The sequence below is a fragment of the Seriola aureovittata genome, chromosome 7 (assembly GCF_021018895.1).
Source record: "Seriola aureovittata isolate HTS-2021-v1 ecotype China chromosome 7, ASM2101889v1, whole genome shotgun sequence".
Taxonomy (NCBI): domain Eukaryota; kingdom Metazoa; phylum Chordata; class Actinopteri; order Carangiformes; family Carangidae; genus Seriola; species Seriola aureovittata.
In genome coordinates this window covers 13,953,421-14,012,217 of record NC_079370.1, presented here as the reverse complement: position 1 = coordinate 14,012,217, position 58,797 = coordinate 13,953,421, and the positions used below count along the sequence as shown (strand labels likewise).

At 39.4% G+C, this 58,797-nt stretch overlaps 2 protein-coding genes across 4 annotated transcripts; one reads left to right on the top strand and one right to left on the bottom strand.

Annotated features, from left to right (window-relative positions):
* Nucleotides 1-2,512: 2,512 nt before the first annotated feature.
* Nucleotides 2,513-18,758, bottom strand: dgat1b (diacylglycerol O-acyltransferase 1b). Its single transcript, XM_056381783.1, has 17 exons — nucleotides 18,360-18,758; nucleotides 16,777-16,864; nucleotides 15,860-15,900; nucleotides 15,096-15,181; nucleotides 12,182-12,234; nucleotides 11,558-11,663; nucleotides 8,188-8,316; nucleotides 7,690-7,758; nucleotides 7,478-7,581; nucleotides 6,962-7,000; nucleotides 6,702-6,743; nucleotides 6,519-6,563; nucleotides 5,888-6,000; nucleotides 5,337-5,402; nucleotides 4,504-4,591; nucleotides 4,116-4,178; nucleotides 2,513-3,594 (listed from the first exon to the last, which is right to left on the bottom strand). The coding sequence occupies exons 1-17, from the start codon at nucleotides 18,602-18,604 to the stop codon at nucleotides 3,445-3,447; spliced, it is 1,527 nt and encodes a 508-aa protein (XP_056237758.1). The 5' UTR covers nucleotides 18,605-18,758; the 3' UTR covers nucleotides 2,513-3,444.
* Nucleotides 18,691-56,099, top strand: LOC130172842 (E3 SUMO-protein ligase ZBED1-like). 3 transcript variants are annotated; one of them, XR_008828335.1, is made up of 5 exons: nucleotides 18,691-18,829; nucleotides 20,115-20,232; nucleotides 47,645-47,800; nucleotides 54,660-54,887; nucleotides 55,036-56,099. XR_008828335.1 is itself a non-coding variant. In XM_056381784.1 (2 exons), exons 1-2 carry the CDS (start codon nucleotides 54,459-54,461, stop codon nucleotides 55,105-55,107), a joined length of 501 nt encoding a protein of 166 aa, XP_056237759.1. In that variant the 5' UTR covers nucleotides 53,761-54,458; the 3' UTR covers nucleotides 55,108-56,099. The 3 variants fall into 3 exon arrangements, 1 of the variants encoding a protein (XP_056237759.1); XR_008828334.1 differs by lacking the exon at nucleotides 47,645-47,800; XM_056381784.1 differs by lacking the exons at nucleotides 18,691-18,829; nucleotides 20,115-20,232; nucleotides 47,645-47,800 and having other exon boundaries at nucleotides 53,761-54,887.
* The last annotated feature ends 2,698 nt before the right edge of the window (nucleotides 56,100-58,797 follow it).

The window sequence follows — 58,797 nt, the reverse complement described above, 5'->3', positions numbered from 1 at the left end:
AGAGAAATGACGAGGTTTCTGCTCTTCTGACTGCACTCGCACCCCCCATCCTCTCATGGTTTATTTGTCAGGAATAAGAGGGGGTGGGGTGGGGGGTGGGGGGTGGATGGAGGATTAGAGCTGTCCTGCAGGAAAAGCTCACTTTTTGGCAGTGGTGGCCACTTTCCCCAGACTGATGGGATTTATGAGAGATTTGAGAAATCGATTGCTTGTACAAACAGTCACATGTATTCCTCTTATCAAGATGCAATGGAAAAGTCAAATGAAACACACTTTCTTGCCAACCACATCTCCTGTAAACCATTACCCACCACTTCAGAGTATTTATGTTCAACAGAGTGAGACTTTAACAGTGTACCTGTCAATTAAATGGCTCCTGAAGAACATTATTTAGTATGTTTTTTACAATGTGATGCTGAGTATGCTGCGTCTAGGGTTCGTGCGCCTTCAAATCACCCCATTATCGCACTGTAGGTTAGAGTTTCCTAAAACTAAAAAAGGGTCAAGAGCTTGTTTCCTGTCGCTCTCTACATGAGTGTGAACATGCTTTCACATAAGTCACAGACTAGCTGTACACCCTTTACTGAAATAGTGGCTTAAGTCTTAGCTCCTTTTTTTTGGAATTAAAAAAATGGAAAAAATAAGTTAGTACATTTTAGTGTGGGCTGATTTTCTATATCATGTCGTATGATCTGCAAAGCCACGTCTCCTGTCACTTCTACACTCTAATCCCCACTGACGATTGTTTAACCAAATGTCCCACTCACAGAGCGTGTACACACACGGCCACAGAAACTTTGAGATTTGCCTCAGACTTGCTGTTTAATTCACTGTCAACCTGACAAGATACAGGTTCGCAGTCCTGTCTGGTTGACAAATCGACGCACACGTGCACACAGACACGCAGTCACACAGTCTCACAGTCACACAGACACATTTGTGACATGACTGTGTGCCCCTGGATGCCCAGTAGCAAAGTTGTAGTGGTAAGATTGATATTCAGCCTGGTAGGTACCCTCATCTTGATGGATATTGCTGACTAATGATGGTGTTAAATCATTTAGCATGTGGCGTGCTGAGTGCCTGACTGAGCACAGGAGAATTAGTAGTGACTGTGTGTGGAGACAGTGAAGAGACATGGTGAATGTCATTTACATTATATGTTTACGGTCTTGGCTTTTAGCAGATGTTCTTGTCAAAACTGACTTTAAACTGACAGTATTAATGTGATCTCAGAGCACACACATAAGAAAAAAGTCTTGCACAATAAATGAGAGTGTAAAAGACACTTTGGGGTCATCTGTGAGTGTGAGTACAGGATATTAAATATGAGTCATGATTTGGGATTTGGGTGAACTGAGGTTTTTTATGAGGAAAAAAATATTTTAAATTAATATCACAGGATTGGAGTGACCTTTGTTTTTTGACTGGAGCACAAGCCTCTGAACAATTAGGAAATGAGCAGCAAGAAGAGTAAAGATCTGGGGGAAAACACAGAAGAAAAACAACATCTGGACAGACTTGTGGAGCTGGTGGAATGGATTATTCAGAGCCTCCCTCAATGGGAACTTGAATTTGATAACAGACCCACTGGCAGTTACAGTAATGGAAGAAAGACTAGTGCACATACAGCAGTACACAGGATCAGTGGTAAGGTTTGAAATAAGTGTTTTAGATTGGAAGGAACTGCAGGAGTTGCAGCTCAGAGTCCCTACAGTAAAGTAAAGATCTGACTCATTGGATGGTGTAGAGTGCAAAAATGCAAGCTCATGGACGGATTATGAGACAATGGGCCCCTGGGCAATGACTTCCAAAAGGGCACCCCACACCTCATATATAGGAGCAAGAACCACAGACTGAAAGACACAAGTCATTTTTGTCATTTCGCATCTCTTTATGGTCATTTTGCGACAAGTCATGCTTGTTTTGTGTCTCTCTGTGGGTGTTTTGTATGTCATTGTGGTTGTTTTGCACTGCTTCGTATTGTGTTATGTGTATTTTATTAATTTTGTGTGTCTGTGGTCATTTTTCATCTCTTTTTAGTTGCTTGATTGATGTTCTGATGAGAAATATAAAATTACTCACACATTATTGTAGACTGAAGTATATTACAGCACCCAGGGAGTGTTATTTTTCTTAGCATTTCTGAGCTCTCTCTTCTGTCTAAAACATTGGAAGTTGTTCTTGCCTAGAATTGAGACTTGGGAAAATTTGATCTGACGTGCCACAAATCTTATTTTTAAAGCCCTACAAACTGTGCATGCAGTTGCCTCTATGCATTCTAAAAAGCAACTTTGACTTTCTTCAGTTCAGAGTCTTAAATCTCTTGCATTAATTTGTCAGCTACCGTATAACAAATGCATGAAAGTTATGAAAATCCGACTTTCTCTTCTGGCTCTTCGCGTCTTTCAATTCCAAGAACAAAACCTGTCAGCTTTAGGTAGGTTCATGTTTAAACACATATGAAAAACAATGGCACAAAACAACACACACTTAATAACAAGACTTCAAGTGAACTCTTTGAATGTTTATTTTCAGACACACACATTGTACTTAAACACATCATTAGACATCATTAATTGGCAACAGTCTAGTGAGATACTAGAATGTCAATAACATTGATGCATAGATTTTTCATACTATGGATTTTTCTGATCCCAAAAAAAAAATCAATAGACCAAAAATGTACTCATATGAGCTGTATAATTGTAACAGCAAATCATGTATATATTTATATATGTATAAAAACAGACATACACTAACGCTGCCTTTTTCATAATTGAAAAAGTAAAACATAAAACAAATAAAAATCATCTATTAATAAAATCCTGTCTGCATACATTCATTGCTTCTTGTGATGTTTCCATCTTACAGTAAAAACAGAGAGATTAAGATGCCTTCGAAAGACAAACAGAAAGGAAGAAACACAGAGGATCATTACTTCCAACAAGGCACTTGAATCATGCTGTCGACTTAACATTTTATAAAATCCGGCTATAGTCACCACACTGCTCACAACTGAAGAGGAAAATCTTTATGGAACTTTATGATTAAAAGAAAAGTTTTTGTACCGAATACAATAAATTATCCATTCATGTCACATTTCAACCCATCTGTGCTGTTGTCTGAAAAATCACCTGAGTAACTAGTTACTGTTCCCCGCTTCGTTAATGTACAGTAGTCTTTCTGACAGACTGACATTTTGCTGCACTGTCCACTTTAAAAATTGAAATTTTTTTGCCTCCATAAGCTATTGTTAGCTTTCCCAGCAGGTAGACACAATGGCCAGTGTCTAATGTAAACATGCTGTGAGACGTGATCAGCTCATCCTGACATGCAGCGGACAATAGTTGATACCTGCCCTTTAGACTAGTTGTATTTAAAAGTGTGTGTGTGCGTGTGTGTGTGTATGTGTATGTGTATGTGTATGTGCGTGCGTGCACATCAGTCGGCCTCCTGTCTGTAGTGCAGGACGTAATAGTCATGGACGTACATCAAGACGGCGAATGGCTGACCAATGATGATGGACATCCACACTGCAGCGTTGCCGTAGTTACCACGCAAGAAGCGACCAACAAACCAGGCTAATGGAAGCTGATGAGTCAATAAAAAAAAAAAGGTAATTAAATAAACATAGTAGGTGATATTGTTTTTTTAATGACTAATTACAGTCTCAATTTTCTGTGTGTATTTTTTTCTTTTTTCTGTTGTTTGTGATGTATGACTCAGCAAACTATGATGTATAACGAACTAACAGCATCAGCAAAGAACAAGAGGCACTTATATTGCCTATTGTCCCACCATATTCCCCATGATACCCAAAACATGCCCTGTTATGCAAATGAGGCCATTAATTAAATTAATGATGCCGGAACCAAGGCCAAACACTGAGAGCACAATTTAAAATATCCCATAGGACACAGAAGGAACATCATGCATTTGTCTTTAATTTGACATTTTGTGTGACCTACCTCTAACCTACCTATACCTGTCATTTGGTTTACCATGGTCGCAATGCATATTATACAGTCTTAAAGGAAAACTATCATTTCAGTGCAAGATAAGTGCCAGCCACAGCTGAAAGTTTGTCATCAGTTATATGTGTTGGGTCTTACCTGCGCCATCATGCCCGTGAAGGCCCAAAGTCTGAACATCCTGAGCGGAACACTCACCAGGTACTAAGACACAGAGGCAGACAGGTAATAATAATTTTATTACTTTAATTGATAAAATATAGCCTCAGCTTCTGCACAGGAGCAATTACCTGACAGAGGATTTTATAGTTTTGAAGAAATGGAGAGGGAAGGGTAAAACATCCCTCTCCATAGCAGAGATTACGTGTACCTGATCTACACTTAGACCAGCCCAAGACTAGTCTACAAACCACCATGAATTTTCCCTAGGGGATAAATAAAGTATCTATCTATCTATCTATCTATCTATCTATCTATCTATCTATCTATCTATCTATCTATTAATAGTAGGTATGCTCTCATCTCTTACCTCATGGAAGAAAGCCGACAGGAAGAAGACAGCTGATTGGCTGACTATTTTACTGAATCCACTCCTCAGCAGCGGCTTGTAAAAGTGGCTAGAAGACAGACAAAGGGAAGGATTATCAAACCAGTCAATACACAGATCAGAGCTGAAGTAATTAGTATATCAACTGATTGGTTTCTTTTTCAAGCAAAAAATCTCTATTTAGAGCTTCTTAAATGTGGAGATCTGCTGCTTTACTTTGTCATATATGACAGTAAACTGAATATCTTTGACTTTAAGACTCAAAAGAAGGATAATGATGATGCCACTTTGAACTTTCTTACTATTGTCTGTCATTTTATAGACAGGATTATAAGTCAAGAAAATAATTGGCAGAATAATCAATGATGACAATGATCATTAGCTGCAACCCTAAATGCGTATATGGATGCATACATTAGAAAAATCAAATGCACTGACAACTCGTAGAAAAGAGTTCACTCATTTGTTCCATCAGTCACTTACTATTTATTCCCTGCTGTCTAATATGTTGAAGTGTCTTCCTAACTGATAGGAAGTCAAAGTAGTAAAGCCTCTTTAAAGCATCTAAAAAGCCTTTAATTTGCTTTGTCTTGTTTAATATAACCTCACTGCTTTTGCTGCTATGTTAGTGTACATGGAACTGGCTGTGGGCACTGTATTTATTACTACCACTTAAAAATAAAAGCTAGATAATTGAGTTTCCCAAATAGCCTTGTTAAGTCTTTCTCCCTGCATCAAACCTGCTGCTGTCCCTTGTGCTCAGTTCTATAAACTTCATTGCTCCCTTTCAACGTGTTAGTGTGCGAGTAACTCACCGTAGACACCACTTGTGTACAGGGATGTTCCAGTTCTGCCAGAAATATGTCACCGTCTCAGAGTTCCTGAAAGAAGAGTCAGGAAATAGTGTTGAAGTTGAGTGTTTGAGCATTACAGGTACTAAATAAAGGCTCTTTGGCAGTTTAATTAATTTTGATGGACATGAAAAAGTCTAAAAACTGTATTATCAAGTGGGAAAAAATGAAATAATAGTAATTATCCTACAGTATACTGAGCGATGAAAATACCAGCAAAGGTACAATACACAAAATGATGTGTCAAAAATGTAATTGTTTGACTCTAGTAAGGGCACTCTGAAAGCCCAAATGGTTTTAAACTTTCATAAAACAAGAAACTAGACTTTCCAAGCTCTTGTTCGGCCCAAAGCACTGAAATTATCCTACACACATGCTTACACTACGCAATTGTCTACACGCACATGCAAATACCAGTGCTTGCAGCAACTCTGAGCTGTTGGTCCGTCAACACCGTACATCACACCTCTTAAAATTCACAAACAACACAGGCACAAACAGACACACAAACTTACCACCAGTCCTGGTAAAACTGTCTGTCTCCAAAGCGCAGCAGCTCAGCAGTGAAGTTCATGGATGAGTGGAAGAACCAGTAGAAAAACATCAGCCACAGCAGGTGATTAGGAACCTAGAGAAGGGTTAGAGAAATGGAGCATCCACATGAACAAGAATGAATTGTATGAGTGTGAGACATTTTGGAGGAGAAGCCAAAACTAACTTCGAGTCGGAGCCTGATATAAAACTCAAGCATCTTCCCTACTTATAATCTGAGCATAGTCATGATGAGATATAGTATATTCTCATGTACAGTAAGCTAAATGCTACAATATATATGACTATTTTAAAATATGCAGTGTATAATGTAATTCTTAATTTGTGCAACGGAAACATTTTGAAAAGATGCCACTGAAATGAAAATATTGAGGTGATTTTGACTGTGGAGCAGAGTTATAGTTTCATCACGACCGCTCGCTGGAACTAAATGTGAGTTTAAATTCAGAGCAGAAGAGCTGAAAATCATCTTCATGGACTTTACATATTGTGATTATAGACACAACTATGATTTATAATGTATGCTGTTTCCTCCTATAAAGTGCTGCAGACAAACAACCTTAGTAAAACTGCGTGGGTCGAGTTTTTACTCACGGCTAATCGTAAGAGTCTCTCAGTCATTCTGGACAGATCCATGTCCTAGAGGAGAAGAGGGGAGTGAGAGAGGAGAGACCCATAGGTTAACAAATGCACCGCCACACTTTGCATCTGAAAACAACATGACACCATGTTGTTCTGTTGACAGATTAAGCTTCACTGTCATTCTGTCTTCTTCACCTCGAGTGGTTTCATCGAGCTTTGAATGATGGGAATCATCCACTGAAAGAGAGCAAGATGAAAAAGGAAAGCATTAGTTTCTTTTTTTTTTAAGAGTAGTTTATTCATGACTGTCTTTCTGGTAGTCAGAGAAATGACTTAACTGCATATCAGTTTCATTTAAATTCTAGTACTGATATAGATGATAAGATTAAAATACTTTTAACAGAGAGAAGATTGTATCACCATACATAAGTTTGGCTTAGTTCATAAGACTGTACCTGTTGAGTGAGACCAACTAACAGCTGGGTGAAGAACAGCTGTGGAGAAAACACACACATTCATAAAGTGAGTGACATTATCTCACAGTAATATATTGTCATTACTTCCAAACTTTAAAAAAAAAGTTATACATCACTACATGAGGCATCCAAGTAATTCTACTATACTGTTTAGATGTTGTTGTCACCATGTCCCCAGATCTCAGCAATTCAGTTAACTTGTAAATCTTATCATAATCACTCTGAATGATGCCCAAAACCGCAAAAGACCCAGTATTTATGAAAATAAATCAATCGCCCTCGACACAATCACTTACAGCAAATGTTAAGATCTTCACAGCTGTGAAGACAAACTTGGCCTTGAGTACCTTTTTTGGGAGATGCCTTACAGAAATACTTTTAGGAAACACTTAGATTGATCATTATCAGGAGAAGAGCCCCCTTTTTCACTTGAGCATACATCTACAGTAAACGTAGTGTTTTTCTGGCTGATGCTGACATGAGATGCTTCCTCACCATTTCAAACAGCCTTCTCAGCAGGAAACTCATGCGAATCCCAGGAGAGCGAGGGAAGTTGAGCTCGTAGCACAGAGTCGGAGCAAAGACAAAGTAGTACATGTCTACAGAGACGCGCAGAGGAGGTCAATGTCACAATTAATCAAAAAGGCGTGAAAGGAAACATGACCAATTCAGTTTCATGCCAACACTAGAAAGGTGCATTGGAGTACCTCTGATGGTGAGGTTGCCCGGATAACACACCTTGCGGTCACCTCTGTTGAAATACTGTGGTGAGGGACCTGTGGGAATAATTAACACATAAACACTTATGCCTAATGTAAAGGAACTTGAAATGATGTGTTCTGTAATATTCTATTTTATTGGTCAAATAAAAATAAAACAAATGACAACTGTAAACACCAAATAAAAACCAATGTTTGTTTCACAGCCACAATTTCAAAACAGATTTGTGATAGATATTGTTTGCTAGATATACATACTTTGTTTTTTTGTTTTATTAATCTGACAATTGCAGTATCACAAGTTTGCCATTAGATGTCACTGTAACAGCATGAGCAAAGAACTTGGAGCATCCTCTGGGTTACAAAAAAATTCAAAGCATTAACAGAAACTTGGCAAGGAATTAATTTACAGTTATGTCTACACTGTGTGTGTGTTTGTGTGTGTGTGTGTGTGTGTGTGTGTGTGTGTGTGTATGTGTCACTTACAAGACAGTGACCTGGCCAGTTTCTTGGCCTTGGCAGTGCTCAGCTCTCTGCACCACATGTTGACATCCTTATATGAATACAGCTTTAGGAAGAGAATGGTGTAAATACCAAGTACGAACGCACCACCAACTGACAGAGAGGGAGGGAGGGAGGGAGGGAGAGAGAGAGAGAGAGAGAAAGATCCTAGTTAACATTTTGATGTGGACATGGCTGTAGTGTGAGAACATGTAACCAACTGACATGACTGCGTGGATGAACACAGAGATGAGAAGAAGAAATGAGAGAAAGCCACTAGAGGGCAGAAAATAATGAGCAAGAACAGAGGAGGGGACACAGAGAAAGAGGAGAAGAAAGTGGACAAAAAGTGTGAGATGGGAGGATGGAGGGAGAGGCGGGAGCAGAATGAGCAAGAGAAACTCAAAGAGAGAGAGAAGGGAGGATTTAAAGAATGAAAGGGGAAGGGAAAGAGAGACAGAGAGAGAGGTCGTCATTTGATCTTTAACAAACAGCAAAACATGGCCAGTAAAATAAATCATCTCAACTCAGAATGAGAGCACTGTAACTATGCCAGTCACCATGTTGTTTACCAGTGTGGCTGTGTGTGTGTGTGTGGATGTGCGCACACACATAAAACTGTGCACACACAAACCAGTGTTTGTCTTTATTTGTCAGTATGGGAAAACTGATTTGATAATCAACATATTTTGAAGATGAGCAAGCATGTACACACACACACACACACACACACACACACACACACACACACAGGCCACATAGACTTTAACAATAGTCTGAAGGTGAAGACACACACCAACATACATACATTCACAAACTCATACATGTGAACAAACACACAGACAAATGCACACATAAATAAAAACCGTGTGTTGTGCCTGCAGGGTGAGGTGGAGGTTAGCATACCTGACACCAAAACACAGCAAATCTTATCCATTAACCATCTGTCTCTCTGGCGCGATGTGGCAGCCAGACAGTTACTGTAGATACTGATCACAGACACACACATACAAAAACGCAGGGCTTAACATGCCAGAGGAGCCAATAATCGTCCACCAAGATTTTCCCAGGAACTCACCAACTCTCTCACTTCAAATTTTCAAAAATCTCAGCTGGGTTGACTACGTGATTTTTGTTGTTTTTTTCCGCCAGCAGTAGAACGGCAAAGACAGAATGTGACAATTCACTGATTAAAGTCGACATGCTTCACAGTAAGATGCGTCTCTTCTCTTTGGGGATGTACCTTGATCAGGGTAAAAAGTTCAAAGTGGTTCCACCACCAGAAAAGCCAGGCTCAGCTCCATCAGGTAATCCGATACCTTCTGCATGTATGTCAGATGCCAAGTTGATACACCTGACACACCACGCCTAACCTGTGCAATATGGATAATTATCAATTTTAGATCTGTAGATGTGAAAACTATGACGACATTAAAACTGAAAAATTCTGCTTCTTTTCTTATTCTTTACACTGAAAGCTATTCGACTATCTGCATCCAAATAAACATATAGCTGAGATAGACATGTACCAACCTAAGATAATTTTCCTTCATATTTGAATTGTTGCTTTCTATGTCAATTATTTCATCATGTTTTATGATGAAGACGGTTCAACAAAACTTTTCAGCACTTTAATACCTCTAAGAACACTGCTTAATGTATAATAGTTGAATACTGATTGCATAAGCAGAGTGTTACAGTTTGTTTTACACCTACTTGTAAAACGCTCTCCTGCACCAGACTTGGCACATTAAAAGACATCAAAAGCAGTGGAAATGATGAAATAATGGCAGTAGACAGTAGAGACCAGAGCTCCTTCATCATTACAGTATTCCTCAAAAGAAATTCAATACAATTTAAAATGAACCTTGATATGAGATCCTTGCACTCTGCTTCATGTACAATAGCTGAATACTGGTTACATAAGAAGTGTCCAGTAAAAGCAATAGCTCGCTACACACACACTCACACACACTCACACTCTCTCACACACACACACACACACACACACACACACACACACACACACACACACGCCCTCTGTCATCGCCCTTCCTGTGTGAACAGCAGCGCAGAGAGGAGAACAGACAGACAGATGGACTGATTCCTTTACTCCTTAACCTCCCAGTGAGACAACAGAGGAGAAGGAGAAGGAGAAGAGAGGAGAGGAGAGGAGAGGAGAGGAGAGGAGAGGAGAGGAGAGGAGAGGAGAGGAGAGGAGAGAAGAGGAGAGGAGAATATACCAAAATGGGAGAGTAGCAAAGCATTAAAATAGTGATTTTCCTGGATGAAATTAACACTACAGTGTGTACAAAAAAACACTTTAAACTCACTACCTCTCATGATCGTGATAAAGTTAAAGATCCAACTAAAGCTTAAAGAATAAAAGACTGCAGCTATGCCAAAAATCTGAGCTAAATACATCATGTTAATCATGTGAAAAATGCTCCACCTGTTTAACATTTGTGGGTTAAATTGACAGTGGCAGTGAAAATAATTTATAATTTTAAGTTCATTACATGAGACACAAGAGAAGAGCATAAAACCCTGGTAGAGGAGCCATATTTTACCAAATTGCACCATAACAGACGCAAGTCGGCCTGAGGTAATGGGAAACAGTGGATAAAATACCCATCACACTACAAATATGCACTTCTTCGTACATCTTGTTATTCCAAAAATATAAAAAGTTGCTTTTTTTGGTTGGTCTTATTGCGACAGTGGCATTTTTCTTTTGAATGTAAGCCATTGTGTTGCAGGCTATGTTGAGTCATTTACTAACCACACGACAGCAACATTTAAAAGGGGAATATCTGTATTTCTTAAGCACAGAGTCATATTATGCATCATGTAGTGTGCAGCATTGCAAATGCATCATAAAGGGAATCACATGGTTTGTGGAGGGCAGCCATGGTTTCTGTCATATATCCTCATAAAGACAGAGGAAGGTGACCAATAGATGACCCTGCTGCAAACCACCCCAACCCACCCAACCCCTCCCCTCCCCTCCCCTCCTCTCCTCAGAGCCAGCTGGAAATAATCCAGTCATGACCAACTGGTCCATTACCACTAACCGGCTCCAATTATGACTCTGTATAAGACAAGTCTTTTTACTGCACTATCAAACTGGTCAACTGTTTCTCTGAAGGGCAAGGTTGTGAAAGTCCTCTTAATCTCCCATTACAATCATATTATTTTCTGTTTTATACACATGACTACATTGCAAACCACCAATGAATGGATAATGGTTTGGCTGCATAAGGTGCTACTATTTCAGTCGACCATTTCTCTCAGTTATGTAGTTTGTACCAAAGCTGCAGAGATGGTATTTTAATAACAGTGTGAAACATTTTACCTGGGGTCACGGAGGGGACCAGCAGAACCACTGCAGCAGGAAATGTTAGCATGATTGCCATGTTAATGCAATGGACCAGAAATCCCACAAGTTCACTGAATGATCCCTGAGTAGAGAGACAGAGAGGGGCAGCAGGAGTTTTTATGATAAATCTTAAAAACAGGACATTGTCCTGTCTTAAACCACTGTCACCCGACTTGTGAAGTGGCTTTATTTTGCTTGCAAATTTTTAACTCCATTCCTTATGTTATTGCTTTCATTCTAAACACACTGACAAGAATACAGCTAAACATGAAAACTTTTAAGCATTTGTTTACTCAAAACAGAACTACATTTTGAGTTATGGTGGCCTAGTAAAGTTTTAAAAGGCTCATAATGTTCCATATTCATGCCAAACAGACAGAGCATAACTGAATATGTCCTAAATGCAGATGGTGAAACTAATTTTCCCATTTTACCATTTAACATATGCAGATGCAGTTGGGGAGGGTCAGCTAGTCAGTCAGTTTTAGAGAACAGTTTTAGAAAAATAATCCCTCCTGGGAGTTGGGAATGTGCTCTGAATTCAACAGTTCAGTTAAAATCCACAGTGCTCTGATGTTAAAGCAGGGTTTCCCCACTCACCTTCGACAGCTGCCTTTCTGTGTAGAGAGCCACCACAATGAACACATTGGACACTGTCAAAACACAAGTACAGACTCATGTCAGTTTTTCTAAAACAATCCAGATTCTTTTTTTTCCTCTTACAGATCGACTTCTCAACAGGATGAGATTACGAGCCTGAGAAAAAAAAATCTTTAAGAGGTACGCATAAGTCTTTACTTAGGTCTAATAATGTTCTAACATAAGTGTAAAACTATCATCAACTAAATCATGAAATTAAAGTAACTAGAACTACTTTTATACCTCCAACAACCAGCCAATTCTCCCCTTCCTGAGTTATCCTATAGGACCTTTGTGTTAAACTTTGTCCTGGATAAGAGAACTTGCTCTGGTATAATATCTACATTTAAAAAAGCAGGGCTAGTTTTGGGATATTTTGAGCCAAAAATAGATGAGGTAATTTTGTGGTGCCCCGCTTTTTCTTCAATGCACACTTTATTATGCATTAATTGGTGCCACTAACCCTGATTCTCTAAGGTGCAAATTAGGCTAAATTGTATGTAGATTTCCCCTTTTTTTTTTTTTTTTTATCTTGCAGCAGTATCAGGTTAAACTGCAGGGTAACTCACTGCTGAATGAACTTAGGGAAACCACTGGTATGTAGATTGCTCATTAGCCTGACTAGACTAGGCTGAGCCACACTGATGGCACATAATTGCAGCAATTGTTCCATTTTAAGACCCTAATCAGAGCATTAGCATGCCAATCCATCTAATCTAGAGTGAACAGATGTGTAAACTGCATTGTAAACAGACATTTTGAGTCTAGGGTCTTATCATCCTGTCATCAGTGTAACTATCCATCAGCATTGCTATTCCAAATCAATTTGTTTAATGGTTCAGCCACATGCTTGTTTTTTATTTCACAATATACTGAAGAGACAAGAAGGTTATAGGAAGGAACAGATGTGTTTCAGGCACAACTCTTTTTTCATGTGACAGTAACCAAATATGTGCACTAAACAAGCTAATTTTGCAAGTGAAAAAATTTTTTATTCAACCTGTCATAATTTGCAGTTAGTTAGATGAAGTAGGCATCACTTCACTAGGCTTATGCAAAGATGTTCATTATAGTTACATGAGATTCTGTATTTAGGCAATTGTCACATTTTATTTTACCATCAGAAACACCTCTTCAGAGTAAACAACAATCACATACAGTCATGAAGCCTACTATGTGTAATTTCCTCACAGTAATTCTTTTAACTAGGTGGCTTTTAACACAGGGACAACTATGATATTCAGAGAATATGCTAATGATGGTATCATGAAACATTATTATAATGTAACTTAAAAACAACCTGGCACACACTCAGCATAATTTGCTCCACTGAAAAAAAAGCACCCAAAAAGTAAATAAATAAATAAATATATAAATAAATGAATAAATAAATAAAATAACGCTGTTGTTTCTGCAGTGTTCAACCAAATCAGATTTTAATCATGATATTTTATTTTCTGATTTACCAAATGCTGAAAAGAGCAACAATGGTCCAAATCTTGTTTTCCCTGACCAATTACAGATGGGGGGAGCGTGTTCATCAAACATAAAAAAAATCAAGTATCTGAAGGGTGGAGATGACAAGAAAGTCATAGCATGCTATTTTATGTGTTTTTTCATCTCTTTTGGAAACAGGCCTGTTCAGCATCTTTGACAAACAGCAACTATTGTATCCACTTGCGCATCAAACTGAGACAAACAGCACCGTTTAGCACCTGCTCGATGCACATAAACCTTTCACCAGGTATCTCCAGAGTACTTTTGCGAGACATTTTGAAAGCAACACATTTATGATGCAATGAAATACCTCACATTAGCTTAAATTAGAGTAAAATTCATTTCCTTTTGGTCGCTCACAGGTCAGTTGGCTAAACGTAAAACCTCCTAAACTGTTTTTTCAAACCTTCCCACTTTGCAGGTAGATTATCATAAAGTGTAGACTCATTTACTGTGTGTTGGGGTATTTGTTTGTTTGGAGTGTGTGTGTGTGCGTGTATGTATACTGCTGCAGTGACTACTGAATGCCCTCTGGAAATGAGCTGCTTTACTGTCCATGCGACTGTAAACAGACTCCAGTTCCACCTGTCTCTTACCAATTTTCATTTACCTTAACTCCATCTATCTCTCCACCTCTCTTCTTTTCCCTTGTGACAATGCATTGCTTTACATCAACCCCTCCTCCTTCCAACTCATCTCTCTCTCATCCTTTTGCTCCCCATTTTATCTCGCCACCTCTTTCTGCAGCACAGTACCAGTGTGCAGTATATAGGGCAGGTGATTGTCCCTCTAGAGACACCGAGCTGCACCACTGCAGATTTCCACTGCAATATACTATAAAAATAAATATAGATAAAGAACTTTGAATATAGCATGTGCCACTGTGTGTCTTAAAACAAGGCATGGCTTGAAATGAGGCTGATCACACCACCTACACACTAATGAAAACATGTTTACCGTTTTGAAATTAGTCCAGTTATTTCGCCCAATTATCTAAACATGGTTTATTTTCAGTTAAAGTGTGAGTGTATATCACTTGGGGGGCATTCTCAGACATATTAGTGCACAGTTCCACAAAGCTACATATGACTCCCACGTCTCCCTTATTATTTATTGAAACTATTGTGGGTTGTTTGTTCTCGCTTTTTATTCTTTATTTTCCCTCAAGTTGTAGCACTAGCACACTGCACCAGGTGACCACGTGTTTGAAGGGATTTTTCCACCCCAACTAAAATGATCAATATCAAATAATCATTTGTATTAATAATCAACAGAACTTTCAACAACTATTTAACATTTTCTTCTTCAACACAAGAATGCAATGTTTGCTTTCCATGGTGTTGATATTTGGGGTAGTTGTTTTTTAAAGTTTACCTACCAATCACCAGGCATGCTGCCGGCCAGCTGTATGGATCATTGAGAAACAAGGAGACAACCTGAATAGGGTCCACCAGCACGCCGTACCTGACAAACAAAAAAACAAACAAACAAAAAAGAATTTAAAAAATGTTAAATGTTAAAGAACTACACACTGCATGCATATTGGCAATACAAAGGAAATGAATGATTGAAATTTAGTCAGTTGTTTACAATTGATGCCACATATAGATATCCCTATACAGACTTTTTTACAGCTGACATTTTGACATGTCGTAGCAGGAAAAGCAAGTAAGCAATTTCAATGACCCTAAATGAAATGCAGATGTTGTTGTATTAATTACACTTGTACCTTTCCTGCTATGATGTACAATCCACATATTTGATTTGGCATGGGTGTTATGCCGGATGCCATGATTCATTACGCAACCTTGGCCACCATCAGCCAACCTGCTCTACCACCTGAGCCCATAGCTGTGGTCTTCCTGCTATGACATGTCATAATACTGGCTGTGAATAAGCTCTATTGTCAAAGATTTTCAAGGATTAGTAAAAGCACTCTGTAAGAGCAGGAAGTTTTTAACATTTTTGAGACTGTGTTTCTTCTTTTTGGAATATTGCAAACATCACTGTAATTTCTGTTTAAGAATGACACACTGGGTATAAGCAGTACAGGAAGCCTATAGAAATAACGGTCAATAATTTATGTGAAAAATACAGGAATAGAAAAAATGACATTTATTCAAAGACTCCAAATTAACCCACCTCAACAGGTTTTCTAAGAAGAGGCGAGCATTACTCAGCACCTGTAATAAAAGGCAAAAGTTAAAGACATAACTGTCTAGCTGTGTGTTTCTGTCACACAATACTCCCTACTCCTTTCTCCCTACTTATGTTTCTTTCATCCTTCTCAGTCATTTCTTCCCTTAATTGAATAAACTTATCCTTCCATATTATCCTCCTCTATGCTCTCCTCTCTCCTTCTGTTGCTCCCCATATATCTCTCTTTCCTCTCCTCACCCCATTTCTCCTCCTCCTCCCATCATTCTTTTTATCTCTCCTCCTCACTCTCCTTCTTTCTAAATGGATTGTAATATCTCATTACCCAGCACAAAGGCCTTATGCCTGGGGATGGGACAGAAGTTCAGTGGGAATGAAGGAAAACCTCCTGCGATGAACACAAAAAATCTGTGTTCAAAGCCTGGATTAACAAAAAGCCTTTGCTAGCCTCCTCTTCTCTCCTTTTCTTATATTCTGTCACTTCTCCCAAGCACAGAGGAGTGAGAACTGTGAAAGATGTTGAGTTTGACATAAACTTGTTAATCATATTAAATTATTTTACTGTACTTGCTCATTTGGATGTTTTGAAATTCAGACAGATCAGACACAAATGCAATTTGGCTTCTTAACACTGCTGAGAGCTGGAAGTACATGCAAATGTTATGTCCTGCATGCCTGCATATACAGCACCTCTCCCATTCACACAGCTATATAAGACTTACAAATTTACCAACTTTTGAGAGTGTCTTCCAAAAGCTGTTTTCAGTGGTCACAAATTCCCAGGTTGGAGAGCCGAAACAGTAGATGTGTTTTCACATTTGTCCTTATATTAAACATATGGAGTCATGTGTGTGTGTCTATATGTATGTGTTCATTTGTGTGTGTGCACACTTATGTCTTACCAGCATTACCACACACCAATTGAGGATTCCTCTGTAGTTATTGTAACCACTGGTTGAAGTCAACAGGGACTCCTGTGTCCTGTGACAGCTACAGAAATAGATGGAGGCATGGATCAATCAAGAATAATATATATATATTTATAATATAATCTTAATTTAGGTTTATTTACATTTGACACATGGAATATAACTATTGCACAACAAATGATAAATATGAGGAAAAAGACGAAAGTGTTTTGTGGACGTGCACCGACATCTGTCAGTTTCAGTAAGAAAAAGAAGAAGAAGAAGAACAAAAGGGGGTCAGTGATTAAGTTCAACCATGGGACATTTTTTTCCAGCATTGTTCAACTTACTCTCTGACTAAGTTGAGTAAACTAATCATTTGAGTAAACTACTCAACTTACTCCTTATATTTTTGTATTTTATTTATGTCAGCAATAAAACTATTCAGAAATCTGGTTGTTTTAGGATTGTTGGGCAAGTCATTTTCCCCAAGTGTAAATAAGGGCTTTAAGCAGTAAATGTCCCTATTCACTTGGCCAAAACTATTCAAACATGCAAAATATATGCTTTGTGTTACACTATGTGACTTGAAAAGTAAACGATACATTATCCATACCCAGTAAATAGCAACCTGTTTCATTTGTGGTTGAATGAAAGTTCTGCTGTTATTTTATTTTATTTATTAATCATCACACCATTTCTGTTAGACTATTTGTGTTTGTGATGTAAATGATTAATATTATTAGATGTTACGTTGTCAAATTTACTGGAATTTACTTTAGCCACAAAATTTGTACCCAAAGGAGATTAATTTATTAAATTATGCAAAGGTTTCAAAAATAAATGAAAGGCAGCAGTTCAGACAAAGCATAAAGTAATTAATAGATGTGAAATCATATTTCTTTGCTACTTGTAAAATATTCAAAACTGACCCAAGTTGTGGTTGATGTTATTGATAATGTCCCTTGGCACCCTCTTTTTATTATTCCCTGATGGTACACAACAATATAGTATACTCATTTCTTGTATACAATATACTAAGTAGTACTGTATCAACATTAGTTCACAGGGTATACTTTAGTATTATGCAACTGGAACACTGCCTAAGGAGATCAAGCTAGTCCACATTTCATTCCTTTTCATGGTACACCCATTAGATCTGCCCCTGATCAATGAAAGAGCCCACAAGCCCAAATTAGCTGTGTGTATATCCTTGAGCCAAGAAGGGTAAGGGCTAATGTTTTTGTTTCTCTGCCATGCAGCACTGGGAAACAGGGAATCTAAATATGAATGAGTGACTGACAACAGACACAAAATGAGCAGGGCTTGTTCAGGATGACCCCGAACGTCCCCACCTGTCCTACACTGACCAGCCGTTAACCCCTCTCCTCCTGCTGCAAATTTAAACTAGCTAACGTTAATTACGACACCTACTAAATTAGGCGGCAATAGTGATAGCTTAAAGTAAATATAGCTTTAGCGGCGGGTCCTTTAAAGCTTAACGTTAGCCACTTGATTACAAAACAAACACTGCTCAACTTTCATCAAAGAAACACTTGGGTGGGTTTGGTACTCACCTCAGTCTGTCACCAATGTCATTCCTGCGTTTCTTTTTCTCATTCTTTGATTTAAACAGGGCTCTCTCCAGTGAATGCTCACGTTTTTTCTCCGAACCAATGTCGGTGCTAGTGTCAGCGGTCGCTGAGCTCTGACATACCGCTGCAGACCTCCCGTTCATCGGCTGCAAACTCGCAACTCTCCCCGCTGCGAAAGTCGCTCTTCTCCGTCGAGTAAAGGCCCCGACAGCGTCCGAGTCACCCATGATGATAGAGATATAGAGAGGAAAAACTTATAAAAGTTCACTTTAGCAATTTATTCCGTTTAGTAGCATGCCTATTGCTACTGTGACACACAGCCCCAGTCGCATGGAAGAGAGAGGGAAGTGAACGTGCTGCCAAACAGTCCGCCCAAAGTTCAGATTTCCGTACAGTTGACATGGAGGAAGGAGTGTCCATGAGGCCACACAAACAGTCTGATACTGTAACTGGTGAGTCAGACCCTGAGGGTAAAAACAGGGAAACATTTAGGTTTCAGGCTGAATGCACACCTGGACTACAACCTGGATACAATACAATACTATACAATACAATAGACTGAATGATTTCTTATTAAAATGCAATTATTAGTAGTATGTTAATTAATTTGGCAATAAAATAACATCAACATTCATGCCAATTAAGCCTTTTTAAATTGATCTGATTTGGTTTTGATACATACGTGTTTTAAATTCCTGTTATCTCATCAGGTAACATGCATGTGATACTGGTTGATTGTCAGCAAGACAGAACACCTGCTGAATAGAAAAGGATAGTAGATAAAACAGTCTCCCCTAAAGGTCCGTTTAGTATCTGCTCTTGAGTTTTCAGTCATATCAAATAGTAGATCAGATCAAATTCCCATTGTTTTTTCCTCTGAATAAGGGCTAATCCTTCATGTTGGCTTAAATATTGAGATTCATTGTAAATATGTATGTAGAAAAAAAGGAAGTAAGCCAACTGAAATGTGATATGGGGTGGGGGGTGGGGGGGGGGGGGGGTTGAAATAGGAAAACGACATGGTCTTTCTTCTGGTTCCACCCATCCATAGTTTTACAGTGTGCAATAAGCATTACAGCCCCACACAGCCATGAGTGTGACTAATATGGACTGTTAGTGTTGTTAAAGATGGAGTGCTCCATCAACTCTATGGCTAAAGTAGTTTAACAGTTTAATTTTAGGGATTATTAATTCACTGTAATGGATTGGATTTGGGTTTCCCTTTTAACTATCTTCCCTGAGACTATGGCAATAAGGGATGGTTACATCAGACTCCTGGTGTATACAAGCCCAAAGACTTTGAAAGCTTTCATTTAAAGAGAATGCCCTTTCTCTCTTTTCTACTTCTGTGTGCTTATCCATGCTAAGGTGGGAACTGATCAGTGACATTGATCCAGCTTTATCAGTCCCTACTGTCTATAAGGTTGTCTTTTAGAGTAATGAGCCTGTCTCCCATTGTTGGGATAAGAGACCTTGGGGAGGGATCAATAGGAAACTTATAAACTAATTGTTTTAACTCTTAAACTCTTTGATGAACTACATTTGTCTATATTTTACCCAAATCATTAAACTGTATGAAATGCCATATAAAGTTGCCCTTGTGGTTTTCATCTTGCTGTAGTGACAGTGTTGGTTAATTATGAGGGAAAAAAAATCAACAATTCTCCTCCAGATTCAGACTTTCACTATTGGTTGGCTGGAGTCTCTTTTCTAACAATTTGTTTTAATCTTCCTCAGGGAGGCTGTTCCACTGAAGAGATATCTTGACGTCCCACCATATCCACAGCCTTTTTACCAACATGTTATATGAGCCAGTAGAGGGAGTCCAAGGCTTAAATCCTGTTTCTACCTTTTGGTAAGTCAGGCATATGTTTTATGTCTTATTTGAGGGTTCCAGTTAAAGTCTGTGTTTTGTGAGGATTTCAACTGATCTTCAACAGATGATGACTCAAAACAGTTATTGATATTATAGAAGTGCATGAATGAAGATGTGGCAATAAGGCAACTCCCTAGTTTTTTTCTCTCAATGAGTAATGGAGAGGGTTTTAAGAAAGCTGGAACAGTGAGTCCGAGTTGAACTTAGGACCAGTTCCCTTTTCTTACCTATAATATAGAAGCCACGGTGTTGCGTGCGAGCCTCCTAATGCTGCACAGATCAGGTTATTTTTGATAACCGCTAGCCATTTAAAATTTAGAGAATAAGAGGTTTTAGCTATGCATTATTCATGCTTTCTGTAAGGCCTCAAAAACTGAAGCTTTCTACAAGCTCTATTTTCTCTTTTCATATGTCTCTCTCTCTCAGTTTTTTCTGTCTCTCACTATAGAAACAAAATCTTTGACTGCTGACTGTTTCCCCATTTAATACCTTTTTTTTATTATCTTATATGTCTCAATTTATCTGTCTAACTATCTAACGATGCCCACAAAAGTATTTGGGCATCTTAACATTACACCCATATGTGACATTTTCTTATTTCATTATCACTCCAAAAACATGAGCATCAGTGTGCGGCTAAAATAGCCTCCACTCTCCTGGGGGATGTGGCAGGGCTCAAATTTTTGTTCAACATCAACGTCAGAAAACTATTTCTTTTTGGACCTTGCTTTGTGCTCAGGGACGCTGTCATGGTTGAAAAGGCCTTTCACAATCTGTTGCCACAAAGCTGTGAGCACACTATGATCCAAAATATCACTGTATGTTGTTGCATTAAGATTTCCCTCAGTTGGAACATAGGGGCTGAAACCATGAAAAAATGTCCCAAACAAAAAGTATCTTTACAGGGGGGTGGAAGTGGGGGTGGGGGGTGCACATACTTTTGGCAACTTTTGTGTGTGTTTCTATCTACTCTGTAGCATTCATGTTGCTGCATCTTTTCGTGGGTTAGAAATGTTTACATCAGGTTGCTTAACCATGCTGGCACTTGCTCAAGGCTAGGTGGGCGAGAAAGGGAGAAAGACTGTGTGATTGAAAACATAGATATAAGGCGATAGATTTAGAGACAAAAGATAAATATAGAGACGAAGGAACAAGAGAGAAAAGAGCAAGGTGGGGGGGTATAAAGAGAGAGAGTGATTTCACTTTCCATCTACTGTATAACTCTATCGCTCTCTCCCTCCATCTGGAGACTAGAGGGAGTGAGAGATAGTGTTTGCCCTTGCAGGTTGTAATGAAGCTGTGGAAGGATAGATGACTCACTTTAACACAAGCAGAGGAGAAATACACACTCTAACATCACTCAGCTGACCTGAGTGAGTGTTTGTGTGTGTGTGTGTGTGTGTGTGTGGTGGTGGTGGGGGGGGGTGCATCTGTGTGAGGGCCTGTGTGTTTGTGATGGTAGGAGTTTGTGTGACAATAGAGACTGATGCTGATTATATAGGAGACTGGATGGGGTGATAAAGGTATCACTAGCTAGACAGACTGTGATAGAGAGGGTTTGTGTTCTGCTGTAACATGTGCATATGCACTTTTGTGTGTTTGTGCACACGCTAGTGCCTGTTCATGTGCATTTGCACTTGTGAGCACATAAATCTGTGTGCAATTATAATGCACACCAAGTGTACACTCTTCTGTGTATATGTTCAACCACACATTAATATGTGTATGTGCATGTTTTTGTGCAGGCACCTATTTAGACATGCACCTGCGTGTGTGTGTGTGTGTGTGTGTGTGTGTGTGTGTGTGTGTGTGTGTGTGTGTTAGAGAGAGAGTGCATCATGGAGAGACAGATAGAGGCGTCATCGCGCTGTTAGAGGGCTTGGCGCCACGTCAGCACTTCTACAGTTCAGCCAAGGACTCCTGCACACACTGTCCATCCATCTCCACATGTCTGAGGGAGTGAAAAGGTTGAGAGGGAGAGAGAGAAAGAGAGAGGGATGTACTGCCTGCTAGATGAATGGAACTGGGAAGAGATTGGGAAAAGAGTGGATGGAGGAATGAATGATAGCAAACTTCCTAATGTCAAGGACCCTGGAAAAGATCTGCTTGTACAGCTGGTAGAAGAACTACACCCTCACATGGCCAGATCATGGTCTGTCTTAGTGTTCTGGGTAATGCAGCATCCTGTATTACTGGACTCATCCACCCTCATTCCCTACGGAAAAGTGAGCTCCACTTATCCACAGGCCTTCTCTCCTCTTGGCTTTCTAATAGTGGAATAACCTTCCCATGATAGTCAGAACTACAGAGCAACTTTCTGTTTTCTGATCTATCTGAAAGCTTTTTCTTTAAAGAACCCTTCAGGTTCCCTCCCTCACTGAATCATGCAGCACTCTGGAAACCCTTCTGTCGTGTTTAAAAAACTGACCTTTTCTCCCTAGCTTATGTTTATGTGCCTATTTTTTTCTTAGTATACATGACTATTATTGTAGGAACATATGAATGTTGTTACATCTACGAGGAGAATGCTGTGGCTCAGACTCTTGGGATTTTTACTTGGACTATAATTTGATGGATATCAGTTTTGGCTAATAGTCTCTGGCTAAAGTGTTAAAGTGTAATTATATTTTCTCCCCGGCAATATCTGAGATTTTATTTCTGTAGAGAATTAGATTGTAAAGAAGTACATCATAATCAAATATCTGATTTTTATCAGTTTATAAATGATTGAAAGTTCTCTATTTGCTCAATTTTGAGAGTTATGATATTATTAAAAAAAAATCTTTTGACCGAGGACAACATTAGTGTTTTGTCCAATCAGATTATTCAGGGCAAGTCCCTCATTTACATCAGAGCCCCACAGTACAGCGAGTCAATAACTGTTTCTGCTTTCTTGTCAGCTTCAGCAGTTTGATGTTTATTGGATTTGGACAAACATATTCTAAAAAATACCTTTAACAGCACTTTAGGAAAAACTGATCTTAGTAAAACACAATGTGTTACCTAGACCTTTTCTCTGTTAGAATTTGTCTTGATGAAATATATTCAAAAATATATATATATTATGTGTTAAACATTTTAGTCAAGTATGGAGGGTAAAAGATGACTTGTATTGTAGGTGCACCCCATGGCTGTTATAATGTTTTGTTTGCGTCTTTATTATTACTTTTTCATTAAATACTTACTCCCACTTCATATGATAGTGGATATGTGCTTGGGCCAAAGCATGGTTTTGTATTTGTCCCAAATGTATCCCAACTTGAAACTATCACTGTCAACAAGGATCCCATTTGATGGTAAATACCTGTGTCTCATTGGCTGTGAACTTATGCTTCATGTTGACATTGTTGTCAGTTTGAGTATGAATCACACCCTGTCAGATGTCACATTGGCTCTGAAGCCCTGACTCTCTTCCCTATGTCGTTCAGTCTTGCATTTTACAGAAAAAATGACAAAATATTGAACTTAAACTCAAAGATAATTACATCATGTAGGAGGTTACAATCAGGGCAGTTTACCACCGTTGTGAAATGCATCGGAGCTATGCAAGCAGCAGACAGAGTTTAATGCCACCTAAAATAGTTTGACTCGCTACAGATTATTAAAGGGCACAAGTGGGAGTTAGACAGAGAGAATAAGCTGAGAGGGACAAGACAGTTTGTTTTTATATGCATGCATTTTATCTGTGTGTGTGCGTGTGTGTATGTGAAGCAGACCATGTTTAACATTTGGCCCGGGGAAATGTCATTCACCACTTGCTACATGAGAAGTGATGTAGAAGGGAAATGATTTGTATGAGACTGAATAGAGAGCCATTTTATCTGTTTCATTTGTGGCCGGAGTATTTCCCCTACCGTGAAATAGGTGTGTTTGGTGTCCTCGCCAAAAAGAATTTCATCAGATCTGGTTTCACTGTATGCTGTGTGAACTCAGGACCATGCAGAAAAAAAAACAATGGAGGTTTAGCGAGGATGTTTTCTGGTGTAAAATTTTGTCCGGCACAATGGGAAGGAATAAGGAAAGGTTCATGGCTGCTTCATGCAGCTGCTTTTGGCCATGTTAGAGCAAATTGACTGTGACTGATTTAGATTAACCTTCACAAATATATTCATAGACAGGGAAGCTAAAGATTGTGCTTAAAATCTTCACATATACTGACATATAATCACCATATTGCAATTTTATGATATTGTGAGGTGAACTTTCGAGACAGTTGCCTATTCACACAGCCAGCAAACTGAGCAATATTAGTATTCAAGTGGAGTTGTGTTTCTGGCAATTATTTGAATATAAATCAAATATTCACTCTCCCTTTAGCTCTGATTTTGGCCTCTACCAACTCCTTAGCTCTATCTCATTTTTCAACAAAAATGAGCATATTTTTCCCATATTCTTTACTAAAATGTATCTCATAATTAACATGCTGTGACAACAGCATTAATGTCATTTGGATTTGATAGAAGCAGTATGCCATGAGGCTTTGTGGTCTGTGGCAGCATTAGTCATTTTACTATTGTTAACGAGTGAATAATATTCCTCTCTCTCTCTCACACACAAACACACACACACACACACACACACATACCCACCCAGAAACATGTCAGAATACTGATCTGTTGGAGGTGACATTTTCTGCACTCGTTAATTCATACTCATGAATTTTCAGTGGGGTGCCACATTATGATGTCATAACGTCTTCCAAACAACATTTTCTTTCCCCATTACTTTTTCCAGCCATTGTGACACTTACTGTCCGTGTTACCGCAGAAGACGGTCTTTAATCTGTTCTCCTTTGTTCACAGTTGTGATTCATTCAATCTTACAGAAAAGCTTTCAAAATGCCTAAACATTTCAAAGTGCCCCTTATGGTAAATAAATATATGTGTGCGTGAACATACAGTGAGCAAACTAATAAATGAAACTAAACTGTTAAAAAACATTTTTTCCTCAATGTGACAAGTGTGACGTGATGAAAAACAGACTGAAATTCAAAAAGTCAAGATATCCTTTTGAGGTTTCTTGCTTGGGGAAAAAAGCAACCTGAAAAAAGAAACCAGTCAACATCACGTGCATATACTGTAACTCATATCTGCGATTAGGCTTGTTAATTTAACTTCAGAATAGTTATATTTAGTGGTGTTTAGAGAAATCAAACACAGTGTTAACTTTTAATAAGAGTAATAGGAGTTCATTTAAGACCTTGATCTAGTTTTGAACAATTGACTCAGAAAAACAAATCAACTCTATGAGGGAACAAACTACACTCCAGTCAACTTGTCAACTCCATATAATTGTCACTGAAAAATCAGCACTCATTAACACTGTGAAATTCTACTAGATGCTAATTTGCTATCTTGTGACACCAGTGTAAACTTTCCAGTTTCAAACTAAAAGCTCAAAATGTGAGCCTGTGATGCTCGTGTTAACTTCAACCTTTGTACAAGTATAGATAATCTCTTCCCCTTTATCTCCAGCACACTCAGTCTTCTGTGACTTTAAAATGGGATAGTAATACAACCCTTTTCTCACCTTAGAGGGTGCCCAAGGGGAAACTGTTGGAAATAGGAAAGGTGGGGAAAGATGGAGATTTGAAGGGTTACAAGATGAGAGGTGAGGTGTCCTTTAGTCATGGGGTTATGAAGCATTTTATCACAGTTTTTCTCTGAGTCTGCAGCTCCTCTGACATTGTCAACCTCACACTTTGTGAAAGCAAAACTCTGGAAAAAAACACAAAACTGCAGTCTTCAAACAAATGCCTCAAACATTTGCAAGTTCCAAGCATTTTGTAGCCAAATGTCTTTGTATGCAAATCAGGGATCAATTCTGTTTTGATGAAAGAAAACGTACGGGTTCAGTCTGGCGGTCTGCTGTTTACATTGTGTTCTAGTTTTTAACAGCTTCATAATCAAAGGCTTTTCTCTCTCTGCACTGTACTGAACTCTGAACTGTAATGGAGGAATAAATTGAAGTGATGAGATTTTAGCATACAATTGTGTTTTATCTCCTCCTCATTATTTCACACACACATACTAACACACATACATACATGCACACGCACAGACTGCTATGCAGACATATTATATGAATGCAGGTGGACATGTAACACAGATGCATTTAGCCAATTTTTAAAGCATGTGTTTCTTGTCCTTAAAGGACTAAGAATAATTTTGCTCTAACACCTCTGATATAATTCACCCCAATTCAATGATTTCTCCACATTCAGCTCTTTTGTAATTACACACAGCGACTGCAGACTCAAATTAATTAAACTAGATCTTCATTTGTTGCCCACTTGGCAGCTGCTGATGAATCGCATCACCATCCAGTGGTCTCCACTGGTGGATGTAGGTGGAGGTGGATGAATTGTGATTCTCCTATTATCCATACGGTGAGTTGGTGGTCATGAAGTTAATATATAGAGACAGCTTTATCCTCCACTATGAGTCAGTAAAAGCCGATTATCAGCTGAATCAAGATTATCTGGAAGAGAGAGAACGGCAAATTGGGAAGTAAAGTAACAGTTGAACAGTTTTTCTTTTCCCCCCTGTCCGCCTGTATTGTTTCTTGGATAAAGAGCTGATAGTCTTGCATTATGGGGAGAAATAAACTGAAAACAGGTCATATATATCATGAATGCCACTTGTCAGCCTTGCTTCAGAATCAGCTATTCCAACGTTTACCCTGAGACTGCAAAGGTTTAGACCACATTTTCTAACGCTAGAAAAATGCGCTGAAGGTTTTCTCATGGACTGGGGTCGACGCCTGTCCATCTTTGGTTTTAGAGGGATTTATAACACTTCTTTGAAAGCTTTTATTGCACTTAACTTAACGAGTTGTAAACCTGTCTCTCCTCTGCTCCACTCAGCTCTGTGTTTGTTTCGCCACCGTAAATGACAGCAAAACTCAAGTCTCTGACATTCAGCTGAAGCGAAACAAGTGCACGTGTAAAAAACATAAATGATATATATTTCGTTTTTTTATATTTTAGGTTAAATTATTTTTTTCTTTGGTTTCTTCAGGGGTGGGGGTTGGACGGTCGGATGGTTGTGACGGTCAGAACATGATAAACATCTACGTAAGCACTCAAACCAAGTGCAATATTCTCATTATGACTGTGAAAAAACTGGGATATTTTAGTGTTGTAGAGATATTTGTTGGACTTCGGGACACCCAGGTTGAAACAGTCCTAGACAAACTGTGACATCTGGTCGCCATAGTTTAGTGCTATTTACCATAGCATGTTAGCACCCTAAATGAAGATGGTAAACATGGTTAACATTATACCTTCTAAACATCACCACATTAGCTTTTAACTCACAGTACCAACGTGCCTAAGTACAGCTGAGAGACGCTGGTATGGCTGATGACTTAACAACTCTAAACTTGGATTTAACAATAATTTTTGTGATTGATATATATTATTAATAGCCATGTTTTACATTTTTGACATAGAGGAATATGAATTTATTAATCAGGTGAGTTTAAATCCATCACTGTTACCTGTTTAATTGTAATAAATAGTATTGTAAAGTGCTGTTACACCAAATATAATGTATGCAAATTGTTTACTTCATATTGTGATTCATATTCAACAAATGTTAGTCTGGCACTTTCAGTATTACTTGCTACTAGCCATAGATTACCAAGAGGTAAGACAATACAAAAATGGTAGTGTAAATGTCAACAGCTGGGAATACAAACTCTACATGGAATAGTAAATACATCATATTATATAGTGTTAATTTTCTACATTGTTAAAAGCATATAATGTATTTCCATATTTATCTGTGTCGGCATCAACAACTTCATCAAGTTTAAGCATGTGATGATGCTGCCGTGTTTGTGTTAATGAAGGCAGAAGATGGTGTTTATTTGGAGCTGCTTAATTAGCAGCAACAGTAATGAAGCCACATGGGACAGAGTGTTGGTATCTGGACGGCCAGGATAGGATGATTATTTACACTGGATTTGTCCGAGAAGCTGTTCTTTTTACTTGCTACACAAACACAGATGCAATATACACAATACACAGATGAACTCACGCACAAAAAGCATTCCTCTCTTGATCTGCTGCCAGGAGAGGTGTGTGTTTCATGCGCATGTGTTTGTTTATCCCTTTGTATTCAAATTATGTGATTGCACGTATCTGTGATTGTGTGTGTGTGCGTGTGCGCAGTCTGGCTATTTGAAGTGGTGCAACCAGGGAACAGCAGGGATTATTTGTAATTTTTTTTAGGAATGGTGAATTTATTGTAGAGATTTTATTGCTAACTGCTTCAATCTGCAGGAGTTTCATTTCTTGCTAACTTTCATTCACTTAAATATCCCATTAAATGTGAACCAACTGGGATTTACGTAACCTCTATTAGAGTAAAATACAAACTGAACACAGATAAATTGTGATGATTCATAGAAAATTTGCTGTTAACAAAGAAAAAACTTGGCTGTAAAACAGAGTAAGACCTGAATCATTTATGTTGGCCCTGGATAGAAAGTTAATTTATAAACAGGAGCATCTGATTCCAAGTCTATGTACTTTTATTTATTTGGGGGGTTTGAGGGTAAACTTTTGCCCTCCACTGTTTATTTGTATATTTAACTTTGCAATATATGGCGATAATTTGTGATGAAAGGAAACTGAAGTATGTAAACTGGAGTCTGGATTGCTGTTCAGTACTGCTTATCACTGAAACAGAACATCAATCAGACACCACCTTTTCAAAGTTCAAAACCTACCAGGGCAGAATGAATGAAGTCATTGAATGAATGTTATCCTGTTCAGCTCATCGGTCTGCAGCATTTTCAGGCTTTGCACATGTATGAACATGTGTGTATTCTGGTTTTATCCCCCTGTCCCCCCTTCAGTCTCTCTGTCCATGAAGAAAACATGCAGGGATGAGTTGTACGGTCTGTGTGCATGTGGCTTTTTGCATGTATGTGCGTGTTTGTGTGTATCTGTAAGCACATTTTGTGTGTGTGTGTGCGTGTGTGCGTGTGTGCGTGTGTGTGTGTGTGTGTGTGTGTGTTGTCCCAGGGAAAATGCCAATTTCAGCGTTTCAGCTGACGCAGGCTGACAATGAAGGAACAGAAACTGCGATGAGAGTGACAACACACGCTATCTCCTCCTTTCTCCTCTTCTCCATACTTCTCTTCTCTTTTACTCCATTCTCTCCTTGTATCCTCTTCATCCTCCCCCTGTCCCCTCCCATTATTTCCTCTCATTTCTCCCTTCTCTCTAACCCCTCCCTTCTTCGCCTCTTGTCTTTTCCCTTTCCTTCTCCTTGTCACCCATAGATTGCCTATGTTGTCAGCTTATCCTTATAACTATGTCTCTTTCTCTGATATAGTGTTGATGGAACCAACAAACAAACCAGCTACCTTAGTGAAGAGTCTCTAAATATCTTAAGACCAGGGATGACACGATACCAGACTTGGTGGTCGGTGCCAATACCAATGAAATTCCATGAATCTCAATAGACTAAATTCTCAATTCTCAATATAATATTTGTTTAAAAGTCAGTGTTATATTTTGACAGACTGAGCGCTTTGACTGTAGCCTACTAATGTGAGCAAACAGGTCTTTTTATGAGCCTAAACAAGTTAACATTAGTCTTTGTGAATATTGTGTGGTTAGCGTTGCTCCAACAGATACCAGCTGCTGCAAATCAGAAACGATGTAAAATTTTTGACATACTGACATATTGTTAATATAAAGTTAACAACTGAAACTTCAGGGTACAGATCCAGTCTCAGCTGCTTAGATAAGTTTGACGTGATTCCTCCTTTCATTTGAAATGCTGGTACTTTTTGCATACTGGCTTTTGTTTGTCTGTAACTTGTCCCAGCCAATATAAAGTATCTCCATACACCAATGTGGGCGTGTTTTTTTTCCACAAGTCACGGTGGACCTGTTGATGTCAGACTAGGATGCTTGTAGGGTTATTATACTGCCCCCCCGTCCTGGCAGAATCACATCTCCAGTACCGACAACATCTACCGTACCTTCGGCACCTATGGTACTGTAGGGAAAGTAGAACTTTGGCTTTGACATTGGTATTGAAGTATTGGTTCTCGTGACAACTGTACTAAAGACCCAGGAGTTCTGGGTCAACACTGATGACACCAGCATTGTCTGTGGGTTCCAAAGCAATTTATAATGTAAATAAATGAAAGGGATTTCACATACTGTAGCTGTTTGTCTCACTCAGAACTTAGATTTGGAAATTTTTTTAAGTACTTGTATAGCACTGAGGCAATGAGGCTGTCCATTGTTTAATTTTGAGTAATACATTTACATTTTTTATACCTTTTTCTATATATAGTTTTTTTTTTTTTCTTGATTGAAATTCCGAGCAGTTGGTGGGTGATAAATAGGACAAAAACGGTATCTATAATTATATGACGTACTCTGAAGGTGACCCTCATTAAGAATCTAGAATCTATCTATCTATCTATCTATCTATCTATCTATCTATCTATCTATCTATCTATCTATCTATCTATCTATCTATCTATCTATCTATCTATCTGTCTATCTGTCTGTCTGTCTGTCTGTCTGTCTGTCTGTCTGTCTGTCTGTCTGTCTGTCTGTCTGTCTGTCTGTTCCCCTCAAAGTCTTCAGGTGAACAACAGACTCATGAAAGCAGCATCCCAATGTTATACATCTCTGTCTGCATAGGAACGATGATTCCATGCCACGGTTTATGAGAACCATATCTTAAAATGATTTACAGCCCTCTACAGCAATGCTGTAAAAATCCATGAATCATCAAGGTTTGATTTTATTACAGTCAAGCTGTGAGAGAAAAAGTTCACTTCATTACCTGAGGGTGGAGGTATTGAGCTCTGCATTGCTTCTAACCCTTTCTCTGTGTCTCCAACCTGAGAAAACTGCGCTACAAGGTTAACATCTGTAGGAGTCAGGAAGAGATGGATGCAAGGGGAGGAAAAACAGCATGAGAAGAGGATGGGAAAGGATAGAATCGGGGAGAATTTGAGAAAATGAGAGGAGAGAGGGAAAGAAGGTAAAATGAGTAAAAGGATTAGTTATGTTCTGTGTGAGGGAAAGGAAAAATATGGAATATAATAGGATAAAAATAAATTAAATAAAACGTAGTGGCAATGAAACGGTTGAACAGAGAGAGAGTGAAGAGAGGGATAGAAGACAGGAACAGACAGTGATGAGAGAGAGATGGAAAAAGAGAGAGCTGCTGAAACAAGAGATCAATACTTTACTGCTGGGTGCTGAAATGGTGGTGGCAACTGTCTCCCTGAGTTTCCTCCTTAGCTAGACACACACACACACACACACACACACACACACACACACACACACACACACACACATCCTTGTTTTACTCATTCATGGGGACTCATGCCTGACATAATGCATTCCCTAGCCCCTTACCCTAACCTTAGCCGTCATAACTAAATGCCTTAGCCTAACTCTCAAAAACTTGTGAGCTCCAGGTTTTTGGACCCCGCATGAATATAGTCAAACAAGCCAACACACACACACGTAGACACATGTACTTAAATCCTGAGCAGGAGACTGTCTATAACAGTTAAGACGATAGAATTAAAGGATGCCTGCTGAATTGTAAAGAATAAATGTAAAGGTAAGCCAAGCAGTATAGGCCATAATGTATTTATAGACAAGTCAGCTCAATGTGCTTTGCATACTGTAGCTGCAAGGAGAGGCAACACAAAAGAATATGAAAGTAGATTGACAAAAAATGCAGCTCTAAGTACAGGTCATATGATAATGTCTAAGCCATCTCCATCGCCATTTGCTGACAGGACCTACAGTATGTGTGGGACATGAGATGTGGCTGAAAGCCCCTGAAATTTTTCAGTCAATGGACCTTGTATTAAGAATTTTTCTGTCAAACCACTATTTCCAAGATTGATAATGAACCTTAAAATTCAATTATGGTAAAGCAGTAAAAAAAAAAAAAAAAATGAATCACATATGTATGGAGTGTAGAGAAAAACGTATAAAGGATATCCCTGTGCAGTTTAAATGTGAGTCCGTTGAGACATTTATATTTACCCATTACTTTTTAACCAGTGTAAATAAAGTATTGGTCAAGTACAAAACTCACAATATTTATCTACAGCGCTGAAGATACATTCACTGTCTCCAGTTTGTCAGCTGGCTACAAAGAGTAAAAAGATTAATAATAATAAAATATATATATTAATTATGAAAGGATAAATTAATTTTGAACAAAATATATACTGCCCAGGACAATGACAGACACTGATTCTAATTTACCTCAAACATATTTTCTGTACTGTACTGTTTCTGTTATTAATCAGCCATCATATGCTGATTTATCAGTGATAAGCTATAATTACTATTCATACTTGCATACTAACATACAGTACATACTTGAACTGCATCTACTTACATTACAATTTCTGACTAAGGCAAAGAGAAATTACATTTCTCTGTATGTTTTCATCCTGCAGTCATTGCAAGGGTTGACTAATATCAATGAAGATGAAATAACTGCACGGTAGCTAATAAAATCCACATGAAAAAATAAATTCTTGCTTTTAGGTTCATGTACTACAGTCTTCTTGACAACGTTTACAGAACTTGACAGAGAAGAACATGCTGATGATAACAGCTCCACAGAGCAGATCAGCTAATCCACATCTGCTGTCAGTGTGAAGGCAGTCTAACCCTATTAGTCAGTCAGTCCTGTCAGTTCATTGCAGCACTGTACTGTAGCTGTGGCTGCATTATTGATCTTAAGCCAGGCGTTTAGAGTTATCAGAGAACTCTGCAGCCTCATAGTCCTTTCTGCAAGTCTGAGCTAACAGTGTCTCCTTTCTCATTTGTGCTTTGAAACACACACTAACTGAGCTGTGTTATGTCCCTGGTTTAAGGCAAACCTGGACACTACATGTTTGAATGCCCACTCTTCCCACTACCAAAAATTGTCAGCCGAGGCAGCAATCAAAGTTCACAAAGTAGCAGTTTTATTATTATTTTGTAAAGCTTTAGAATAGAGCACTGCCCAAAACAACTAACGAAACAATCTAACCCCAAAATCCTAAACCAACCTGTTGTTACTCATCTCTCACTAAACTAAATACATCAGATTTAGTCCTACACACACACGCACGCACGCGCGCGCGCGCACGCACGCACGCACACACACACACACACCCACACACACACACATACACACACACACACACACACACACAAACACACACTTTGGGGTTATTATGCTTGACTGGACCTCTGCTCAGGTTGAAGGCGGTGAGACCTATTGTTGGGAAATCCATGAGGTCAGGACTCCATGTACCTTTAAGAATAATAAAGGTGTAATTTGTCCCACCTTAGCTGATTCCAAAAAAAAAGCTAGCAAGGAGAGTCAGGGGAGATGTCAACCACGCACAGTTTGCGTACACCCCCAGAGTCCTGAGAAGAGGTCTAATCAGCCAGAGTATGTGAAATCACTGCGTGGGTGGACCTCATTTATAATCCTAACCTACTGATTTGACAGGCCAACAACAATTACACAGCAACTGAAAACAGAAGCTGCTCTTACAGTAAGCACTGTGATAATAGCATTTGATAGAGACACAGATGAAAACACCAGATTGTAAGAAAGCATTCATGATTGCCAGTACGTAATTAAAGGCAATTAAAAGCACATACTGTATATATGAAAGTTGTGCGAAATGAACCAAAGGGATAAATGGCGGACTTGACTTGCACCATCACTGAAGACTTCGGATTTCATCTTTTTAGTATCACAAACACAACTGCATGAAGTACTTGCAGCACAAGAGGGAAAGTTTCATATCATGGCGGAGTTAAGTAATGCACTGTTGTTATCTCTAAGGCTCTCAGAGGCTGGCAATGCATGTCGATGCTCCCTGCTGATGACAGATATACCATTGAAGGTAAAGAGAGAGAAGACAGTAAACAAAACAGGTTTCAGGATTTCAAGCCTTTTAAAAGGATTTGTAACATAGAAAACATTTCGAGCCTTAAGGACACACAATGTGAAACACTGCATGTAAACAAATCTGTGTTTGTTGTGCCTTTTTGTATGCCTTCTTCACAGCCAGCATTTTGACTTATAAGAAAAGCACAGGTGTTACTAATAACATTAACTGTGGTTACACTCTATTCAAGTGTCCCAGTAAGCCACGAAGATGTGACAATGTCACAGTATCAACAATAGCAGGATGCCGAAGCTGTGCTTGTCTTACTCTGACATGTCAGACTGTATGCTGTGAAACGTCACAGGGTTCCCATCGTTTCATTGAACTCTCAAGGATCATTTTATTTTTGAGCTAATGCACTCGATTAATTTGAGTAATTATATATTACTTTACTGAACATTAAACGTGAAAATGATAACTCCTGAAACCAGTCAATCTCTATGGTGTGAAACGGAGGCCTTGACTGTTCTTAAAGTGATTGGCTGGTTCACGTTACAGCTAAACTATACAAAAGTCATAAAATACAGTATCGAAGATGAAAGACTTTAAGTAATTATGAAGACCTTCAGCGATAACATAGACGGATGCTTGGCCCTGTCTATGGGCTCAGATCCAATGTGTCTTACACACTTATAAATGATTTTGCCTCTGAGGAGCTAGTGAAGCAGTCAGTGTGAATGCTGAAGATACTGTTGCAGGAATGATAACACAAAGTCTGGCAAGATTACAGAAGTTTAGAAAACATTTTATTTTTTGAAGGTGGTAGATGGAGGTGGGACGCAAAGTTTCCATTTTGAAGTAGTTTTGAAGACCACTCAATTTTGTGTTGTGGACTTGTTTCGTACTTGTAAAACTATCCCTCTGTGCTCTCAAACTTTGACTGGCACACTGATTACAGCTTGACTTTTTCTGTTTACTCAATAGTGGTTTTGTCATTGATAAACCTCTGTAATATCTGTCAGTCTGATTTATGAAGAAATGAGAAGACCATAGCTAGCTGTACTTTGTCTCTTTCCAAAGACACACTGACGCAGAAGTGTGCAAACACACATCCGCTACATTTCTTAATATCCATCCTTCCTGCGGAAACACAAACGGTTAACTTTTTGATGAAAGAACCACTGCTTCTCTGGGGGAAATGTTTAGACATTATTCTCCCTGTCCTGTGTGTGTGTGTATTTGTGTGTGCTGATTTGTCTCTTGACAGTGAATTGTCAGTCCCTGCTGTGCCTTCTGGCTTGATGAGAACATCAAGGGGCCTTTCTGACTCATGGCTGAGTGTGTGTGTGTGTTTATGTGCTTGTGTGTATGTTTTGGTCCATTTGTCTGTCTCAGTACGTGTCAGTCCAAGTCCAAGTGGATCACACTTCATACAAATTCCAGATGCTTTTGTATAAATTAGTCCTTGTTATTTAGGAAGAACCTCTTTGTAAGTGATAATGTAGCTGTGATAGTCATCTTGAGTCATATAAATCATCTGTATCATTCTGTCTCATTCATGTGGTATTTATTTTTCCTGACCAATAAACAAACTCAGTATTAGTCCATACTATAAGAAACAGAAACAGGGGCATCCCATCAGAGTCCCCTTTTTTGAGCACCTGTTGAATGTATCTCCAAAAATCACAAGTGTTTTTGCTCAGCAACCTGTTGCACTATTGCATGTTGCAGAATTAAAGTGTTAAGTCAACACTAACAGGTACGTTGTATGTAGTTAGCCTCACAATAAACTCAACAGTGATTGATTAAAATGATGTTTAATCTAGTGTAGCATCCATGAAAATGGGAGAGAAGGACGCCATTTCAACTAATGATAATTGTACAGAACAATACTGAGGTTTTACATCTTAAATGTAAAGAAATGAATGGAATCTGCCAAAGGCAATGTGATAAAAAATAGATCTTAACTCTGTGCTGTAACTAATTTGCATAGTACAACCTCTTTTCACTTCCCCAACAGTGTTCAAGCTTAACTACATTTGAAGTTGCACATAGCCAATAAAGCGGCCTACAGCCTTGGTTCACCAACTCCACTCACATCTTCTCTAGTGTACAAATGGCTTGTGTGAGCAACCAGGCTGAAGAGCTCTGCCCTTGCTTTTATATGAACAAGGATTGTTTTGGTTCTGTCGGTCGACAAAGCGAGAGAATGAGCTGAAAAAGCAGGAGAGCAGACTGGGCTGTTGATTCAGAAAGCCATCTGATTCAATGTTAATGTAAAACATATTGCTTAATGCAGCTTTAATGATGTTGGCTACCACAATAAGAGCCTCCATTTTTCACTTGTGTCCTGAGCTGAACAAGCTGTTGAGCCACTGCATTAGTTTAGAGTATGTGTTTTTACCTCTCCTCCCCTCTGTATTTCTTTCATAGTGCTCTTTAGAAATAACTACCCTTGAGAAAGGCTTGCCTCACTTCACCTTAAGACACAAAATTTTCCTCTGCAACCTTATCAATTAAAAAAAGGGAAAATAATGTACACCACCCGCAGTTATTTGCTGTTCTGTAATTCCACGCCATTTATCAATACAAGCCTCTTGCAGAGTGAATTAACATAAACCTGTAACAGCACTGCTTTATCATTTAATTGGTCCCCAGTGAGAAAGACACCTTAACATGCAAATAATACAAAAACTCTGAATTAAAAGCAGAATACACAGGGAGAAAACCTATTGCATTCACAAGTGGTTGTCCAACTGTGGTACTCTTACTTAGAGGGTTTTCAATTTCCTTCAGGTTAACAGAAAGTCACAAGTCCAGTAAATGAGGAGAGGTGCATGTTTTTTTTTCTTGATGTTGATGATTCTGAGGGTTTGGGACAACTTGGCCTACACAAGACCTTGCTTTTGATTGGCAGCTGCAAACACTAGCTTAAACAGATGGCGTTTCTGAGCATTAAAAGCATTTACGCCATTTATGGTCATTTGATAAAGACAATAATATTACAAAAGCAAGAAAATAGGAAGAAAGACACAAGAAAATATTAAAAAACAAATACTTCATTGAGTTTCTTAGTGCATTGTGAGGCAGGAATTAGGAAGGTGTCAACAACTTTCGCTCTGATTCCTACAAAATACTGTTATACTACCTATACTTCACAATGCTCTGCTTTGTCCCCAAAGATGATAAAATAGACAGCATTTAAAAAGTCATTTTTCCTGCATGAACCCTGCAGATCAGAAGTCAGCCTCGAGTCATTGTCACCTTCTGGCGTGACATTCTTACATGCTTTCATTGTGCAGTGTGTCTAAATGTCTAATAATTGTATCACTGCTATATGTAACCTGTGACTGTGTATCCCTGAAAGTGACAGTGACTGGTAGGGTTGAGGTTGGATGACTTTATTGTTTACTCTCCAGGGAGAAGTCCATTTATCATACTGAGAGGAGGAGGTGTGAGAGGGAGTAGTCTGATGACATGGGCTGCTGCGCCACAGAGAACTGCTGTATATGTATATACTGTTGGTATGATGTGCAGAAGACATGTTTGTTACTGAGAAAAATTGATAAGAATTATAAGACACTACACAAGCAGGACAAATACAAAAGATGGAATCTGTAAGGCCTCGTTGTTGCCTGCACTGGGACAATGGAGTCATTCTAACTGGTTTTGGTTTTGGTTGTAAAAACATGAATTTAAGCTGAGTTTACGGTGTAAAGCTTAAGGTGTAAATTGGCCAAAACAAAGAAATAACAAATCTCTTTAATCCTTTCTCTTAGGACAGTAATGCCACTGGCTGCAGATGCATCACTCTGCAGCCAGTGGCATTACTGTCCTGAGAGGAATCGTTTTGATTTTGCTTTTTGGAGATTTAAGATTACACTGAAAATATATTTGTTTTCTTTCGACTGGTTAGACTGTTAACTTGGTACACAGGTCGCTATCATTTTACAGTCATGGGTAGTGCTAGTAGGATTTTGGTATTCTGACTCACTGCTGGCAACAAATCAAGTAGAGAAACTTCCACAGTATCATTTTTGGTTTGAGCTGTCTTGCATGCACTGTTCACGACAACATTGTAAACTGCACAGTAATTTTGCTCTTAGTCCTGTGCAAAATACAATTTCACATTAGTAATGAAAACATGAGTTATTCTTTCCCTGATGTCACGATCATAGGTTATTATGATAACAGAGTTGCTTGAATGAGGATTAAAAAATAGTGTGCATGGGCATAACTGCAGCATTTCAGTCAGTAAACCATGCATGAACAGAGTTTGTCACCACTAGAGGGCAGCATAAAAAGCAGTAAACACAACAATTACATATTCTCACTTTACAAAGTTGGTATGACAAAGTTGTTAACAAGTAGTTCCTTCAATCATCAATAGATCTGGAACACCCATTCCTTTGAGGGTAAATATATTTACTGTCTAGCTGCTAAATGTTCCCGTAAGTTCACCCGCTAGATGCTAACTTAGTCTCTCTGCTGTTTCATGCTGGGCAGATGTACAACGCACAGTGTGTTTATCAGAGCTTTTGTTGCTGAAAACAGCTGCCTGTTGCGCCCACAAAATGCAGTTAATGAGAACAGTGAGAATGAACCAGAACAATAAAGTTGCAGGCCATAAAACCCAAACTCCATACCGCTGAGGGGAACTGCAGAGTCAGGTGATAACTCACTGTAGATTCATTACTGTGAGCAACGCCTTACACATTACACATAGCAATTTGAACGTTTATTAATCTAAAAGTACTAATTAGGGTAGCTTTAAATGAGCATTTAATTACCTTGATTGACTGACTTTGTCCTACACAAGGCATGTGTTTGCTTGTTAAGGCAGTTGTATATTATTTAGTGCCACGCTGGATCTACTTTATCAGAGCTCTCAGGAAAATCAGTTTCTCAGTTGTAATTACAACTTGATTGTTGAATTGAACTGTATATTTAACTATGTCGCTGCTAATTACTTATTAGTAATATGTACTGTAGTCCAGCCTTGTGAAAAGGGGCTAAACCACCTCAAGGTAGCCTCTACTGTATGTGTGACAGGGTGGATAACCCTGGGTTAAGAGCATGTGAAAAGTGGCAGCGGTTTAAAAGTGTCTTTGATTACCTGTGTCGACAAGGACGCGCTGACTTTGTTCTTCTGTGCTCTGGCTGATTGGCCCCCATGGTCAGACGGACCCGCTGATTGGCCCTCAGCATACATAGGGTGGCAAGCAGGAAGTCCTCATAAAGACAGAGAGAAGGGTGTTCAATCTTCCAGCTCCCCAGACAACCACAACCTAACTTCTGCTGAGCCTTATCTCTTTCTACGGTTGTGTTTCTTTCTGTTTCTGTCTTTTTATTCTTGTTTGTCTCACTGTTTTTATCTCTCTCTTTCTGTCTCTATAACTTCCTCTGTGCGTCTCTCTAACACCATCTCACACTCTCATATCTCATATCTCTTTCTTTTTTTTTTATTTCTCCTCCCTTTCTCTCGGCACTGCTGTCCTTTTCTCTTCCTCACTTTCCTCTTTCCTTTTTCCCTACAGCAGCTTTCAGAAAATTGTCTTCTGTATGAAATGAGACAGAGGAGATTGGCTAGCAGTATTAGGGTGAGAGAGAGAGACTCTGTAAGGAGGTTGTAAAAATGACTCCTCCATGGGGAAATACCCACAGCTGTATTAAGATTTCCTCGTCTCCTCGTCTTTTAAACGGCTCCCATTCTCCAGCTAATTGTTTTGAAGCCAGGCCTGTAAATCCCCAGCGAGATCTGGCACTACTCATTGAATTAGCCTAGAGTTACAGAAATATCTCTCTTTTATCAATCTTTGAGGGAGAAATATGTCTTTCCACCCTCCCTATTTCTCCCTCAGTCTGTTACAGTGCTTCTGTACTTCTCCCTCCATTTCCTGCCACATAAAAGCATTTCTGCTTGATTCATTTCACTGAGCAACAGGAAAAAGGACAATGTGACAACGATTGGGAGGATTCACATCATGTCACAAGACTTAATCCACTGAGCCATAGGGATTCCTCCTAATACTGCGGTAGCAAAATATGCTTACTCAGAACTTATTATTTCTAGGGATGAAGACCCCAAATGGTGGGTACCTTCTCTCCTTTCAGACAGCTTGTCATCTCCACCTGAGAATTTCTGAAACCAGGGTATAGCTTACCACTGAGGCCAGGGTTTGTAGGAGACTTTGATTGAAGTTAAAGCCCGAGCACACAGGAACCAATTTGCTGAAATGCGTCATTTGTTGCTGCTAATCTGAGGCTTCTATGACACTGCAGGTGGCAGATTTGAAGTGTCAGCAGCTGCTTTATTTCAACACAACAACAGGTGCCATTACTGCACACTTTTTGCAGACAAACTTTTCTAACCTATTTCACAGACTTCTGACTTATGCTTCCAGGGTGTATAGTTATCTTAAATGTTAGAAAATTAGACATGTGATGTATGTCAGAGCAGACATGAGGGTGACTTGCCTGCTTTTACGTCAGGTAAATGGAATATGTTGTAGACCCACATGTGTCCCTTAAGGTGGGATGGATGAAACTCAGTGTGGCTGCATGTCCCTGCCTTATTTGTTATTTATCACTTTTTTTTTAATGTGTTACACATTTCTGCTTCTTTAGATAGCATGAAGACAGAATTTGATGTTCCACATTGGGAACAACGGTATAAAATACAGCATAGTGCAGATTTACTTATGATTTATTTAATATTTGCCAATTATATTTTACTTTACAAGACGAGATAACATGTTACCTCATGTAAGATGAACTCATACATAAAGATATGGATGGAACAGACATTCACAGAAATTGCCCAGTCCTATCAGCATTTAGTGTGAAGCGAAATGGAGTGAAATCAATTAATTTTGGCAGAATTGCCAAAACGAACAGACCCAGCAGCAGAGTGAAGTAAACTTGCACATATCCTTTGCCTCAGTTGAACTTTGGAGAACTACACATAAATTTCCAATGCTGACTAATAGAAAACAGTCATGACAGTGTGATTTTGAAGCAACTGAGAGCCAGAGAGTCTAAAATGGAGAAGGCTATCAGCTAATTAGCTTTGTTACGCCATTCACTTTTATAATGTCACTTTTTAAACTCTTCACTGGTGTGGTTTGCAGACAGCTTAAGACAGAAGACAATGGTAAAAAGACATCTCTTGAATAACGTATGTTGAATAATTGTCTGGTTATCAACAAAGCTAGCTAGCATGCTATATACCAGTTAGCCCCTTGAATCCTTTTTACAATAATTTTTTTTAAAATGTAACTGTAAGTGTACCAACACTGGGGGCATCATACCCAATGTTAAAATATTGTTTCAGAGGAATTCTTAAGTTGTGCATTTTAAACCTAAAACTATAAACTTCTGATATCATGTCCCAGAAGAGTATTTTTTCAGAAAACTTGAGCCCAAGGACAAGAGACTAATTTAATTCAACTTAACTATTAAATTAAAGTTGGAGACCTTGTTGAAGAAACTTCTTAAAAAGCCTCACAACACTTAGCCAACAACCTTGAGGTAGTGGAAGTGCATAGAGGAGTCAAACCAAGGTGAAGAGACTTTACATCAGGAGGTGGAGGTGGTGCCAAGAAAACAACAGAAAAGAGGTAAATTGTTGCTTTCTGTACATGAGTCAATTTCAGCACTGAGCCAACAACCTTGACAAGTTGCTATATTTATACACATAAGTCAAAGTCAGTGTTTACAATGTGACTCTAAGCCAAGGGGACTATGGAGTAAAGTGCTGCCATCCGTTTGTGTGTAAGTCAAATTAAGCCAAGTTAGTTTGACTGATATGGATATTACTGGGCTGGATATTACCATGGAAGCAGGTTTTTCCATATTCATGCTGATTATTTTGGTCTCTTCACACAAAGCAGGATAAAATACTGCCTGCTGAACAGTTAGAAACCAATCATCTGCTTTGATGTGAAGCCTTGGCAGACAGCGAGGGTGAGAGAAGTGAGAAGGGAGGGGAGAGAAGGAGTGTTTATGGGAGAGGAAGAGCCGAGAGAAAAAAGGGGCACACAGATGAAGGGAACGAGAGAGAAAGTCGGAGAAAAGTATGTGCGTACTTGAGAAGCACCCAGTCACAGAGTGAGACGGAGAGTTAAAAGAGCGTCCGTTCTGGTCAAGATGAGATGGTTGATTGCGCGTGGACGGCATCCAGGAAGTATCTGGAGTGAATTGGAAGAGCTTCCCGTCCTTTGAGAGCATCTCTTTTAATCATGGCTGTTGGGGCTGTGGGAACCAGCCTCAACACGGAGAGGACACTGTTAATTAGACGGCATGTTACTGCACATCCCTGTAGAGTCAACACCCTGCACAGCAATGATTACTCTCTGTTTCTATCTCTCACACACAAACACACACAAATTCATGCTCGCTCTCTCTTATACATAAACTTACGCATATGCAGATGTCTTACACACACAAAGCACTGATGTTTTTCTATTTTTCCATAACTTGTGACCACTGTTCCTCTTTGTTAATAACATTTCCAGCGCATGTTTGGCATATGTCATTTCTGGGGCTTTTCCTCTTGCTACTTTACACGATTCACGATTCATAACTTTACATCATTCACCAGCAAATCAGGCAGCAACTATCTGGCCTCGTTTTCAAGTTGCCTTATGTTGCCTTCAAAACTCTCTTTAAAAATCTCTCAAACCTGTATCAAAGCTCACACACACCGCTAATTGGTATTCAACTTAATGAGTCATTTGTGTACAGATTCCTTTGTACCTCAGATTCACAGTGTTAATGCCTGAGTTGCAGGTGCATCAAAATTAATGTGATAAACTCTCAAAAAGAATATAAACAAACACAAGAAGCACAAAGGAATAGGGGTCTCAAAGAGTGACAGATACACCACATGGCCAGAAGTATGTGGACATTACAGGCTTATCCCATCTTGTGGAGGGCTGGAGCCACCGATAATTCATCCTAGAGATATTCCATGAATTCGAGATGTTCTACAACACCAAACTGAGAAAACCATTTCTTTATGGACATTTCTTTGTGTACAGGTGCATTGTCATGGTGAAAATGGGAACAGGCCTTCCCTGTAACCACAGAATTAGAAATACATTATTGTCTAAAATGTCATTGTATCCTGGAGCATTAAGATTTTGTTCACGCACGGATTCAAAATAGCAGACTCTTTCTAGCCTCTCATGTGAATGAAGCTGACAGGTGTGTTTATATTTTACTTATCTCTGACTGGACAGTATTTTTGAGGGTTGCCACTATACTGGCACATAGTGAGGTATTTCCATCAAAGGACCTAGTCCATCATGGAAAGCAGCCATGCTTTTGGCCATATAGTGTAGGTAAGAGGATCATTTCTTAAGGATATTACAAATTACAGGTGTCAAAAACGATTAGAAAGTTTCATTTTCGACAGCCTCAACAAAATACAAACATTACAAACTTTGCTATATTGGTATCAACTGCAAGACTGTCAGGTGTTTCGTTTCCTATCACTAAAAACCAATTACTGTATATAAAAATGGATGACATGACAGCTGCCAAAAAGTGAAGCCAAAACATCTCTATCGCAATTGGTGGCTGGCTGAAGTATACGTTGTAAACCCCGCCCCCTCCATATTAGCAGATCGGTGCATGTCAAATTAATTTTTCTCAAAGATGGTTTCTGTCATTGGAGGTAGTTCTTATCACGCTGATGTGTTTTCAAGTGTTCATTTTTCTAACAAGTTTGCTTTTAGTTACTTATTTGATGCTATAAATAAGGGGTTTTGACGTCATGATTGAAAGCTGTGATTGACTCGTGATTGGGTGGGTTGGGTGGGTGTATGGGCAGGACCTCAATACTGCGGCTCCAGCGCCCAGTCACTACTGCACAAACTCTGGCTCCAAATGACGTCACCAGCGCGAGATTGCAGCGCCCGTATCCAGCATATTTTGACTTAATTTTCTTACAGTGGGAGGAAGTGGAGACCTGTTGCCCATCTTTGTATACAATCATTTCTAAAAACGCATAAACTTTTTGTCTTGCTTCTTCTTTTTGTCTGCAAGTTGGTCTCCACCTCACTCTGCATCTGTTTTTCTCTGTCACCCCCATCTCCTTGTGAGTAACAGGTCCTCTTTCGCTCATGCATATGTACCCCTCCTTCTCTCATCTGTTCTGATGAAGCCATCACTGTCTATTTGCTTCCAAAGTCAGTTGACTCAGAGAATTTCATTCATCTAGTGTGGTAATTCACACCCTCACTCTTTGTCTGTCTTTCTGTCTCTGCATCTCACCATCTCTCTCAGTGTCTCTGTCTCTCTCTGTGTGTGTTCCCTCCCATTTCTCTCCCTCTAAACGACTTTTGCAGCAGAATGGTTTATTTATAGGGCCAATTAAATCTGGAGGAGACTCTGTGGGCTTTGGTGGGAAATACGTCTAAAAAAGCAGAATAGTTTTACATTTTTTAATCTTGAAGGCCTGCAAGAGCTGTAAACTGCTTGTCGTGTCGGGTAGATAGATTGTATTTGATCTCAGAGAAAGAGGAAGGGAAGGAGGGAGGAAGAAAAATGGAAAGGGCGGTGGTTTGGATAGAGGAGAGGGCAAATGAGAAAGAGAGACAACTTGCTTGTGGGGGTGGGTGCATCTTCTGTTAATTTTGTAGAAGTCTTTTTTGGAGTCCCTGGAGAGTGGACAGCAGGTAAATGACATCTGCTGCAGGAGAGGAGAGGAGAGGATGCAGAGCAAAGAATTAAGAACATGCTACCTACATTAAACAATGCAGCTGCTTTTACTCAGGCAAAATCTAATTTTAACTTTTAGTGACTCTGATCTTTGGAGTGGAAAACATGATGTTAGTTTAGGTACTTAGCTAATCATTGTGCTTGCAAGTTGAAGAAGCAGCTGTTTTCTCTGGCGCTGAATCTGAGAAGTTTGACAGCTGTTTCCCAAGCACACAGGATGATGCACAGGTCAAGACAATGAAGACAATGTGTGATTCAGTGTTGATGTTCAAAGATCACTAACGACTGAAAATAATATATGAGCCAGACAATAAGAGGAAGCTCAGCTGTTTCAGTGAGATATCACTGTCTGTGCCTTTATGAACCTGAAACAGCTGTTCATGCTGTGCATTACCATATCAGCCACATCAGCGAAAAGGAGTTTTTCTCCAGCGGGGAAGTTTAACCAACCATGTGAGTAACAAAAGACTAAAATGGGGGAGTACTGCAAACATAAAAGTACCATGATTAATGTAACATGAGTGATCAAAACATTTTATCCAAACACAAGATTTTTGTTAAGCCATAGCATTCTAGCAAAGATCCAAAAAGTGAAATACCCTTCTTCACAACAGTGTTCACCTCTGTACTCATATCCTCACTCTACTCTTGTTTTTGGTGCAACCGAACAAGACACCTGTTAAATGATTGGGTGTTTGTGTGCTGCTCGTAGCACACTCATTATCAAGGGGTATGAGAGGCTTTGTTTATTACTTGGGGAGGGAGCACGCTTGGGGTTTGTTCTTACAACCGTGAAACTATCAGACTTTCTATCAAACAATTTTCTTATTGCTACTGATGAAGTGCCAATAGTGCTGGTACATATCACTATCATTTTATCGCCCGGGACTAATTCGCATTCAAAAAATGAGATTCTACCTTTATAATATAAGTCACAGGACAAATAATAACAATCTGAAGACAATACTTATGAAATGAATAAACATGAAATACAACAAATTCTTTGAGTGCACCAGACCATACCAAAGTAAATTATTCAACCTCTGTTGAGTTGCTAATAAAGTTTCTTGCAATTTGGCAAAACGATCTCGTTGCCTGCAGAGCTTAAAGCTTTGAAAACACACACAGATCAAATCACAGACATTTCATTGGAACAACTTTCGACCAAAGAAATAGTTCCTATGCATTGAAATATTCCTCAGGTTTTGCTTGCACAGCCTAAAATTCTGCTCTGAAACCAACACAAGGCTGACAAGACCAACACTGCTAAATGCCGTCAGTGCATCAAGGCTGTTTAGGGACAGGCTCGAAGAGAAACTCGTGGCAGAACTTGCCCTCACAGCCAACAGCGGCCCCAGAGCTAGACCCTGACAACATGACTGATGCTAGCTGGCAGCTGGCTACACACTCCTACTGTTAGAGAGGCAGAAAGATAGAGAGAGACAGCAGGGAGAGATGAATGATTCGGGTCAGTGTCAGAACAGGATTGATTTGGATCAGAACCAAAACCACTGATGGCTTATTGAGACATAGAGATAGATGGAGCGATGGAGAAAGAATGACTAATGGATTTTAGATACAGGGTGTCAAGCTGCTGGTTGGCTTCTGCTGGACGAAGGAGGTCATTGGAAAGGGGGGGGGGGGGGTGCATGGCATGATGGCTAGGTGGCTAAATAGCTCATACACACACACACACACACACAAACACACACACACACACACACACATGTACACACACACACACCTTAAAGCCTTGGCTGCCAGTCAGATTTGGACCGGATGCTTTTTAAGCACTGCAATATACTGCATAATTAATTAGGTATTATCACATACTATGTTTAGGACATTACATCTTGTACAGAATAGAGAATGGCAGACAGGTTGGAGTGATGGTACGTGAGAACACAGAGTGATGTGCACTCAAACTCCTGATGCTGTAAGTACATGGTAGGTGCCTCATCCTGCTGCTCCACAGAGTATACCATCTTTTGTCCAACTATTGTCCGTTCTGCATTGTCCTCTGTAGCGGCCAAATGCCCAGAGCCACTGAACACAACACTATACACAATGGACAGACACAGAGAGGAGCTGAGTCTTGGCAGAAAGGAGCTGCACACACACTCACATACCCAATAAACACATACACACATACAGTACGCAAACGCACATGTGGTACACATGCTCATACACACTCGCACATGCACATCTTATACACATACACACATTCATGGGCATAAACACACACACAGTTGCTCAAAGGCACAAAGCTGGCATAACAATGGCAGGCAGAGAGGGCCAGACTTGTATACCAGCCCCTATGGGGTTGGAGGGGATGCACAAACACTACATATACGCACACACACATTTCACACAAAGATACAACACAAAAAAAAAAAGAAAAGAAAAAAAAGAAGAAAAACAAGGGCCTACATCCTGAAGGCAGAGAGTAGAGAGACAGAGGGGCAGTCCACAGTCAGAGGATCACAATATAAAAGACAGGCACAAGAGAGGAGATGACAAAAATGATATCAGCTCCACTGAGAAAGAGCAGCAATGTCTGATGGGAGAGTGTTCTTCCTGTATGTTGACTACTGTAGCTCAGACAACATCAGAAAAAAAACCCCACTAGTGTCAAGTTGTACTCTCATGGGATGCCGTCCTGTCTGATAGAAAGTTAAGGATAAGGCAAGTTGAGAGACATTTCTTGGTCCTACTGTTTTCTGGTAGTGACAGACTATCTGCCTCTGTTTTGCAGCAAAATCGAGAACAGTGGCTGCTCTGAAGCACCACAGCTGTCTTCATCCAGCTGCAGCTAGCTGTCACAGAGCTAACAGTCAAAATGGATCCGAAACAAATGGCTGCGTGGAAGAGAGGGGTCAGACTTGTTGACTGATGTGGACAAATGCAAAAGGTAAATGCATGAGTAATACTGGCTTGCAGCCTCAGCAGATAATCGCACTATGTAGAGTGACTTTTATCACCACGGCTGGCATGCACAAACACATGTCACGCTGGTTGGTTTGACTTTTTGGCATCATCCAAAGTGGCACCAACCGCTTTTTAAATTATTATCAGGGAGAAATTGTGCAGGCGTGTATCATGCTGTGACCAACTTGTGAGGTCTTGTTTGTTCTACGAGGCTTGGAAATTTGATGATAATGGCGTGTGCGGCACTGTAATGTGAATTTAAGTGTCTCAACACAAGCTTGACGAATGAGAATACAAGATAAATCACTCAGTGAGCTTGTCTTTTCTGAAGTGCATTGCAATACCATCAGTGTCACTACACATGACCAAACTGAGGAATTGTTATTGAATAATTAAAGTGGAACATGTAAGATTGAACTGAACAGCGTGACTGATGTGTATTTGTATGGCATCTGCAAGCTAAAGCGTGAGACCCGGTGTTTGTGTGTGTGTGTGTGTGTTTGTTTGTGTGTGACAGAGGCGATATGTACGTGTACTCAGGTGTGTACTCATCGAGCAGAGGGTTAGGGTTATGCATGCATATGTGAGGGAGGCACTGAGAGAGAAACACCAAAGGGTATGTGTGTAAAATGCAAGAAATGCAAAACACGTGTTGACTAAATCACAGATTGAAGTAATAGTCCAAAATGCTAAAATACCTGTTGCCTCTACCTTTTTAGTCAGTTGTAGCTGTATGTTTTCACCCATTCTTCTCATGCATTATTTTAAAACAGATGAACAAACCTAAAAGGGCTGAAAACTATCAACACACATTTCTTGGAACAAGGAGTTGTTAACCTCTGGCGAAGTCAATAATTCCTGCAGCTGCATCACAACAAAAGCCTTTTAAATGGCTCACTGGAGGAAGGTTAATTGTGAACCATCTTCAGGAACTGTGAAATTTTCATTTACCCTAAATATAAAGTTTGTTACAGTTCCAAAATTAGACCATTCCAACATCAAAAAAACAAAAAACATACAGCTCCTTCAATGTTGCCGCCATGACCACACATACAGGTCATCAGGATGTCAACCCAGCTTGATTGAGGGCACGGACCTATGCAGGACCATGATATGATGAGTCAGTGTGGTTAATCTGGATGCAGCGAAAACACAAAGAAATTATATTTTAAATTGCCATGCCACCAAATGTTCCCGCAAAGCAAAAGATTTTTGTTCCTGGGGAAGTTATCAGAAAGTGAAGCAAAGCTCACTCTGTTACAAGTGATATTTGTTGGTATTAAACTTAAGCCAGACTGTCATCAAACCACCAGTCAGTTCTGTGCACTTCTGAACATTTCATGCTTCTACTTCATCTACTGTATATCTGCTTGGAGAATTGGAGACACTTTCCCCACAGATAAAACAAACAAATTGCAAGACAACAAGCTTCAGGCCAGGGCTTCAAAAGATAGTGTCAGGGTAGGTGTGTGTGTGTGTGTGTGTGTGTGTGTGTGTGTGTGTGTGTGTGTGTGTGTGTGTGAGAGAGAGAGAGTGCTTACAGGAAGCACTAACCGTCTTACTGTTATCTACCATGATTATATCCAGTAAATACCAGTGTGTGTTTGGTGTGTGCATGTGTGTGTTTCCAGATCAGACAGATCTTGTCTGTCTTACCATTAATACATGCATCTCTCTCTGTGGGTCATCATTAGTGACCCTGCCATCACTTAAAACTATTGTGTTTGTTTGGTTTATGCATGTTTTATCATTGTCTCCACCTGAAAGATGTTCTAATACATCTTTTTTGCATCACATGTGAAACACAGGCTTGCCTGCATTTTAGCAAAGTAGTGATATTGCAGGATCATCCTCAGTCTTCCTCTTTACCCTGTCTACATATCTGCTTACCAGTCGTTCTGCCTCTTTATCTGTCCTTCTGTCTGTCTTTCTCCTCCTCTTTTCTCGCCCGCCTGTCTGCCTGTTAGCGACAGCAGCTGTGCAGGGATACATCTAGCAGGAAATTCTCTGTCTTGACTAGCTGTCTTCTTGCTTGACAGCAGAGAAGCTGGGAGCTGAAGAATCAGGAAACACCTTTTATCTTGTCTGTCTCCTGCCTTTTGCTCCCAACTCCCAACTCTACTTCTGAGAGGAGACGCTGAGAGAGAGAGACGGAGAGACAAAGCGGGAATGGGGGCAGGCGGAGGATAAAAGCAGGACAGAGTGGGAAAATTATATTACACAGACAGAAATAAAAGAAAGAGAAAGTGAGACAGAAAGCTGATGCCGGAGTCTCTCTAAGAAAGCACTCTTTCTTCCTCCCTCCGTCTTTCTCTCACTCTGTTTTTTCTGGCTGTTTTGATGTATTCAGACAAACCCACAGTGCTCCGATGGTGAAACAGGCGTGCAGACACAACACAACAGATGAAGAGTGTCAGCTGGTGGTTACAGGCTCACACATGCTGCTTATCTCTCTCTTTCTCGCCCCCAACTGCATTCACAGTCTCTCTTTCCACACAGTCTTTTGTCTTGCTCTCTTTCCTCCTTCTCTCTCTCCCTCCCGGCTTAGCTGTTGGAGTGAACTTGAGATCAATCATCTCCCAAACATTTGATCGCCAACAGGAAACCGCCAGGCGGGATGTGTAGACTGTGCATCTAAACCATTAGCACAGAGCCACTCCTTGTCTGTATTCAGGCTGTAAGGAATCCCCGTCTTGAGTGGTTTTGTAACACTTGAATCATTTTTTAATCATACTATAGAGCAGTGCAGAAACACATTGAAGAGCTTTTGTTGTGTTGCAAATGGTTGCACGAGTGTATTCATCATTCATATTCACAGTTCATGGCAAGATATTACATATTCAACACATGCATGGGAGACCACATAAGTTGTTTTCCAAAACAAGATGTTTGCCACTTTGGAAATTATAGTAATTAGATTGATAATGTTGAACACCTACTGGCCAAAAATGACATTTGCAAATATGTATTTGCATACAGACTGATTCTTTCTTTACCTTTAATGTCAGGAAATTATGTTGTTGAAAAGTTCTTGTCTGCTTTTTAAAGAATATGATTTACCACATAAATTTAAATCTTTATTTGGAGATCATGTTTGGTATCTTAATTTTTGATCAGCTGAAGGACACCTAGACTATTATCAACAACATGTGGCAACACCCTGCTCAAATGTGCTGGGAAATGTTGACTGGAATAAGTAACACAACATGTCCCTTGCTGTAGGCGTACATTGCTGCTTTCATGGGTGTTGAAAATGACATATAGTTGTGTGGAGCAAAGCCAGGCTCAAATTAAGAGCATCTGTAATCTACAGTCAGCACTTCTGTCAGACAGTCAGACACTTAATGGTTTTACTGCACTCTGGTATAGCTGAAAATGGCTGCATTATTGTAGTCACTAGACAAACACACACACACACACACGCACATTTGCAGGAACATACACATGCACACAGTCAGTACAATAATGACCTTGACTAAGTAGCTCTCCATATTGTAAGTGTCTTTTAGAGCACTCTGCTTTCCTCTGCATTTGCCTCATTGGCTACATTCTCTCTGCACACCACATTGTCTTTCTCAGTGGCCCCTGTGTGTGTGTGTGTGTGTGTGTGTGTGTGTGTGTGTGTGTGTGTGTGTGTGTCCTCTATGTGTTTATGTGAGACCTTGAATTGTTTCATCAGCGCACAAATTATGTTCAAGCAGGTGGGACTTCATTATTGACCCTGCAATAGAGCTGCCTATAGGCTAAAACTGTGAGATGACTGTGAGTCTGTTGAAGTAGTAAAGATCATCTCAACAAAGACTGACACATCCACTTGCCATGACAAGTAAGAAAAAAAATAATATATAAGTGTGTGTGTGTGTGTGTGTGTGTGTGTTGTGTGTGTGTGTGTGTGTGTACAAAAAAGTAATTCAATTAAAGCGCTCAGTTATGAAAGGTAATAGACCACACATGTCAAGTCAGATTGACTGTTCCTAACCTGAGCTACAAATCAGGCAATTTACGATTTCCATTTGTGAGCAGGTAATGTGAAAACATAGGTAGCACTTAATGCTACAGCTCAATAATCACAAGGTAATAATTGGGCAATAGCTTGTCTAATAGAAGGGTTTCATTTTTCTAAAAAGCAATAATTGTTTAAAGACATACAGGTAACAATGGGGAGAACATATGAGCAAAATTAGGAAGCCAATAATAGGCTAACCTACTTAAGTTAAGGCTCTTGATCAGTGGTTATTGAATTGAATTTTTTAAGTATAAGTAATGACTCTGGTAGTGATGTGATTACAGTTGAAATGTCTGTGGCATAAGGTCCAGCTTTCAGGAAAACGTGAGAACTTTTCTGATCTCGCTGCACATGGTCAACTTCAAATCCTCCAAACAAATGTGAAGTATGGTACATGTTTAGTATTGGAACAGTAAATACTTGAAACTGTAAGGTAGTGTTATCAGATATGAACACATCTCTGTGTGTGTGTGTATGTGTGTATATGTGTGTGTGTGTGTGTGTGTGTGTGTGTGTGTGTGTGTGTACAAAAAAGTAATTCAATTAAAGCGCTCAGTTATGAAAGGTAATAGACCACACATGTCAAGTCAGATTGACTGTTCCTAACCTGAGCTACAAATCAGGCAATTTACGATTTCCATTTGTGAGCAGGTAATGTGAAAACATAGGTAGCACTTAATGCTACAGCTCAATAATCACAAGGTAATAATTGGGCAATAGCTTGTCTAATAGAAGGGTTTCATTTTTCTAAAAAGCAATAATTGTTTAAAGACATACAGGTAACAATGGGGAGAACATATGAGCAAAATTAGGAAGCCAATAATAGGCTAACCTACTTAAGTTAAGGCTCTTGATCAGTGGTTATTGAATTGAATTTTTTAAGTATAAGTAATGACTCTGGTAGTGATGTGATTACAGTTGAAATGTCTGTGGCATAAGGTCCAGCTTTCAGGAAAACGTGAGAACTTTTCTGATCTCGCTGCACATGGTCAACTTCAAATCCTCCAAACAAATGTGAAGTATGGTACATGTTTAGTATTGGAACAGTAAATACTTGAAACTGTAAGGTAGTGTTATCAGATATGAACACATCTCTGTGTGTGTGTGTATGTGTGTATATGTGTGTGTGTGTGTGTGTGTGTGTGTGTGTGTGTGTGTGTGTGTGTGTGTGTGTGTGTGTGTGTGTGTGTGTGTGTGTGTCTGTCCATCTGTGTATGTGCATGTGTGTGTCAGCATGTGCTCTTTGTACATCTGCTCATTTACTGTATCTCTCTCTCTGTTAGTGTGTGGGTGTGTGATTGTGCTGTTGTCTTTTTATTACATTTGTGTGTGTGTGTGTGTGTGTGTGTGTGTGTGTGTGTGCGTGCGTGCGTGCGCGCGCGCGTGCGTGCGCATATGTGTGTGCATGTGTGTATGCATTGGGGTCACCGGTAATTTGAAGTGTGAACGCTTGGTTTCTCCCCAGCATGATGATTTCCTCTGTCAGCAAACTGTGAGCTGGAAAATAGACCCGTATTATGATGAGATTAACTTTAACGGTCAAGGATTTCAAATCTTTCCAACAAAGTCACTGAAGATTAGGACGTTCAATGACGCTTTTCTCTGCTCTGCACTTGTGCAGTTTTCAGTTCAGTTGAGCCCTATTCTGTTTTGTTTGCTCTGTTGAACTCTACTCTCCTCTTCTCTCCTCTCCTCTCCTCTCCTCTCCCCTTCTCTCCTTTCCTCTCATAAATAACCATAAAGTATATGTAGCTAATGCTTGATCATGACAGAAATACATTAGGCATATAAAACTGAACCGTAAAAAAACAAACAGTTCACAAACCACGGCCCGGTTTGATCGTGAGCTGCAGTTTTTTGGTTCCACAAGGAAACAACTTTGCACACAACCTAACAATTTATGTCCCTTCCCTTTTCCCATCCCCTTAGCTGTCCGATGAACTGTCAGTATACCAATGATGAGTCATGAAGAGTAGACAGAAAAATATGTCCATGAAATGAAATGGAGAGAGGGACACTACTAAGCAAGAATACGTGTGGGGGCATATGGAGGCGAAAGGCTGATTTTTGAGGCAGCTATAAAAAAAAAAGAGACAGTCTGTAAGCATTGCTTGATACGTGTCAAGTATGCTAACAGTAATACATCTAACACTTTACTAACAAAGTAATCCCTGAGCTCTATTAACAGACAGGTGAGGAAATTTAGAAGCAGCTGGCCAAAACCTCCTACACAGCTCTCACCAGCGATGGTTGGACCTCCAGGGCAACTGAGAGTTACCTGACCATGAATGTTCATTACATTGTGAACTGGGAGATGAAAAGTGCAGCGTTACAAACACACCCCCTGTATGAGAGCCATACAAGCACACACTTAGATTGATGAATTGTTGAATGCAGTGAATTAGTGGAAGGGCCACAGATTGGACGCTTTGCCCACGTTCTAAACCTCGCATCTGAGAGTGCACTCTCACTCAATCCAGTGTCCGGCTTCCTGAGGAAGGTCAGATATCCGTTAGTGTTTTTCCACAAAAGCAGCACAGCGCACCATGTCTTGTCAGCCAAGCAGGAGACGCCAGACCTACCAAGACATAAACTAATACATGATGTCTCAACTAAATGAAATACCACACATGATATGCTTGAGCATTATGTGGAGCAGCAGCCTGCCGTCTTAATGGACGAGGCTGTGAAGGCTGTCAAGGACGTTGCCATATTGACTGCCAGTGAACTGAAACTGGCAGAGGAACTCATTCAGCCACTCAAACCACTGAAAACAATAACAGCCCTCATGAGCACTGAAACATCCCCCTCTGTGCCAATGATCCTCCCACTGCAGAAAATGTTGCTCAAATCCATGGTACCAAGACATGAGGACCGTGCCACCATCAAAGAGGCAAAGCCATCACCCAAGACCCGGAAGGAAGCAGATCCTGATCTTAAAAACTATCTCCAGAGAGCTACAGCCCTTCATCCACGGTTTAAATCGCTGCCGTTCCTGGACGACGCTTCTTGTCTCCAACTCTACAGGGATCTCACCATAAAAATTCTGGAGCATGAACAGCAGGTATTGTTTATCATTTTTATTTTTATGATGACTAGATGGCTGTTATTTTTACAGTTGTTATTGTTTATTATTATGCACGCCAAGTCTTTTCTCCCAGGTGTTTATTGAAAAGTAATAAATTATGTGTGTCATTTATTCTTTCTCTCAGGGTCAATGCAGTGAAGAAGGGCAAGCTGGGAGATCAACAGAACCACGGAAGGAATCCTCATCACCTCCCTAGAAGAAGACAGCTGTTTTGCAGACCAAGCCCTTTTCCCAAATCGTTGAGCAGGAGGTCAGCAGACAGCATTCATGTGGATCCTGATCCATTGACATGGTGATAGGCAAATGAGAGAAGCTATCCTCATGTTGCAAAACTTGCATCAAAACTCCTCTGTGTCCCTGTAACATCTGCAAGCACATCTGTCCTTGCTGCAGAGAGTGTCAGTCATAAACGTATCTTTTTGCAGAAGAACCTGACAATAGAGGAATAGGCAGTAACTAAATACACAAGCAAAGCCACTACAGATTGAATTTCAATTTATGTTGCTCTTCATGTTTTGAATAATGCAGCTATATGGCAGTATTTTATGTTTGTTTTAAACAGGCTGAGTAACACTTTTGCTTTTGAAAGAATACTTGTTGATTTCATGTATTATCAAATATCTGGATGTAAAATATAAGACAAAATACAGATAAGTATTTGTTTGGTTTTTTTTCTCCCTAGTGTACTAAACTAACAGAATCGAAACCGCTATATTAACCGAACCGTGGGCTTGTTGAACCGTTGCACCCTTGATATACATCCCTGTACAAAGAAGGACCAAACAGTTCCATAGTTTTGACAGGTGCTCATTAAACTGTTATTTATGTATTTACTTTGGCATTCCATTTAAACTTCACTCATTTAAACATATAGGTTTACATACCATGTGAAACTTGCAGCGCATTATATCAAAGACTGATGTTATGTGATATTTATTTGATATTTACTTGTTCCCATTTTTCACTCATAAGAAATTAGGTTACCTAAATCTTTTGTAATAGTTGCAATATTCGTTAGTTTTGAGAAATCTCTTTTTCAACAATGTAACTGGTCATTAAATTTTAGCTTTACAGTCTAAAGGAGAATATATTACCTTGTTTAGTTTATGTGTGATTAAAAAAAAAAACCTTCCCAAAACTGAGTGTCATTTAACTCCCAGCTGTATGAGAATGAGAGGTTCGCTGCATAATGTAAAGACAAAATTGTAATAATTAATAATTGAATATCCACATACCTCCAGCCTGCTCACTCAATTAAAGATCTAAAATGTCAATTTCTTTAACATCTGCTCTAACAACTATGATATCAAAGTAAGCCTTAAACTATTGGAATATGGACACAGCTAGAGGGTTTCATCTTATTATGAGCGAAAAAAGGAAAAGAGCTGTATTTGTCTTCTCTTTGCAGATACAGTAGATAAGGAAGATTAAAGACATCTTGTTCTGACAACTCAGAAAAAAAACGAGAGAACAATCTGACAAGACTTAACAAAACCCATCGCAAAAAAAGGAGAGCTTCAAACAGAATCAAAACCTGCAGACGATGAAGGCGAGATGCAAACACACCACCCCAGGCTGTGTCTGTCTCTCTGCCTGTCTGTCTCTCTCTGCCTTCATACCTGACTGTCTGTCAGTCTGTCTACCTGTCACTCCTCCATCTGCCTGTTTTATTAAGGCATCGATCCTGCATCACTGCAGCAACTGCAGCCAATCCTTACTCTCATGTTGCAAATTAAAGATCAGCTGTCATGTTGTCATTAAAAACCTGTTTCCCAGTCAGATGCTCCGTATTATCCCACAAACACCACAGTTCCCATATCTCCACTCCACACTACATAATAAAGTAAAAACATCTTTAAATAGGACTTTGACATTGGATCAGATGCAACAACTGTAAGGTTTGATTAGCGTCGGTGTGTGCGTGTGCGTGTGTGTCTGTGCGCATAGGTGTGTTTGTGTTTGTGTTTGTGTAACTGACAGTTAGCTGGCGGACAAGCTGTCACAGCTCTCTGCTCTGCTGTTCCCTATGGACTGATTATTATAGAGCTGTTATCTCCCTCTCCCTCTCTCTCTCTCTCTCTCTCTCTCTCTCTCTCTCTGTCTCTGTCTGTATCTCACACCCACACACACACACACACACACACACACACCCATCATTGTGACTATGATACTGACTGCTGTGTAATACTGTACATCACACTCAGAGCTCTGTCATCACAACCACTTTAATTACAACTTTGGAGATGTGAGTGTGAGTGTGTGCGTGCATGTGTGCATCTGTGTTTGTGCGTGTGATTTTCCATCCAGTCTAATCAAACTTTCAGTAATCAAGTCTGTTGCTGACAGTAAAGATGCAAACTTTACTTTTATATGGGCATCTGATAGAGGCATCTAATCATCAGAATGGCCACATCTTGTTTTCTGATGTTTTATACAAAGCCCACATCTTGTTTTTTTTTTTTTTATCACACTGTAAACAGCTTTTCTTTAAAGCCCCAATCCAGAATATGTTAGACCCAAATGCATCTATGGTACATTTATGTTTTGACACTTTTAATTATATCAATATACAAACTGTTTAACATACTTTTAAGTATAACAATAGTTACATTTGCTTGCTGAGTGGACCCCTTTCACAACAGTACAGTATGTTGGAGAATCTAATGAGCAAGTTAGTTGAATTAATGAGTAACATTGCCGCTGCTCACTAACTGGCACACCTGAATCAAACTCACCCATAATTAATTTTATAGGCTGCAGCTGTGAGTTAAACGTGAGTAGGCCTCCTGTCCTGTAGTATATGCAACAGTTGCAATGTAAAGTCACAGGATAGTGCTAAACAAGCAACAGTCACAGAACTTAAAACTGCACCTTTGATTTGCTAAAAGAAATGCCAATAAAACAATAGGTGGTTATAGGGCTACAATAGCTTATTGGTTTGGTGACATGGGGACTTCATGCAGGGCCAGTAACTTGTAGGTAGCTCAATAAATGTGGCTAGTGATCTCACTGCTAGCCAGTCAGGAACATAATAAAGCTAGTGAGCTTCCTCTTTTCTCTGTATTGTGGTGTTAACTTGCCCCACTTCGCTCTGAGGACTGTATATCATTCATTTAATGGACAGTTATTGCAAAGGAAAGGGTAGCTAGCTAACTGACTGAACGTTTGTTATTTAAAAAAAGATATTGCTGTTAATGAATTTCTGTCAAACTATTGTTCTTAGTGATGGTAATTTTTTTGTACCAATAGTCAATGTGAACTTTTCCTGTCCCGAGTAGTGATAGCTAATTTGTATCAGCATCATGGATGTTGTTGGCTATTAGTAGTAACATGTTAGCACTGTTCTTCTAAGGGCTTACTTCAATGAAACAAATCCTCCACAGAAAATCTATGATTTAATTATCAATAACCCTCAGATACAACCAGTTATGTTTGTTTGGGTTGGTCACAATCAAAAGATGAAATAAGCTAACTGCAATAGCGATAAAAGGTTTGCTGTAATTAGCCATGTTTTGATGTAAACAGCACTAAGTAGAAAATAATGAGCGCACGTACAGACAGTAGAGAAGTAGATTATGCAGGGAGTGTTTGGGAGGTTTCTGTGGATGTTTTCATAATTTTCAACTGTGAAACTTAAATAAACTGTAGATGTTGTAAATCTAAGATGACAACATCTGTCATCATCTGCAAAGGACCAAACAACACCACTTTCTGTGTTGAGCGTTGAACAGTCAAAACAAACATTTTTGGCAGAGTATTACTTAAACTTTGTGGCCAGTATTAAGACCTCTTCCTTGGATGCTCTGTGAGTAACTGCCTTTAATTTCCGTGTTCAGCCATTGTAGCAATCAACAACTAAGTGTAGAAGAGTTTTTATTACAAATAA

Bases quoted from the DNA above. Each gene is read 5' to 3' on its own strand.
- dgat1b (XM_056381783.1), bottom strand. From the start codon at position 18,604: ATGGGTGACTCGGACGCTGTCGGGGCCTTTACTCGACGGAGAAGAGCG. The intron at 15,901-16,776 runs GTAAGACATAAG...CTTTTATTACAG, and splicing joins ATTGGTGTGTGGTAATGCTG to GTGCTGAGTAATGCTCGCCT. The intron at 6,001-6,518 runs GTGAGTAAAAAC...ACCCTTCTCTAG, and splicing joins AGAGACTCTTACGATTAGCC to GTTCCTAATCACCTGCTGTG.
- LOC130172842 (XM_056381784.1), top strand. From the start codon at position 54,459: ATGCTTGAGCATTATGTGGAGCAGCAGCCTGCCGTCTTAATGGACGAG. The intron at 54,888-55,035 runs GTATTGTTTATC...TCTTTCTCTCAG, and splicing joins TTCTGGAGCATGAACAGCAG to GGTCAATGCAGTGAAGAAGG.